This window comes from Phaseolus vulgaris, chromosome 4, assembly GCF_051622355.1.
Source record: "Phaseolus vulgaris cultivar YP4 chromosome 4, ASM5162235v1, whole genome shotgun sequence".
Lineage (NCBI taxonomy): Eukaryota > Viridiplantae > Streptophyta > Magnoliopsida > Fabales > Fabaceae > Phaseolus > Phaseolus vulgaris.
Genome location: NC_143501.1, coordinates 21,774,968 through 21,847,056, shown reverse-complemented (window position 1 = coordinate 21,847,056; position 72,089 = coordinate 21,774,968). Strand labels below are relative to the sequence as shown.

The following is a 72,089-nucleotide window of genomic DNA, read 5'->3' as shown; positions in this document are numbered from 1 at the left end:
AAGCGAGGGACGACGCCATGGCTGATCTCGCTGAGGCAAACAAGGAAAAAGGGAAGATGGCTGCCGAGTTGACCCAAGCCCAAACGGAATCCAAGAAGGTTGCTGACGACCTTCTTCATGCTCAAGAGACCAATGAACAACTCCGAAAACAGGTCGAAGAGCTGGAGCAGCAGAACAAGGAGCTCAAGAAACAGGTTGAAAAACTTCAAGGGCAAATTGAAGAACTTAAGTTAAGCTCTGCTCAGATTCTGGTTGCTGGATTCGAAGCCGCTCGGGAACAATTCGCATGCCTATTCCCTGATCTCGACCTCAGCATGGTGTCGTTAAACAACGAAGTAGTAGATGGAAAGGTCGTTCCCGCCGAAGACTCAACCAATTCCACCTCATCTGCTACTTTATAATTTTGCTTGTATATACCTTGTAACAAAAACTCGTGCATATGTGTTTTGAACAGTTACTTATCTCAATCGCAAAACTTGGATATTCTTTCTTCTGACTTCTTTAAGCGCTTTCACCTTCTTTGTATGTTTAACTTTGTCGAGTTTAACTTAACAATTTCGCAAACACAACCTTTCGACTGTAACTGCTTCGAACCACTTCAAATTTAAGCAATAACCACTTTAAACAACTTGTACTCTTGAGGCACTAACCTTATCATAAGAATACTTTCCAAGCAACGAACTGTAACTCAATCATTGGCTCAAACGACGTCCCACTCGACCTGCTTTATCAAACAAGTCTTTCAATCTTCTCGCCGTGTTTGAACTTTTCCCGATCGCCAAGACCTCTTGGTAACACCAGCTTTTCCTAGCCTCATGCTTTGGCAATCGTTTCTTTATCTGGGGCAGAAACGCCCTTTGGGATCTTCCTTTGCCCCCCTGAACTTCAGAGCTAAAGACCGGCTGACTAGGCGTTCTCTCCGAACCTACCTTAGCCACCTTTCAAACTTCTTCCACCCTCTTCGCCATACCTGAACTCGTTCAAGACGAGAAGGATTTTATCTTGCCTATGCTCGCACATAAGCGAGAAGGTCTTTAACTCGCCTGAGCTCGCTCAACGGCGAGAAGGACTTTATTTGGTGCCTCAACTTGCCCAGGGTGTACATCTCCTCCCCCCCTGGATGCACTGAGGACCTTTTCTTTCTCTCGCCTGCACTCGCTCGACGGCGAGGAGGTCTTTAACTGGCCTTAGCTCGCACAACGGCGATAAGGACTTTATCCGGTGCCTCAACTTGCCCAGGGTGTACATCTCCTCCCCCCTGGATGCACTGAGGACCTTTCTCGCCTGCACTCGCTCGACGGCGAGGAGGTCTTTAACTGGCCTTAGCTCGCACAACGGCGATAAGGACTTTATCTGGTGCCTCAACTTGCCCAGGGTGTACATCTCCTCCCTCCCTGGATGCACTGAGGACCTTTCTCGCCTGCACACGCTCGTCGGCGATGAGGTCTTTAACTTGCCTCTACGTTGCCCCAGGAGTTACATCTTCTCGCTCCCAGAAACACGGAGGACTTTTTCTCTTTCTCGCCTGCACTCGCTCGACGGCGAGGAGGTCTTTAACCTGCCTCAGGACGCGCGAGAGCGTTGAGGTCTTTCATCTGGTGCCTCCGATCGCCGAAAGACGATGAGGACTTTAAAACTTAACTGGTGCCTCCAATCGCCGAAAAACGATGAGGACTTAAAACTTAACTGGTGCCTCTAATCGCCGAAAAACGATGAGGACTTAAAACCTTTTAGAAAGCACGCGACATATCTTTTCTTGCCTTAAATCATGTACAAATGACAAGGTCTTTCTTCAAAACCTTTGAAAATAGCGCACATGCAATCTGTAAACACCTTATACTTCGAAAACTCTTCTTTTATTGGGTAGCCTCATTAAAAACCCTCCTTAGGGAAAAAAGAGTGCCCCCTTCAAACTGTTTTAACAGAGACATTGTAATATAACATTGTGTTTGTCTTTACTTACAAAGCTCTTAACTATAGTACAACTTCAGGTGTGTGGCGTTCCAGGTGCGAGGAATCGCCCCTCCTTCCAGCGTCTCTAAGCGGTAGGCCCCGTTCCCGAGCGCCTCGGTTATTCTGAACGGTCCAGTCCACTTGGGTGATAGTTTATTCTCCATCTCGTACTGGTGGGCCTTCCTCATCACCAGATCGCCTTCTCTAAACTGCCTTGGCATCACCTTTGAGTTGTATCTTCGCTCGATCCTCCTCTTCACCGCCTCAGCCTTCAGCCTCGCCTCTTCCCTGATTTCATCCAGCAGATCCAGGTTCAGCCTTCTCTCTTCATTCGAGTCTTCCTCTACAAAGTTCTGGAATCTCGGCGAGCTCTCCTGGATCTCCACCGGAATCATGGCGTCACACCCATAGACCAAGCTGAACGGGGTCTCATGGGTTCCTGACTGCTCGGTGGTGTGGTACGCCCAAACTATACGGGGCACCTCCTCAGCCCAACTTCCCTTGGCTTTCTCAAGCCTTCTCTTCAAACCTCTCAACAGCACCCGATTAGCTGATTCCACCTGGCCATTTGTTTGAGGGTGCTCGACGGATGCAAACACTTGTTGAATTCCCACCCCTTCGCAAAGCTTCTTCAACAGGTGGCTTGCAAATTGCGTCCCATTATCTGACACCAGGCGCTTAGGCACTCCAAACCGGCACACGATGTTCTTCCACACAAAACCTTCGATCTTGTGTGCGGTGATCTGGGCCACTGGTTCTACTTCAATCCACTTGGTGAAGTACTCAATCGCCACCACCAAGTACTTCATTTGCCTGATCGCCAGCGGGAAAGGTCCCAGGATGTCGATTCCCCAAGTATGAAACGGCCAAGGGCTATAGATCGACTTCAACTCCTCGGGAGGTGCCTTATGCCAATCGGCGTGCTGCTGGCATTGTTTGCAGCACTGGGCATACTTCTTGCAATCTTCTCTCATAGATGGCCAATAGTAGCCTGCACGGAGAGTCCTCGCGGCCAGAGCTCGACCCCCGACGTGGCTTCCACATATACCTTCGTGGAGCTCTGCCATAACTCTCGTGCACTTCTCGCCGTGTATACATTCTAGGAGCGGGTGAGTGAACCCAAACCTGTACAGATCACCATCAATCAATGTATACTTGCTGGAATTTTTCTTTACCTTCCTAGCTTCTGTTGGATCTAGCGGGAGGAGGCCATCTGCCAAGCACCGCTTGTACTGTGTTATCCAAGTGTCTGGCTCATGAGCGGCGCAGACCTGCATCACGTCCACCTCCTCTCCTCGACATGCTCTAACTCTCAGCGATCTCAGGGTTTCTTGCGTCAAAGACTTATGGCTTCTCGCCGTTCTCTCCGTCGACTTGCTTATCTGGAGGACCAGGTGATCTGCTACAAATGCTCTTGGCGTCTTCAGAGTTTCTTGAATCACCGTCCTCTGCCTACCCCCCTTGCCTGAGCTGGCGAGCTTAGCAAGCAAGTCATCTCGGGCATTCTGCTCTCGGGGCACATGCACTACTTCAAAAGAGGCAAAGGAACTCTTCAATTCCTGCACATACGCCAAGTAAGCCGCCATTTGTGGATCTTTAGCCTGGAACTCGCCTGTTACTTGCCCTGTGACTAGCAGCGAGTCACTCTTAGCCATCAGCACCCTAGCTCCCATTTCCTTGGCCAGCAAAATCCCGGCGATCAACGCCTCATACTCTGCTTGATTGTTGCTGGCTTTAAAGGCAAACCTCAAGGATTGCTCAATCAGCACGCCGTTGGGCCCTTCCAGTATGACTCCAGCACCGCTACCCTGCTGGTTCGACGATCCATCCACCGAGAGTACCCAACGGAAACCGTCTCCTTCAACCCGCGTCGCCTCTGATGAGAGCTCGACCACAAAATCCGCAAAGATTTGCCCCTTGATCGGGCCTCGGGGCTCATATTTAATGTCAAACTCTGACAACTCCACTGCCCACTTCACCATTCTTCCCGCAACGTCAGGTTTCTTCAAGACCTTCTGGATGGGCAGGTCAGTCATCACCAGTATTGTGAAACTGTGGAAGTAGTGGCGCAACCTCCTCGCCGAAAACACCACAGCTAGCGCAGCCTTCTCCAGGGCCTGATATCTCGTTTCTGGGCCCTGCAACACCTTGCTCACAAAATAAATAGGCTTCTGAGCCTGATCTTGATCCTGGGCGAGCACCGCACTCACCGCCCTCTCAGTCACAGCGAAATACAACCTGAGAGGGGTACCCGCCAGTGGTTTGCACAGAACCGGCGGGCTCGCCAAATACTCTTTTAGCTTGACAAAAGCTTCCTCGCATTCTTTCGTCCAAGCGAACTTGTTATTGCGCCGCAGACATTGGAAATAGGGATGTCCCTTTTCTCCGCTCGCTGACACGAAGCGAGATAGGGCTGCCATCCGACCTGTCAGCTGCTGGACTTCTTTCACTGTAGCCGGGCTTCTCATCGCCAAGATGGCGGCACACTTGTCCGGGTTAGCTTCTATCCCCCTTTCAGTCAAAAGAAAACCCAAAAACTTTCCAGCCTCCACGCCGAAAATGCATTTCTTCGGGTTGAGCTTTAACTTGAACTTGGCGATCGTCGTGAACAATTCTTCCAAGTCTGCAACGTGCTTGCTTTTCTCCTGCGAGGTCACGACCATGTCATCGACGTAGGCTTGCACGTTCCTTCCCAGCATCGGTGCAAGTACTCGATCCATCAACCTCTAGTACGTGGCCCCCGCGTTCTTCAGCCCAAACGGCATCACCTTATAGCAGTAGCACAACCTCTCCGTCATGAAGGCTGTTTTTTCTTCATCCATGGGATGCATCTTGATCTGATTATAGCCCGAGAAGGCATCCAGGAAACTCAGCAGCTTGCACCCTGCAGCACTATCAACCAGGGCATCAATGCTTGGTAAAGGATACGAATCCTTTGGGCAAGCTTTGTTCAGATCGGTGAAGTCGACGCACATGCGCCATTTCCCGTTCCTCTTCTTCACCAGTACGACATTTGCCAACCAGTCAGGGTACTGGACTTCCCTGATGTGGCCTGCAGCGAGGAGTTTCTGTGTTTCGTCCCTGATCGCCTGCCTCCTCTCTTCATTGAATTTCCTTCTCCTTTGTCGCACCGGTCTCACCATGTTGTCCATCGCCAGATGATGGCACAAGAAATCGGGATCGATCCCGGGCATGTCCGAAGCGGACCAAGCAAACGCGTCCAGATGCCGCTCAATCACCTTGGCGATCTGGTCCTGGAGATCGACCTCCAGAGATCTTCCGAGCTTGAAAACTTTCCCTCCGATCTCCTTCTCGAGCCACTGCTCGACAGGTTTGGGCCTGGATTCTCTGGCGATCACCGCCTTGGCGATTCCCAGTTCCCTCGCTTCCTCGGGGCGATTCCGCGCCTCTTCCTCCTCCAGGCCAGCGTCTCTCTCCCCTAGCTCAGCGTCTATCATATCGACATCCCTTCCGGCGGCCTCCTCTGGTAGCGGCGGTCTGGGCTTCACACCGGGAGGTGGGGTGGTTGTTACATAGCTCACGGACCTTTTGTTTTTCAGGCTATTCTCATAGCACCTTTTCGCTTCTTTCTGATCCGACTTGATCGTGATCACCACCCCTTCCATGGACGGCAGCTTCACCTTCATGTGCCGAGTCGATGGAATGGCGCCTATCCTGTTAAGAGTGGGCCTTCCCAAAAGGATGTTATATGCTGAAGGGGCGTTTACGATGAGGTACTTGATTTTCTCCGTCCTCGACCCCGCCTCATCTGTAAACGTGGTTCTCAGCTCAATGTACCCCCTGACCTCCACCTGGTCACCAGCGAACCCATATAAGCACCCTCCATAGGGCCTTAGCTGGTCAAGGGGCAATTCCAGCTGCGTGAAAGTCGGCCAAAACATCACGTCTGCCGAGCTTCCTTGGTCCACCAGGACTCGGTGGACCTTCCTCCCCGCTGTTATCAACGAAATAACTATGGGATCGTTGTCATGAGGCACAACGTCCCGAAGATCCTGCTTTGTGAACGTAATGTCCACTTCCGGCGAGTGATCTTCAAACATGTCCACTGCCATCACCGATCGCGCATACTTTTTCCTCTGCGATGCGGTGCATCCACCACCTGAGAAACCCCCTGCAATGGTGTGGATCTCCCCGTGGATTGGCATCTCGTGTTGCTGGGCTTCTCCACCTGCTGGCTGGGAACTCGATGCTCCCCCCGTCCTCCTGTCCAGCAGATAGTCATTTAGGAACCCGCTCTTAACCAGATCGTCGAGCTGGTATCCTAAAGACAAACACGAGTCCAGGTTGTGGCCAAAACACTGGTGGAACTCGCACCAGGCGTCCGGCTTTGACCCCAGCACCTTGTCGCCCACCTTCTCAGGCGCCTTCAACCTAGCAGATATGTTAGGAATAGCGATCAGGTCCGCTAGTCCCATGACGAATTTGTGCTTAGGCGGGCGATTGTATTCCCGGCGTGCTGGTTGTTGGCGTGCTGGCTGTTGGCGCGCTTGGCTTCTTCCCTTATTTCTCCTATCGTAAGGATAGCGAGTCCTTTGGTCTTTTCTGGCCGCCGCCGCCGTTTCCAGCACCCTCTGCGGCTGGATCCTGGTCTGGGCGCGTGGCCTGGCGGGAGCCACGCTGCCTCTCTTCTCGGCGACTTCACTCTCGTCGGCGATGTGGGCCACCGCAAGTCGCCTGACTTCAGCAAACGTCGCTGGATGAGCCCTGATCAATGCCTCGCAGAATGGCCCTGGCTGCACGCCCTTCTTGAAGGCATAGACCAGCATTTCTTCATCCTTGGCCGGCGATCTGACCATCTGCGCTCCGAAGCGATTGAGGTAGTCTCTGAGGGACTCCCCATGGTACTGCCTTATATCAAACAGATCATAGGACACCCTCGGCGGTGCCTTATTCACAATGTACTGCTCGACAAAGATTTTCGAGAATTGTTGAAAATTGGTTATTTGGCCATTAGGCAGGCTCACAAACCACTCCATCGCCGTTCCCTGGAGCGTACTCACGAACATCTTGCAGTAGACGGCGTCTGACCCTCCCGACAGCATCATCTGCGTGTGGAACGTGGTCAGATGAGCCTCTGGATCCTCCACGCCGGTAAAAACAGCTTTAACCGGAACCACGCTCGTGGGAATAGGCGTGTCGGTAATCGCCTGAACAAAAGGCATTGGGAAAACACGAGGTGGCGTAGACGGTGCCACCTCTTCAGCAGAAGAACGTCCCTGCTGCTCCTGAAGAGCTCGACGCAGCTCCTCAGTTACCTTGCTGAGCTCCTCGTTCCTGGCGCGAGAGGCAACCAGGTCCTCATGTATCCTTGCCTGCTCGACGCGCGAGGCTTCCACAGTTGCCTGCAACGAGCGCATCATCTCTGCCATCTGCGCCATGGTCATGGCGGCGTCGCCTTCAGCCGCGACAGGCGCCACGGGACTGGAACGATTGCTTCTCATTTTTCTCATTAACTTCAGCGAACCACAGAAATACAGCAAACAACACTTCAACCACGATCGAATCAGCGATCGATCGGAGAAAACTCAAGAAACTGCGCAAGAACCCAAGAACACCGCAAACCTTCGAAGAAAACCACAGCTTCACCAAAAAACACCGTTTCCCCGCGAATCAACCAAACAAACGAAAGAACTCGAAACCACCGATCGAAAAGCCAAACGAACGGTTCAAAACGCAAACTTCACCGAACGAAACTCAAAGAAACTACGAACGGCGGTTGCACCAGCACACAACCACGCCGAAAACCTCAAAAACTTCCACGAACTCACGCTGTGGATGGGAGCAAGCTTTACACGGCCCCACGGTGGGCGCCTGATGATCCTGCCTGTTGACCGGAGCGCTGGAGAATGCCTCGTCAAAGGATCGACGTGCGCACCGCTTCTCACCTCCGTTCCTCCTCGGGATCTATCTCAAGAACCTGCAAAGAAACGATACGGCGCCGCTGCGGCCGATCGCACTCCGACGCTCAAGTCAGTGACGGTATCACCAAATACTAAGAACGAGAACCGTGCAAATCCTCTCTCACTCGCAAGCGTAAAGTGTATGAACTGAACGTGCGTACCTCAGAAAGTATGTTAAGAACTCTTATATACCTGGTGGTTTTCTCTCTCCTGGCAGTTACAGACTTGGACACGTGGCTCGCATCCAACTGTACACGTGCCATCATCTGGAGGCTCCCTGACTTGGCGCTGCTTCTACTCTTATTTTGGCTAAGTTACTTATGCATGGTACTGCCCAGTGCATAGCTAACTTAGGAGCGCGATCTCTACTGAAACTGGCGAGTTAGGGCCTTCATACACCTTCCCTATGGTCTCGCCGGCCGCCTTCATAATCTGCTTCTCCTTCGTCTTTGGCGATGTGCTTATTCTGGCGATCTCCGACTGCTTGGTCGCCTGAGTCTACATCTGGCGACTTCATCTTCAACCTGGCGATCGCCTATTCTGGTAAACTGGAAATCGGAACACGCCAACTTAACAATCGGCGATCACACGTGCCTCCCGACTTCCTTCCTATCTGCCAACCTGGCGCCTTGTCAACATGCCTACACTGTAGCAGGATGCCACGTCATCACACCCGTCCACCAGGGCGGTACATATATAAAAGATAACATCCCTAGACACAAAACTTTCTCTGATTGAATATTCAATAGAACATATCATTTTGTCCCCCTTTTAAAACTAATAAAAACACATTTTGATGCCTTTGGATCAAATTTTCTTTTGTTTGTTGACAAAGTGCTAATATAACATAAAGATCCAAACACCTTTAATCCATAAAAATTTGCTGCAGTTTTGTAAAACAATTCACGAAGAAAAGAATAATTTAAAACAAGTGTTGGAAGCATGTTTATAATATGCGCAACATGTATCACAAATATGACCAATCAATTTTGGGTAAATGAGATTGTATCATGAGATCTCTTGCTACATTTAATATATGATCATGTTTTCTTTCAACTATTCTATTTTATTGTGGAGTATTGACACATGATGTTTGATGCATTATTCCTTTATTAACTAATAAAGTAGTCATGAAAAATTCAGTCTCATTATCACTTCTTATTATTTTTATTATTGTCTCAAATTGAGTTTGAACAAAAACAACAAAATTTTCCAAAGTTTGACAACTTCAGATTTTTTTTTTAAAAGAAAAATTCACATATACCTCGAATAGTGATGCGAGTTGATTTTAGGATTGCACATTTTATGGGTTACTCTTTAGTTTATGATTTTTGAGATTAGTAATTTAAGGTGAGAACCCAAAGAAGATCCCCACTAGGCACGAACTTAACTAAGTGGTTAAGTAAGTGTGAAGGTTCACTTCTAGAGGGCAAAGAGAAAACACAATTATAAGGTGAAGATGATGCAAAGGTCCAAAATTAATAACATATAAGATGGAATGATCGAATAGTAAATGAAGAAAACAAGAACATAAAGATAAAAGGAAAAGGCGAAAGGAAGAAGCAAAAAGAATAAAAGGAAAAAAATGAAGAGATAGAGAAAGCTTATGGAGAATGGAAGATGGTGCTACACCACTTGAAGGGTGGGAGACTCCAAGATAAGTGGTGCAGAGCCGCCACTTAAAGTGCATTGCATTTAAGATAAGATCCTGACTCACAAAACACTTACGCAAAGTTTCTTTACTTCATTCGATTTCAATATCTCATTACATGGGGAGAGACACCCTTGATATAGGGAGGAGTGTCTTGGAGAACAAGAAAAGGGGAGGGTAGAAAAGGAATGAAGAAGGGCAGTCCTAGAGTTTGACCAAGGTTAATGTCGCCTCCTAGACCTAGTTTCTAGAAGCTAGGGTTTCCCCTCCTCAACTAAGGTGCTCATGAAGAGAAAATGGGCTTGGCACAAGCCCAAGTTGCTAAGCACACTCCTATTTATGCTATGTAAACCTACTCTAGATTATTCTTCTATTTGGAGCCCCCAAAGTGAGCCCAAATTATTTACATAACTTCTCTTGTGGGAAGACCAAAAGGAAGAACTTATGATACTTTGGTTTATATTTGGTTCTTCTTCTACTGATGCTCTCTCGAGGTTTGGTAGGGCCTGACTTTGTATACTGAGATGACTAACCTTTTTGTGAAGTGCTTAATGTGTCCTTAGTCACCTGCTGGTTGTTGTGGTTTGTATCAAATAGTCATCAACTATGGTTAATAAATATTTATGACCATTAATTGATGGTATTGAGTATGGTCCCCATATACATCTACATGAATCAATTCAAAACATTTTTTAGATTTATATGTACTAATAGAAAATGAAAGTTTTTTTTGTTTTGCAAAATGAAAACATCACAAACAATAGATTTGTTATATTTTAAAAAAGGAAATTTAGTCATGATAACATCAATACATTTTTTTGAAACATGCCCTAATCGAAAATGTCAAGGGTTTCTAGATCACTAGCACTGCATTAACAATATTGATGATATGTGCATATTTGATTGGTTTGATTTGATGTTTTTGATAGGATGGGATCCATAGTATATAAAGTCTATCTTACATCTTACCTGAACCAATTATTTTCAAGAAGTTATTGTCCTGAATGTGACAACCATTAGAATCAAAGGAAAGAACATAAGATTAATTATCAATCAATTTTGCTCCAGAAAGATGATTAAAAGTGAAACAATGAGTATACAAAATATTGTCTATGACATGATTTTGATTGAGAAAAACACTTCCAAAATAATTGACAATGACTTTATTTCCATTTGGTAATTTGACATAAATAGGATTTATTTGATGATATGAAGTGAAATAAGTTAATGATGAACAAATATGGTCAGTAAGATCACTATCAGGAATCCAAGATCTAAAGGAAGAAAGAAATTTATTATCAGTTTGTGTTGTCATTTTGGAAGGAATAACAGAGACTTAATTAGATACATTGCCATTGGATTTGGATTGTTGTAAAAGAGCTAACAATGTTTGATACTACTCAGGAGTAAAACCAATTTGTTGAGACTACACTTTTGTCTTTGAACCTTCAGTATTCTGCTTATCATTATTAGAATCTTGTTTGAAAGAAGAAATCATCTCCTAACGATAAAAAATATGAACCATGTCTCCTTGTGGGAACCTCTCCTTTAAATCATTCCATATGTCAAAGGCATTGTCCATAAAAATGATGCTCTGTATAATGGGTGGAGAAACAACCTTGGACATCCAAGGAAGGCAAAGGATATGAGAAGGAATATTTCATCTATTTTATTTTCCTTACTTAAATCAAAACAAAGAGTCTAAATATAAACAAGCAGTACACTCATTTTAGGTTTAACTAAAGAGACCAAATGTAAAATAAAGAGCCAATAAAGGCTATAATAAGAAAAGACAAAATAAGTTTTAGGTATATGTACAAAGAGAAACACCTAAGAATTAGAAAAAACAAAATTAATATTACTTTCCTTCTAAAAACCTTGTATCCATATCCTTTATTAGAGTTCCCTTTATATCTTTGTTTTCTTACATACAGTTCCTATCACCAATCCATATATTGTCAAATTGTTTTCTCAACATATCGGAGTTGGTGATTTATATTAAATCTTACAAATCCAAAACTTTACCCCGCTCTCTTTCTTCGTCTGGATTTTGTAAGATGTTTTTAAAGATATTACTGGAATGGAGTTAAATACAAACTTAGAAACATCAATACTTTGGAATATTATACCACTAATGATATTATGCGAAGTAACTTTCAATATGTATATAAGATTAAATTTTGACCAAATTTCCACCAAGGAAATTTGATATTATGCTAAGTAAATTGACCAAATACTATCCAGAGTAAATTGACCAAATATATGTTAATTTGACTCAAATCAAATTTTGATTACATTCTGGTGTTAGACAAGGTGATCTTTTGTCTCCTTTACTTTTCTGTATTGCAGAAGAAGTTCTTAGTAGAGGTATCTCCAAGCTTGTGAATAATAAGAATATTTTACATATGGCTAGTCCGCAAGGTTATCTCACTCCTTCCCATATTTTATATGTTGATGACATATTTGTTTTCTGTAGGGCGGATAATAAGTCTCTTAGAAATTTGAGTATTTTTCTTAAAACATATGGTGGTTTTTCTGGTCAATATGTTAATAATTCTAAGAGTACTTTTTTCACCATGGATAATTCTGCAAGATTTGTCACCCAAATTCAATGTATTATTTCTTGTAGTCATGGTTGTTTGCCTTTCACTTATTTATGAGAGCCTATCTTTGTTGGTACTCTAAATTGTCGATTTCTTCAACTTTTGGATGATAAAGTCAAATTGAAGTTAGCATCTTGGAAACGTATATCTCTTAGCATGATGGGTCAGATTCAGTTGGTCAATGCGGTGATTACTGGATTTCTAGCTTATAGCTTTAATATGTATAAATGGTCAGTTTCACTTCTTAAGCAAGTTGAACAGTGGTGTCAAAATTTTATTTGGACTGGTGATATTCTGAAAAAAGGCATTGCTATCGTTAATTGGGTTTGAAGATTATTAACCTTCATCATGAAAATAATGTGTATCTTCTTAAGCTTTCTTAGAAATTTGCTTATAACAACATGCCTTGGTTTTTTCTCCTGAAAGTCAGGATTCTTAAATCAAAATATGAGTTTAGAATGGTTTATAGATCCTCATCTCTTTGGCCTGGAATTAAACAGTTTTATTCTACTATACTTGATTATACTTCTTGGATTGTTGGTACAGGTACTTTTATTAATTTCTGGAATGATAAATGGTGTTCTACTACTTCTTTAGCAAATATTACAGGGTCATCTGATGGTGCTAGCATTTCAGATACAGTCTCTCAATTTTGGATTGGTTGTGATTGGAATATTCCCTTGTCTTTACAGCAGAGACCTCATTTTTTCAATCATATCATGGTCAGGGAGAGACAGGATATTCCTAATTGGATTCTAGATGAGTCTAGTTGTTTCACTCTTAAATCGGCTAGGACTTTTCTTGGAACCATGAGTTCCTTGTGGTTGGGGTAAATTCATTTGGTCTTCATATATTCCGTCTTCCAAAATTCTAGTACTCTTGAAAGTTTTTCATGGGTGGCTTCCTACAAATCAACATATTTAGAATAAAGGTTTGCATATATGTTCTATGTGTACGCTTTGTGAAAAGCACGAGGAATCTATTAAGCATTTTTTTTTTAATGTTCTAATTCTTTGTGTATTTGGAGTTGGGTTCAACAAAAAATTTCTTACTTCTCATTTCGCTAATAAGGATGATCTTCTTTCTTTTATTAAGAGTGATGGTAGTCCTTTGGTTAAATTGATTAAGCTTATTTGGATGATATGGCGTATGAGGAATTATGCTAGATTTCAGGATAAGATTGATGTTTCTAGGCTATTTCGGTAATTAAAGATTTAATTTGTCTAGTGGGAAATTCTTCTAAAGCTTCAATGAAGAATGATATGTTGGATTTCAACGTGATTAAGTTTTTTGGTATTAATACTCGTACTGGTAAAGTTCTTCGTCCTCTTCTTGTTAGATTGGAGTTCCCTTCACCAGGCTGGGTTAAAATTAACACTGATGGGGCTACTTATGAGGTATTTTCCGGGGAGTATGGTGGAGTTTATTGGTGCTTTTTCTATGTTTCTTGAAGTTTAGACTGCTATGGTTGTTGAGTTTTATGGTGTTATACATGTTATTGAAGAAACTCAAAAGATGGGGCTTACTAATGTTTGGCTTAAATGTGATTCTGCCTTGGTTTGTGAAGCGTTTATTGCTAGGACTAATATTTTGTAGATGCTTTGTAATCAATGGAATACTTGTCTTAAACAGATGACCAAGGATGTTATACTTGAAGGGTCATCTCAACAAGGAAATAAGGACTTCAATAGGAGAAATGGACAAGGCCCAAAGCATTTAAAGTTTTTCTTATTAGTCTTCTCAAAAGATGAGGCCCAAGCCCAATTAATATCTTTTGTAATATTTTTAGAATAGTTTCAAGATAGAACATTAAAAGGGAAAAAATAGGAAAAGTCACTTTTCTAGAATAAGGAAGTGACTTGAAAACGGGTGGCATTTACCTTCTCTTTTCATATGCCTTGCCTTTTTCATTTACATGTGACTCTTCATGTATTTTTACCTTTTCATGACAGGTCCTCTATGCCTATATAAAGAGGAGCCTTGCTTTTGTAAACATAAGTTGAAAGTTGAATATTGAAATTGAAAGTGAGGTTACTCTCTAGAATTTGAGTGGTTTCTTTGTGAGACTTGCTCTCCTTATCTTTGTCTCATGTTGTGGGTCTTGGGAATCCTCAAGTGGTGACACTCCCACTCGTCTTTGAGCCTTCCACCATCCAAGTGGCGTGATCACTCCCATTGTCTTCAACCACATAAGTTTCTTCAACTCTTCATTTTCTTCTTGCATACCCATTCTATATCAAAAACTCTAAAACATGTTTTGTTTCTTTTTCTTGATTTTCAATCCCTATAAGTTTTGTCAAAGTCATGTTTTCTCCAAAATGCCATCAATTTTATGTAGTACTTTTCTTGATAATTTTGGTTGATTGCTTTTATTTGAGTTTAGTTTTATATTTCTGTTTTTGATCCTTTGGTGTCTTTTCTTTTTAGTTTTGAGTTCATGCTTGTGTGTTAGATCCATACAAGTTCTTAAACATCAATTCTATTGTGTCTTTTGAAGTTCTCAATGCTATTTTTTAATTCCATAATAGCTTTCCTCTGCTTTTCCAGAATTTGTGCTGACTGAAATGGTTTATGCAAATTACAATTGCTAGAGAAAAATTCTGAAAATCTGGATTTATGTAGTTTGAAGTGTTACAAAAGAGTGAAAAAAAGAAGTGTATCAAAATTCCAAGTACAAAAAAAAATGATAAATCAAATACGTACAGAGTGCAAAATTTATGACTCTGGAAAAACAGTGATGGGCAGTGATTTTCGAAAATTTATCACAATTAATTGGTATACTGTTTTGGTGTGATTCCAGTGCCCAAATTGAGATAACATCTTGAAGTTTCATTGGTTTAAATTTCAGATTCCAGTTTGCATTATCAAGTTCCAGATAAATCTGTAAAGTCACGCACATTTTTACACAATTCCAGTAGTGTTGTTTTTGGTTGTCTTCATCCTATTCTAGTGTTTTTTTCTAGGTTCCTTTTGTTTGCTATATTTTAATTGAGTACCTTATTTTCTTGATTGTCTTTTCATTCAATATTCTTTGAGTTTGTCATATATCTTGTATTCCTTTTGCTATAGTCTTTTCTTGTTTACACCTTTTCTTGCTTGTCTTTTATTGTTCCTTAAAGTTTTATGGTGTTTCTGGCTTTGAGAAAGAGTGGGTTGCTTTGACATCTTTCATTTAAGAATTACCCAAACCCCAAGAGAAGCTTGGTTGAGGAAAGAATCATTTCTTGAAGTGGTTTGAGTGCCTTTAATTTGACATTACCGCAACACTACTTGTTCTAGTTTTCTAACCTTGTTTTCTTTAATTGTATGTTCATTGTGTTTGTTGTCTTGTTTTTTTTTTAAATGGCTACTTATTCAAGTGGTGAATCTTCCAAGCCACATTCTCCACAAAGAGCATTTATCCTTGGTGAGTTGAAGGAAGCGAAAAGATCCCTTGCACAACAAGATTACGCCATAAGCCAATTGGAGGAAAGATTACAAAGACTTGAGGTGACTAATGAGAGGTACAAACATTCCAACCATGGAAGGCGCCATTATCATAAACATTCTTCAAGAAGCACTTCCAACTATCAAGGTCATGAAGAGGAAACTGAATGGAGGAGACAACATCATCACTAACATTATAAAGAAAGGCGCCAAAATGTGGTTAAGCCTTATTTTCCATTTGTAAAGTTACCTAGCTTTAGTGTAGATAGTGATCCTAATGTGTATTTAGGATGGGAGGCTAAATGTGAACAATTTTTTCATGTGCATAAGGTCCAAGATGACCAAAAGGTACAATTAGCTTCCCTATAATTTTTAGACTATGCCATGCAATGGTGACATAAACTTGTAATGGACATTGATTTAAACAAGAGACAATTTGTGGTCTCTTGGGAGGACTTAAAGGAATGTATGCGCGAGGTTTGTTCCTCCTCCTTATAGGAAGGAACACTTGTTGAAGTTCCAAAGGCTTCATCAAGGACATAAGACGGTAGATGAATACTTTCAAGATTTAGAAACAACTTTGACTAAAATGAATATGTATAATAATGAAGAGTCAAAGATAAAAAGGTTTGTAAGTGGCTTAAGAAGAGAAATTAAAGATTTTGTAGAATTACATGAGTACACTTCTTTAAAGAAAGTGGTTCACCTAGTCGTCAAGGTGGAATCACGCCTTTTGAAAACAACTTTCAAACATGCTCATGATGATGGTTTCTACAACTCTTCTAGGAAGGATGCAAATAAAATTTCTACTCAAATTTCTCCTTCAAATTTTTCCAAAGAAACCATTTCTCCCCAAAAAGTTTCTACACAAAATCCTTCTACCCCTAAGTCACCCACCTAAACTTCAAAAATCAAATGTTTTAAATGTTTAAGTTTTGGGCACATCGCTGCAAATTGTCCACATAAAAAAACCACAATGTTCAATGCGATAAATCAAGCCCTCATTACAACAAAAGATAAAAACAAAAATGAAAAAGAAGAGGAAAGTCATGTGGGTCTCACTTTGTTCACTAAACCGCTTAGGTATACTTCTTCCCTCTCTTTTTCATTTCTTCATAATTCTAAATACTTGACATCTTCATTAAGAAAGTTTAGGGATGTTATTGACATACCTCCTAAAAGTTTCCCACTTTTAAGAGGATTTTCACACAAAAAATAATTTCTTCTAAAAACATCCTTTACAATCATGGCATGTATCTAGAATTATTCCATTTGAAATCTCCAAGCTTCATGCACATAAGTTTGTTGCACATCCTAATCATAGAAATATCTTCTCTGTGTACAAACTCACTATGTTATTTGCAGGGATTCTAAATTCGAGGACGAATTCTCTCCAACTTGGGGAGCATGATGTAACCCAAAAATACATAAAGATGACCAAGGATGCTATACTTGAAGGGTCATCTCAACAAGGAAATAAGGACTTCATCAATAGAAGAAATGGACAAGGCCCAAAGCATTTAAAGTTCTTCTTATTAGTCTTCTCAAAAGATGAGACCCAAGCCCAATTAATATCTTTTGTAATATTTTTAGAATAGTTTCAAGATAGAACATTAAAAGGGAAAAAATAGGAAAAGTCACTTTTCTAGAATAAGGAAGTGACTTGAAAAGGGGTGGCATTTACCTTCTCTTTTCATATGCCTTACCTTTTCATTTACATGTGACTCTTCATGTATTTTTACCTTTTCATGACCGGTCCTCTATGCCTATATAAAGAGGATCCTTGCTTTTGTAAACATAAGTTGAAAGTTGAATATTGAAATTGAAAGTGAGGTTACTCTCTAGAATTTGAGTGGTTTCTTTGTGAGACTTGCTCTCCTTATCTTTGTCTCATGTTGTGGGTCTTGGGAATCCTCAAGTGGCGACACTCCCACTCGTCTTTGAGCCTTCCACCATCCAAGTGGCGTGATCACTCACATTGTCTTCAACCACATAAGTTTCTTCAACTCTTCATTTTCTTCTACCATACCCATTCTATATCAAAAACTCTAAAACATGTTTTGTTTCTTTTTCTTGATTTTCAATCGGTCAAATGTTGCTACTGAATGTTTCTAATTAATAGTTTTTCATTATTTCTTGTTTTAATCGGTTGGAATTACTTGTTGATGTTCTATTCGGTTCATGTTCTTGAAATGGGTTTCCCATGGGTTTCTTGATTTGTGTTCTTGAATTGCTTGTAGAATCTTGATCCAAATTCTTGAAAGTTTCTATTAATGCTTTATCTCTTAATCAACTCACATCACCTCTCGCTACTGGTATCTGCACTTAGACTGAAAGCCCCCAACTCCAGTGGCTTCAACTATGGCATCACTAGGGATGGCAATGTAGGGTGAGCCATGCGGGACGACCGGCAGCCCGTTACCAAAAAGTGCGGGGCAGGCTCACTAATCTAGTCTGCTGACCCGGTTAGGCCCGTCCTGCATAACTCACAGCCCGCGTGGGCCAACAGTAGGGCAGGGTAAGTTAGCCCGTTGGCCCGCATAAATAAAAAAATAATTATTTTATTTTTTTGCACCCATTATTGCAATATGACCTTTATTTTTGTTTTATGCTAAAGTCTTATATTTAAAATTTGTTAATAAAAAAATAATATAAAGAAAAGATTTCAATAAGATAGTTAAAAAATTAGTCATGTTTATTAAAATATTTTTGTAGCAAAACTTTGATAAGATCCTTTTATACATTTATATACATATATAGGAAAAATAAATACAAAACAAAACTTTAATTATTTTTAATCAAACCTTCTAACAACCCTCATAATTGAATTCATACTTTTATCTTAATTGAATAAATTGAAACATAGATAAAATTTTAATTTTTCAAATAGAAATAAGTTTTTTTTATAATTAATGAAATTTTAATTTTTGAAAAAAAATATATTTTTCTTATGCAGACTGGTCGCGGGTTATCTCTTATGCAGGATGAGCTAGTGAACTGAGCCCACACTCCTTGCGCGAGGCGTGCCAATTCGTCTCGCATTTTGTGGGCCAAACGTGGGACGGGTCTATGTGGGGTGGGTCAGCCTGCATTGCCACCCCTAGGCACCACTGCCATTGGAGTAGCCATCATTGGTAGCAAAAGCATGGTATTTGAGGGTTTTGGAGGGGTAGGGGATGGGTTGGCTCGGTTACACGATTGGAGACCTCGAAAGAGTCCACACCAGGGAGAGACAGTGAAAGGGAAGTTAGAGGGTCATTGGAGGAGGAAGAAGTAGTTTCTACAGGAGGTAGAACCGCGATGATCCTAGGCACGGGACGAAAGACATCTGTGGGAGGGTTGATGTAGAGGCCGATGGAGACGGGGATGGTCACGCCGACACTTATGGACCTATTAAGCGGTGGATGGTGATTGTCTATCATGGTTGAGGCGCACTTGGGCTTCAACATGGAGTTCTATTGGTTCTTGATTGCATTGTCGATTTTGCCTTAGAGCAAGCGAGCTATGGTGGCCCATTTGTTGTCGAAGCGAGAATGGGCCTGACTGTCTATCAAAGAATATGGATACAAGATTTCTAGAAGGAAGCTAATATCAATTTTGATTTTTTTTCTAATTCTTAGTTGTTTCTATTTGTACAAGTGTCTTTATTTCCTCTACTTTGATTTCAATAGAAAAATAGAAGATATTCCTTTTAATATTCTTTGTCTTCTTTTTCCTCTTTTATTCCTCTTTTTTCTTTATAATATGGTATCAAAGTCATTTAGAACCTATCCTAGTGAGAGTTTGTTGGACTTATCAGGTCACTCGCTTGGGCCGCTAGCGGACCACCCATAAATATGTAGTCTCACGCACGAGTTGGAGGGTCTTGACGTGAGGGATGTGTGTTGGAGATCCCACGTTGACTAGAGATAAGGACATTTCATAATATATAAGTGGGTGGAAACCTCACCTTATAAGTTGGTTTTGTAAGGTTGAGTTAGGCTTAAAGTCTATTTCTTAATATGGTATTAGAGTCCATCCTAGCGAGAATTTGTTGGGTTTATCAGGCCACCCACTATTAAGCCATTATCAGATCACCCATAAATATATATTCTCATGCACAAATTGGAGGGTCTTGGCATGAGGAGGGGTGTTGGAGATCCTACATCAACTAGAGATAAGGACATTTCATAATATATAAGTTGGTGAAAACCTCACCTTATAAGCCAGTTTTGTAAGGTTGAGTTTAGCATAAAGTCCACTTCTTAATATTAATTTTTTAGGGTTTAGAGTTTATGCTTTAAGGTTTAAGGTTTTTGGCATAGATCCATGATATGATAAATGATGAAGAAGAAGTCATTGTTGTGAAAGTGACCGGTGGAGAAAAAATGATTTGGGTTAGGAGAGAGGGGAGAGAAAAGGATTACAAAGATGGTTAGAGTTGGGAGAGAGAATAGATAAGAGAGTTTGGATTGAGGCTCTCATGTGGAGACATATGTCCATAACATTGTCACTCTCACTCGCCACATCATCATCTGTAGTTTGTACCAATTTAACATAAATTTTATACTTTTTTAATAAACATTGAGGCCAAATTAATATTTAAAAAAATTATTATAATAAAGTAAATATTTACTCTAAATATAAGGACTAAAAAATAATTAAACCACAAAAATTAAAATATTTTTTTTGAAACATTTTATGTTCATTAAAATTATAAAACTTTTAGATTAAGTAATTTTCTATTCCAAGTTGGTGCATGTTCAAAAATATTAAACTATAATCTGTCAACGATTATTAGTAACTGGTGTTATGTTAATATTATTATTTCCTTCGAGCTTTAAACATCATTTTCAGATCTTACGTAAGAAAGTTTTCTTCATATTTTCATTTTAATTATATGTTAAATGATGAACATTACTAGTTATTTATGGAAGATGTGCTCTTCACGTATTATTTTCCGGAAAAGTGATCGTTTAAACTTATACCACCTTCTAACAGCTCTTTATAATTATTTTCACTAAACAATTTGATTTATACTTTAATTTAATATTTTATTATTAATCAAAAATAATTTTTTCTGTTTTCTGGGTCTAACTTGACAAAATATTCACTTGATTTCTAATTGAAAAATAAGAAAATAAAGTTAAAAATTAAACAGTTTTTATTACTGATGTTAACCGTTTTTCACCATATTACAATATACAAGATAAATAATTTTTTGCATAAATAAATTTGTTCTTGAATGGGATTAGAATCAAGATAACACTCTTCGGTTGGTCGATCTACAACTTACTCATTCCTCTCTCACGAATTCCTGCTATCCTCGTTCTTTCATTCTTGAATTCCAAAATTGAATAGTACCTGAAAAAAAAAAACTCAAACCTTCAATATTTAGTATCAAATGATTGTATACCTGATTTTTTGAAATTTATGTTTATTTATATAATTATTGTGGTCTTAATAGACCTATCAAAAGCATATTAATAAATATTGAATCATTAATTAGTTTCATTGTTTGATCATGTCGTTAGATTTGTATCGATGCCGAGTAGGACCAACCCTACCTGCACAAAATCAATTTTAAAATTATATAATTTCTGAAAATTTCCACCTTTAGTATTCTTTAGTACATCGAAAGAAATTAACCGTTCCGACTAAAATATAATATAATTGGTTGTATCATTTATTACATCACATTTTGTCTCTTTCTCACTGTTTATGTATTTGAAGCAGATAGCAATGAACAAGGTGTGTGGTGAGGTTGAACATAACCTTGGAGTAAGAAATGGAGGAGAGGAAAAACTATGTAGCTCACTGTCTTGTTCTACCTTATCCTGCACAAGGACACATAAATCCTATGCTTCAGTTTTCCAAGCGTTTGGTTCAGAGAGGAGTGAAGATCACACTGATAGCTGTTGTGTCAAATTGGAAGGCCATTAGCAACAAAAACTTCACTTCCATAGAAGTTGAGAGCATCTCAGATGGCTATGATGATGGAGGCCTTAAAGCAGCAGAGAGCCTTGAGGTTTATCTTGACACCTTTTGCAGGGTTGGATCACAAACTCTTGCTGAGCTTCTTCAGAAGCTTGCAGAATCAAGCCACCCTCCAGATTGTGTAATCTATGATGCTTTCTTACCTTGGGCTCTTGATGTTGCAAAAGACTTTGGGCTACTTGGTGCTACTTTCTTCACTCAGACATGCACAACAAACAACATATACTTCCATGCTTATAAGAAGTGGCTGGAACTGCCTCTTACACAGACAGAATATTTGTTGCCAGGGTTGCCAAAACTTGCAGCTGGGGACTTGCCATCCTTCTTGAACAAATATGGAACCTATCCAGGTTATTTTGCTGTAGTTATGAATCAATTTGCCAATATTGATAAAGCAGATTGGGTTCTTGCAAACACATTTTATGAACTGGAGCAAGGGGTAAGTGAGTTAACTAGCTGAAAATTCTGTTCATTAATTTTGTTCTGTTCTTATTTGTTTGAATGAATCAGACAGAGTAGTTATTTGGGTAAATGTGATTTAGGTTTCTTCAATTTTTTATCAAAATTGGTTCTAGACTCTATACTTTAAAAACATGATTATGGTCTCTATATTTTTTATAATTGGTAAATTTTGTCTCTCTTCTTAATACCTAAAGTTTTGGAAAGAGATACAAAATCTACCAAATTATGAGGGCCAAAATATTTGTTTTAGAAGCATATGAATCAAGGCTAATTTTGATCGAGAATTGAGAGATCTAGAACACATTTTATCCTAATTATTGTGTTGGCTAATATTGAGGATTAGACTTTGAAATGAAATTCATTTTAGGTTGTGGATTGGCTGGTGAAGATTTGGCCATTAAAGCCAATAGGACCAACCTTGCCATCTATGTACTTGGATAAAAGAGTCCAAGATGACAAGGACTATGGTGTTGACATGTATATTCCGAAGTCAGAAGCTTGCATCAAATGGCTTGATGATAAACCTAAAGGGTCAGTTGTGTATGTCTCTTTTGGGAGCATGGCAGGGCTCAGTGAGGAGCAAACTGAGGAGCTAGCATGGGGTTTAAGAGATGGTGGAAGTTATTTCATATGGGTGATTAGAGATTCTGAGCAAGGAAAGCTTCCAAAGGAGTTTCTTGACACCTCAGAGAAGGGTTTAATAGTCACATGGTGTCCCCAACTACAAGTCTTAACACATGAAGCTTTGGGGTGTTTCTTCACACACTGTGGTTGGAACTCCACACTGGAAGCTTTGAGCTTAGGAGTTCCAGTGATTGCAATGCCACTGTGGACAGACCAGATCACAAATGCAAAACTTATAAAGGATGTGTGGAAAATTGGAGTCAAAGCTGTTGCTGATGAGAAAGATATAGTTAGAAGAGAAACGATCACACATTGCATAAAGCAAATATTGGAGACTGAAACAAGAAATGAAATAAAGAAAAATTGCATCAAATGGAAAAATCTGGCCAAGAGTAATGTTGATGAGGGAGGAAATTCTGATAAAAATACTGCAGAATTTGTGGATGAATTGGCTCATCGCCGTGCTACATTAAATTAATGGGGGGAAAGTTCTTGTTGAAGTTCTGTGCCACTACCAAAGTATGCTATGCTAATTATTTTTGGTTTCTTTAAGTCGTAACTAGACAAGGTGGTCAATTTAAGTTAGTGTGAAAAATTGTTGGCTTCTGAATTCTGAATTGGTATGTCTCTTAGAACATCCGTTATGTTATTTTAGCATGTAGTTCTATGTCAATTGTGTAAGATGATTTGCTGAATCATAAACTAATATATTTTTCTCTTGTTGGAACAAAAATGGACCAATGGTGAAATACTTACTGGGTATGTATTATTCCAATAGAGTAGAAAATCACAATTAATATTAAAACATATAATTATAAGATCTAGTTTTGATGTTTTTTATACAATGTAATTATTAGAAAACCGTAATGATTTTACATACTTCACTAGACACAGTAGCACAGTGGAAAAGAAAAAAGAAGAAGAAAACTTCGACATTATTGACAAACACACATTTCTCCAAAGTTTGGCTAAACTTTAAATGAGCTTAAAGTTAAACATCGTGGTTTGTTTCTCTGGTCTGTATTTTACCTTCATTCAATTAATTGGTCTTCATTAAGAACAAGGTGGCATGTATTTAGGAGGTGGAATCATACTAGTTTGCATGGTAACTCCATCTCTTACTATGAGCACAGTATCCATACCCCAGCTAGTGTGCCTCTCAAGATGACAGTGCATGTACCAAACACCTGCAAAAGCAAATTAATTGAGTGTTATTTCATCAATTGTTGTTTGATCAAGTAAATGCTAATTTCACCATCCCTGAGTACGTGCACGCATGTGTGAAAAAATTACCTGGATTATCTGCAACAAATCTCATGGCAAGCCATCCATTCTTAGGAAGACCAATGGTATTAACTTCAGGTGGATCAATTAAATTATAAGATTTTGGGTCTGTCACGTTGTTGAAATTTCCTGTCCCCACACCCACAACAAAGAAGCTAAAACCATGAAGGTGCATGGCATGATTCTCTGCAGTGAGAACACTGGTTCCTTGCCACACAAGTTCAACAACCTCATTATAGTCAAACATTAGCACCCTTGTTCCTGTGCTTGGGATTAGTGTAGTGCTTCCTGTATCTCCTGTGAAGTTGTAAAGGAAAGGTGGTTGATCCGGAAAGTCCTCACTGAAAACTCCTGAGATGTTCCTGCCAATACATACAATTTAGAAAATATTACTTAGTTCTAATATTAAAGAGCAATTATATATGTCATATGACTTCAATTTTACATGCCCTACATAAAATAGGTGGATTGTAAATGAAAGTAAAAATATATACCAATAGTATGCTTGAAGAATATCAATCTGTGGGATCTGAAAACTTATATTGTTTAAGCTTGAAGCTAATCTTGTTCCATTAGGTCCTAAACAACTTCCATTTGGGTTTTGACAAGGTAATTCATTCATGGATACTGTCATATAAATTTTTCTTGTCACATTTAATGGCACATTGGCAGGGTGATCTTGGCTTGCCAAACCCCTCATGCTCTTCGTAAAATTAAATACTGTTTCTGAGTCATTCACAGCAGGAAGCACAGGCATGGGAATGGATGATGGTAATTTTGTGCAATTCTCACTGTACTCAAGGATAGCTGTTGTTGGGAAATTATCATACATATTAATGCCATCATAGAAAGGACTAGCAGCAATGTAATAGAGACCCTTTGGCTGGTTTGCTGAGACCAGCACATCCATTGTTTGTCCTGGGGTTATCATGATGAAATTGGTGTTTAAGGGCTTTGTGTAGGAACCATCAACTCCTACAACTATAAGGTTGTGATTAGCAACCCCAAAGAAATGCTCTTCGTTCATTGCTGCATTTATTATGCGGAAAAGATATGTCTTTCCATAATCAACTAAAAAGCGACGAGTGGTCTCTGCAAAACAAAGCAATGTTAATGAACAAAGTGGTGAAACATGATACCAAAGACAATAATTACTTGCAATTTTAGAATCCATAAAACAGGTGCATCTCTAAGAAAAGACCTAACAATCTAACTGTTACTTAACTAACACAATTCGTTCCAAATACACAATAACACAAAAGTCTTATCCCACTAGCTAGTTGAAGTTAGCTACATGAATCATGCAGCAGCATTAGAGTTGGTTAAAAATCAAAATTGTCAGGGATATCGTTTACCATGGATCCCTTTTCATAATTTCCTCTAGTATCCTTCATAGTCTCCCTCTGCCCTTTTCACAGAACTAAAGACTCTACAATCTTACTCTTTTCACTAATGTTTCCAGCAACCTTTTTTTCATGTGGGCTTGTGCATTCTCTATGTTTCAAGTCCAAATGGGATTTTGTGTAAAGGGAAGTATTAGGGCTATTGAAAAATCATTCATGTATTTTTAGTTAATAGCTTAAGCTTTAGGATAGATTTTGAAGACATTAATTTACCTTTTGAGCAATTATAGAAGTCACCAGGTTGGCCATTGATTGTGTAAGCATCTGATGCATTGGGCTCGCCACCAGTTGCCCGGGCTGCATTTATAATTTGCATCACATCTCCTTTGTGCCACTCACCTAAAAGAACACCAAAAGCATGATCAAGAGGTTGTGTGTGTGAACAAATATAGGACTTGAGTGGAATTTACACTAGACAGTTACCAACCTATGATAAGAATTTTTTGTCCACAAGGTTTACGGAAAGGATATGAAGTTCCATTGGCTGGTAAAATGACAATGGCACCATGGACAGTGGCACGAGTCCAGCTACTATGTGCATGCCACCAAAGAGTTCCTTCCTCCAATGTAAAGGCCACCTTCTGAGTGAAACTTGTTCCTGGTGGAATAGGGCACTGTGTTATGTTCTCAGGTCCATCTGACCAAGGATCCCTTGGTTCCCTCACACCATGCCTGTGAAAAGTGTTCCATTCTAACTGTTTAGCCTTTCCTATTTCTTGATGCATGTATTATGATCAAATTGCATTCTCACACCTCAATTTAAACCATAATGCATCTGTTCTGTTATTGATTATTATATAAAACTTAGAAATCTATGCTCTATATGAGGCAAGAAAAGAAAGCAATACTTTTTTTCTTTGTACTAAAGAGATTTCTTAGGGTAATAGGAGACTGATTCCTTCACTGTAGAAATAATTCGAGTGTCTATTGTCTGTCCTTATAAAATCATTTTTATACATATAATCAGGAATTGAATCCCTGAAAACATGCTCAAGGAGCTTAACTTTCTATCAATTGAGCCGAACATGATTTAACTATGTCAATGTAAATTTATCCTATAACTAATGCTTGTGGTTGACTTAAGCACAAACATCAGCAGCGGGAGAAGTAACCAGTGAATGGTGACCCCATATCTTCCTTGATTATGGACAGTGACAAAAGCTGTATCTCCTTTCTGAACACGAATGGTTGGCCCTGGAAAACTATCATTTACTGTCAGTATGCTTTTCGTGCTGCACAACTTTGTGAAATTCTTTTCCTTCAGCTGCAACAACCACCCAAATGAAAAATATCATACACACTTTATCACTTGTCCCTTTTTGTTCACTTCAAAACCAAACACAAAGCCACTCTAGTAGTTGTGAATTTGAGTAATGATATCATCTTTAGTTATCATTTTTGTTAGTACATTGAAGATGATGATGCTATGTAATGTATAAGAAAACTAAGAGAAGATCCCTAAGTTACAAAGATTCTATGTCAATTTGATAAGAAAATACTCCCCCTTCTAGGATGGGAAGAATGATATTAAATCACTAGAAAACACTTGATGTGATGGAATTTGGAAACATACAACAAAATCATAATAATGAAAGTTGCCTTGGCTCTTGCAGATAACCAGAAAACTCAAAATAACAAGTAGGACACTGTGCTTCTCTAAGATGATCATTTTACTGGTAGCAACTACAAGATGATAAGTGTTATCTTACCTGTTTGGCTTTCATGTAGCCCAATTTGAAGTTCTTATATAGGTTCATTTCATGAACCTTAGCAATTCTAAATGGTCTTTCACTTATTTGGTAAAATAAAACACATACATATTGCTTAGGTACCAGTTTACTCTTAAAGTCATATTTCTAAAGATGTCCCATCTCATAATATAATTTACTTGCCTAAAGTAGGGGAATATATTAATGTATCTTCAAATTATACACACAAGTGAAGCTTGTGACAGCATGTAAAATTTGACATAAAAAACACTTAGGATTGGTTTTCCTTCTTTGTATATATATTGCTTTAATTCCTTGCAGCAAACGCTCTTATGCACATTAAGTACAAAATGATAAAGAATTCTACAACAGTAACAAGGATGATAATGTACAAGTACGGTTCTTTTGAGAACAATACCATATACCATATACCAATAAACTACGAATCAATTCACATAAAAGATCCAGATTTATAGAAGATTACGAAGTAATGGATTTGTGGTCTTCTTTTTATGTTACACAATTTTATCTCTTAACGTTAGTTATAATAACTTTGTTTACAAATTAATCTTCATATTATTTATAAAGTGATTGCACTTTAGAGGATGTTGTTAGTCATACATCATTTTCAAAATGACCAAGAAATATTTAGTTATTGTTCATTATTTCATAAAACTAAGGAAGAAGTTGGTACTCTAAAGGAGGTTACAAACATAGGTTATAGACTTCTATAATTTTGTTCATTACCAATTAACAGAATATGTTCGTCATTAATTGGAGAGTACTCAATTGGAAGTTCAGAATTAAAAAACTTCCGTTACAAAAAAGTTTTGAAATTCAATTAAAAAATGTAAACATTTAAAGAGTATGTATTTAATTACGACTGTCAACTTTTCTTAAGAGGGTAACAAAATTTAGTGCTATTCAATTCAGATTTTAAAAGACTAAAAAATAATAATGGTATTGTTAGGCAGGAAAATAAAGACAGCACTGGGAGGGTGTATCATAGAATGAAATTTAAAAATAAGGGTTGAGCGGGCTAGTTAGTTGTTGGGTTAGTTAGTTGTGGTGAGGGGGTCATTAAATAAAGACCAACCTGCTGTGGGGAAGGGGATGTGAATTGTTGTAAGAAGTTGACAGGATTAAACCTGTGTGAAAGGAGCTATTCTCCTTTGTAACCCTTTTGGGTGTTCTGTTCTGCACTGTAATAAAACAGAGTTTTCTTTCTTCTTGTTGTGTTTGGGAGGGATTATGGGTTTTCTGTTTGGGATCCTAACAGTTTGGTCCGACCTGCCGGATCTAAAAAAACAGAGAGTGAGGAAGAAAAGATGGAACAGAGGATGGCAGCAGTAGAGAAATTTACCAGCGAGCAATTGAAATGGAATGCTGAAATAAGAGCAGAAATTCTGGGGTTGAAAGAAGGCATGCTGGAGTTGAAAGAAATCAAAGAAATGTTGCGGGATCTCAAGAAAGGAGATAGAAGGTCGGAAGGGGAAGAGAGTTCGGTGAATGGTGAGGAAAGAGGGGAGGAACCATCAAGACAGGATAGCCAATGGGAAAAGATGAATGAAGGTAAGATGAAGTCGTGGGGTAGGAGAGTGGAGTTACCGGTTTTTGAGGGCGAGGACCCAATGGGTTGGCTGGCCAGAGCTGTAAAATTCTTTGAGGTGCAGAATGTGACAGCTGGGGAAAGATTAAAACTGGCCTTCATCAGTATGGAGGGAAGCGCCAGTCCTTGGTTCAGTTTTTGGAGAAAGAACTCCAAGAATCCTTCTTGGGAAGAGTTTTCCATGGCGCTGAATAGGAGGTTTGGGGGAAAGGAGAGAAGCTCTGTTTTTGAGAAGCTGGCAAAGATCAAACAGAATGGAAGAATTGATGAATACATTCAAGATTTTGAGCGGTTAGTGTCACAAGCACCCCAGACAGGAGAGGAACAGCTGCTGGGATATTTCTTTGCCGGATTACAGTCCAAGATTCGTAACCAAATCAGACCGCACGACCCCAAAGAATTGATGAGAGCCATGGAGATTGCGCTGGATGTTGAGGAGTCCTTTAGGGAAGAAAAAATTAGCAGTTTTGAGCATAGGAATAATGCGTCTTTTCTGCATTATCAAGGAAGCACCGGGATAACATGCCACACAGATTTGCATAAGGGAAATAGGGGGCCAGTCTCGTCTAGTTTGGCTAGCACAGCAAGGAATGAGTCTTCTTCTTCCAATAGAGAGTTTCGGCCAGGAGAAGGATCCAGAAACAGGGGGTCCAGGACCCTTCCCTATCCCGAATATGTGAGAAGAAGGGAAGAGGGAAGATGTTTCCATTGTGGAGGGGCGTACGGTCCCGGACATCGCTGCCCCGAAAAGAATTTGAGGGTTATCATTTGCGCAGAAGATGAGGAAGACCCTACAAAGGTGAATCATTCTGGGTGGGGACAGATTGAGGAAGATTTGGAAAAAGAACATCAAGGAGCAGTGACCTGATTTCAACCTTGAGGACAAGGTTGTTTTGTCAGAAATGAGTAATGTTAGGCAGGAAAATAAAGACAGCACTGGGAGGGTGTATCATAGAATGAAATTTAAAAATAAGGGTTGAGCGGGCTAGTTAGTTGTTGGGTTAGTTAGTTGTGGTGAGGGGGTCATTAAATAAAGACCAACCTGCTGTGGGGAAGGGGATGTGAATTGTTGTAAGAAGTTGACAGGATTAAACCTGTGTGAAAGGAGCTATTCTCCTTTGTAACCCTTTTGGGTGTTCTGTTCTGCACTGTAATAAAACAGAGTTTTCTTTCTTCTTGTTGTGTTTGGGAGGGATTCTGGGTTTTCTGTTTGGGATCCTAACAGGTATTCAAAATCATACAAATTTTAGTGGATTATTTTGTTAATTCAATGATGGAGGATCATTTAAGAAGATGCATATTGGACCACTCACTAGAACTATGGTGTGAGTAATGGAAGAAGAAGCACAAACTCAAAGGGTTCATCTTTTTTGAAGAATTTTATATTAGTCTTCTTTTCCATATTTCTTGTTTTATAAAATTTGTACAAAGTAGAAATAAAATTTTGGACTTTGTAAAAGTTTTACAACTTAAGACCAACTTAGACGTCTATGAACTCCTCTCAAGACTCCACATGGCGCCATTTTAAGAGTTATAAGTAGGCGTCCTTCATTCTTTCAAGATGCCTCTTCAAGTTCTCTTATGTCACTTGTCTTCTCCTTATAGACGCCTCCTTCATTACTCTTCAAAGTTCCTGGTGCCATTTGTCATCTTTTGATTGGAGAGTTTCTTGAAACAAGGATTGTCACATATCATCATGCTAACCGAGAGGATTTTAAGAAGTAAGTGCTACATGTCACTCCATGAATAGACAAGATTTAGGAGTATAATAGTCATCTTTAGGAGCCTTAACCACTATAAATAAATGTGCTTATCTTGTAATAAATCAAACTTTCAATGAGTATTGAATTGTTGTCCATTTGGTGTTTGCATTCCTCTCTTAGTTTTTTTTTTTTTTTTATCAGCAATGAATTAATGAAATAAAACGGGACACTTCAGGGGTGTCCCAACCCGTATACAAAAAGTGTTCATAGCTTAAGCGTACAACTATATATGACAGAATATACTACATCAGTGAGTACACAACTTAGCTATAAAAACCCCTGCCCCACTTCAGGCGTGATCCACTTGGAGAAACTAAGAAGATGACCACTGCATAATTGCTTCAGAGTTGGATACAAGTCTCCCACCGAAAACCATAGGCACTTTCAGCTTCTTAGACCAGAAAAGCATCATGGACCCCTTCACTTCATACCACATTTTACTAACAGATTTTACCTCCACGTTCAGCACAGTGTCCGTGTTGCACCCTGAGAATTGAGTGTTGCTGCTACGATTACAAAGACCTGCCATAACACATGTGAAAAGGCAAGCAAAGCATTCCTACTTCATGATGCCCCTTGCTGCACCCAAAAACTGTGACACCATCAAAGCCTTTTCACCCATTCGGTCCAAAACCTTGCTTCAGCAAACCAACCTTACAGCATCACCATTCCGCCCCACCCACCTAATGTAGCATTTACTGCATACCGTTCCAGGCCATCCCTACCCCATCCAGCAGCATCAGCTACCCATACTGACACTCCAGTCCAGTACACCATTCACCCCAGTGAGCCCAACGAGTGACCAAAGCCATGTCCATAACCACGTCCAGCATCTAAAACTCCTCCATTCCACCTATAGCTCATAACTGCAACTTTGAGCAAAACACCACCTAAAGATTAGGTCGTGAGCACCAAACTATAAGCAACAAAAGTGTACCCTTTGTAGCTCTTTAAATCCTTCTGTGCACAAGATCATCATCATCAGGACCTCCTAACATTCCTATACCATATATCTTCACTTATAACTCTTAATACAAAGCATTGGGTTTAAGACCCAATCCACAAAAGAGTAGTTGAACTTGTGTGCCTTGTTCTTCATCCATAACCAAGATTTAAGCTGAGCTTGTTGGAACATCTCTTCTGCATCTGCAACCCCTTGTTTGAACACAATCAAGTTCCTATGCTCCCAAATACTCCGTATAATAGCTACCCAAATACCTTTCCAAACCATGTCTTGTTTGTTGCTGGCCTGAGTCAACGTAAAGCTTTCAAAGTGATTTTTTAAGGCATTATGTTGTACAGATAAAATACCAATCCATCTATAGCATAATTCCCACACACGCACAGCCGCATCACACTCTAAAAACAAATGGTGACAAGATTCAGCTTTAGTTAGGCATAAAACGCACAGCGTTGATTCCATCGTCACTCCCCTCCTGTCCAAAGACTCTCTAGTTGGTAATCTGTCCAACAGGGCCCTCCATGCAGTGATCGTGACAGCGGGAAAAGCCTTGGCCTTCCACAATAGTTTAAAGACTTCATTGTGAGTGCCATCACCTCTCTTAGTTAGGCTCGCATATGCTGTTTTTACAGAAAAACACCCCTTTTCATTGATCCCCCACACCCGAATGTCTTGCTCCTGCCTTTTAACATTAGCCCTAGATATGTGCATTGCTAGATCTGTTTCCAACACTGATTCCCACTCGAATCTGGCACGCCTCCACCTTAAATTCCATCGCCATTCTGACCCTTCCCACTCACCTACTTCTTTCACTGTCTGGCCCTGATTACAAGATATAGAATACAGCCTGGGAAATAAGGATTTGAGGTTGGAATTTCCAACCCACACGTCCTCCCAAAATTTTACTTTTTCGCCGGATCCTAGGGTCCATCCCATTTCGGCTTGGAACCATCCGTCTCCTATTCCTTCTGTGCATACTTTATGGAGATCCCTCCACCACCATGACTGTAACTTAAGAGAGGATTGCATAACCTCGCTTCCTCCATCATATTTCGACTCCAAAATGTCCTTCCATCTTCCTTTCTCATCCGAGAGCCAACGCCATCTCCATTTGGCCAATAAAGCATAGTTGAAGTCACGTATGTCTATGATACCCAGTCCTCCCTCCTCTTTTTGGTTTACACACGTTTTTCCAACTTACCCATGATATCGGCCTTTTTTCCTTCCCCCAACCCCACAGGAATCTCCTTTGGATACTAATAATGTTTTTACAGACTGAGACCGGAGCTCTAAACAAAGACAAGTAATATAGGGGTACGGCATTAAGAACAGATTTAATGACACAAATTCGGCCTGCCATTGATAAGAATCTCCCTTTCCACGTGCTAAGCCGAGCTTCTAACTTGTCAATGACTGGCTCCCAAAATTTCTTCCTCCTTGGGTTGCCTCCGACCTCGATCCCAAGATACTTGAAAGGCACTATCATCTGATCACAATTCAATGTCTTCATGTAACATAGGATATTGTTCCTTGGCACATTAATGCCTGCAAGCTTGGATTTATGGAAATTAATCTTAAGACTAGAGGCTATCTCAAACCCTCTGAGAATAGCCTTTAGAGTCACCACATTACTAAAGGAATCCTTGCACAGAAACAAAGTGTCATCAGCAAATTGTAAAATGCTTAACTCGACCTCTTGTCTACCAATCCTAAGGCCGGATAGTAGATTTGCCTTCACTGCTTGCCTTACCAACCCAGCCAATCCTTCCGCAACAATCAGAAAAAGAAAGGGAGCTAGTGGGTCTCCCTGTCTCAACCCTCTCTTAGGTTGAAATTCTTCTGTCGGGCTCCCATTCACTAATACTGAGATAGAGGCACTTTCTAAACAGCCTTGAATCCACCTGATCCACTTTCTATGGAACCTCATCTTATTCAGCATATCATAGAGGAACTCCCATCTAACCGAGTCATAGGCTTTTTCGAAATCCACCTTTAAGCATAGCCCACTTTTCCCACATCTTCTGATGTCCTCAATCACTTCGTTAGCCATTAGCACACTATCTAAAATCCCTCTGTTCTTCAGGAAGGCCGACTGACAATCATCAATAACCGTAGGCAAGACTTTCTTGATCCTTTCAGCCAACACTTTGGATATGATTTTGTACATAGCCCCTACAAGGGAGATTGGTCTGTACTGATCAAGAAAAACAGGATTCCTTACTTTAGGGATAAGCGCAATGAAGGACGCATTGCACCCCTTCGGTATACGCCCTGTTTCATGGAATAAGTTCATAACTTCCATGAAGTCACCCTTCACGAACTCCCACCCCTTCTTTAAGAAATTGAAGTTAAACCCATCAGGTCCTGGGCTTTTTGAGCCTTCACATTGCCACACCGCCTCCCTCACTTCCTTCTCAGTGAATCCCTCTACCAGGCTCAGATTATCTGACATAGATAGGTACTTGAACTCAACTGCATCAAGTCTAACCCGTAGGTCTTTTGTTGCTTTGAACCTATTATCAAACAACCTTCTTGCTTCCGTTCGTACTGTGCTAGGCTCCTCACACCACAGGCCCCCAACCTCAACACCCTTCACTTCATTCCTTTTTCTTCTCCACCTCAGTGTTGAGTAGAAGAACTTTGTACATAAGTCCCCGTTCTTGAACCACCTCACTCTAGCCTTCTGGCGTAAAAGAGAGTCAAGCTTATTATCAATCTCCTTCAGATGACCCACTAAGTCGATCCTTTTCAGTCTCTCACTTTCCACAAAGTTGCCATTACAGTCTTGGCAGTCCAAATCCTCAATCTCTTGTAGAATCCTCTTTTTGTTCGTCTTCATATTGCCAAAAGTGTCCCTGTTCCACACTTTTAAGTCCCCCTTCAACCATTTCAGTTTATCTTTAACCTTCATGAAGCTATTCCCCTGTGCTGGATAAGCCGACCATCTGTCCTTCACCATCTTCATAAAGCCTTTCTCAGACAACCAAGCGTCAATTGTTCTAAAGGGTTTAGGGCCCCAATCCTTATCCACAGATTTTACTACTAATGCATAATGATCGGAGACTTCCCTGTGTTGCACATACTGTTTGCAGCTTGGCCAAATATGCATCCAATCTTCGGATACCAATATTCTGTCAAGCCTACTCTTGGCCATCCCATTGGAACTGAACCATGTGAAATTCTTCCCGACATAAGGTAACTCGATTAGAAGATTGGTGTCAATAAACCGGTTGAAATCTCTTATTTCGCTTGATTGAGACTCCCTTTCCCTTGTGCCTTTCCTTTCACTTAGGCTTCTAACAGCATTGAAATCGCCACAAAAACACCAAATCAAATCTTGATAAGCCAGTTTGATGCGTGTCAGTTCCCCCCACAACACCTTCTTCTCCCTCAGTGAGCATGGGGCATAGACATTTACCACCCCACACCTACAATTAGCTTTAACGTGCAACCCAAAAACGAATATAAACCCCTTCCCCATCACATGACTATCATAGATGAAAACATCTTTGTGCCACATCGAAAGCAAACTTCCTCCCCCATTGTCCCCTTCGTAGTGTAACCATCCAACTTTGTTATCCCCCCAAAGCGAGTAACACTTGGCATCCGAACACTGCATTGCTTTAGTTTCTTGTAAACAAACAAATTCTGCTCCCTCTCTAGATATTAAATGATTCAAATACCTAGCCTTGGTACCACCCCCCATTCCTCTAAGGTTCAGATTTATAATTATCATAGCAGACCTTCCCTATCACCCTCCTTGGCATGTTTCACCTCCTTAGTATCCCTCTCTTCCAAACACACGTATTCTTGGACAACTTCCACTTCATCCCCATGGCAAACAAGCCCTGTTAGTTTTCCCACCTCCCACAATTCTACTGGTTCCGCCCCATTGACTTGTTCACAAAGACGGAAATTGCAATTATTTATGTCACCATCCGAGATTGAGGCAGAAATCTTACCTTCTTGGTGATGTATACCAGGGCCTACCAGGGCTTGTTTCTCACTTAGTCTTGCAGACCACCTCCTTTGGATTGATGCTGAGTCCCCCAGTTCGGTAAGCCCCTTCTCCTTGCGTTGTCTAATCGGGGATTTACGCGGACCTGTGATTCGCGCCATAAGATCCCCTGATTGGTTTCCTTTTCCAGAGTTATCACCTTCCTCGTACCTATAAAGTTCATCTTCTTCCATAATCCCGTATTCGTCCTCCTTCTCACTCGCCGCACCATTCGATGCTTGTGCGCTTCCTCCCCTAGGCTCTTCGGTGTGGGTATGGCATTTTCCGACATCATCTCCTTCGCGTTCGTTCGATTCTGTTCGTGCCCCCTGTTCCCCATACACCTGGGATTCACTTTCTTTCTCTCTCGCGCATATCTCCATATCAGGCCTTGGCCCGTCTTCATAGTCATCAAAAGCTTGGTTCGGTTCTGTTTGTGCCCCCTGTTCCCCACACATCTGGGCATCACTTTCTTCCTCTCTCACGCAGATCTCCATATCGGGCCTTGGCCCATCATCATGGTCATGAGCAACTATGGGGTCCCTCCCAACGCCAAATTGGGCCTCCAACATTCCATCTTGGCCCTGCCCATTACGGTTGACCGAAAAAAAGGTAGACTCGATATCTACAACCACTTTGGCCAGGTTAGCGTCTACAACTATAGGCAGGGGCGCATGCAATAGCAGATAGAAAGCCTATTTCAGCGCCTTCCATAGGCATCCGCGTCGCACACACTTCTTTCGTGCAAGAGAAACAGCCTTTCCTCTGACCATCTCTATTTCCTGTACTTGATATCTCAAAAGCCAGCTTTGACAAGTTTGTTCCCGATTTGCCCCTTACCTTTTCCTCCTCTTCAGCCTCCTCACTTTTTGATCGGAAAGAAACCCGTTCCCATTGCCGGATATTCTCCTCGCAGCTATTGGTCGATAGAGATGTTTCTTCAACATAGGTCTCCGATGACGACACACTATCCGAGGAATCAAAGTTGTTGCACTTACAGATACCTCCATCACCTACTGGTGGCTCCTCCTCCATTACTATATTATACATTATGTCATTGAACTCCATCCGTTTCACCCACCTAGAGCTGCTGCTTCGGAGTGTGCGCACCTGCACTCTAGCAAACTCTAAATTTTCCCAAGATAACGTAGCATCATCGACAGATACCAACGTTGCCTCGTTTCCCACCGCCCTTGCAAAGCCGTCCATGTTCCATAAGGATATAGGCAGCCCGTAACACCTCATCCATACGCACTTATGGTCCACAACAAACTCTGGCGTCCAAGGCTTAACACTACTAAAAACACCATCGAACCACTGTTTGTTCTCTGCTACAAGTGCTTCCAAGTCATCCCCTTCTTTTGGGGTCAGCAAGACAAAGTTGTCCCCCATAAACCTTACTTGTATCCTGTTCAAGCCCCCTTTCAGAAACTCCTCTCCCACCTGTTCGTAACTTAAGGCTCCCTTGAACTGGCCAATACCACTTCTTTCCATCCAAGGTAGAGATTGTTGGAGGGTTTTGGCTTTTGGTTCCTTCCACCTCCCCTGTTGTGAACCTTTCACAGCTTCAGCGAAGGACTTGCTTCCTTGCTTCTCCACCCATACCTCCTTTCCATTCTTCTTCCGGGATGTCCCGTATTCCTTATGTTGTTCCTTCCCTGTCCCCCTATAACTCCCCACTTCTGTGGTCCTCGGGTCTCTTCTCCCACTCCTTTCACCTTCCAGCTGAGGCCTACAATATTTCGGAATGTTGACATAAAGCTTTTTGTTTCCGGCATACAGTTGACAAGCTCACTCTCCAACCTCCTCACATTCTTTACGTCAAAAAATCTCACAAAGCCAAACCTTCTTCCCCATTTATTTAGCCTACGTGATACAAAAACTTCTTTCACTCTGGCCCATCTTTGGAAGATTTTAAACATATCCGTCTCACTGTAGTCGTTTGGAAAGTTAGAGAAGAAAAACGTTGTGAAATCTTGTGATGATCCATGGTCTCCATGCCACTTTCTAGAGTTTGCTCTGCCCTTCTGGCCTTGGTTCTCTCTGCCCCTGGTTCTCTCCATGTATCACTTTCTATGACTGTAAATTAAGGGAACACAACTCACGAGGGCAGAAGCCACAGCATAAACCACCGGAAAGACTGTTTGAGCCGAAATCAATGACCGAAGCCAGCGCAGGTCTCTACCTCTTACTCTCTCTTAGTTTTCTTATCTCTTGCTCTCACTCTCACAGTTGAGAAACCTAGGGAAATTGCTAGAGGGTTGGTCTAACCTTCTTCCTAGCACCATTCTCCTATCATTGCTCACGATTCATACATTTATTTGATATAATTCTTCCACTACCTTCCATATCTTCATGCATAATTCAATTTCAACTGAAGAATTTATTAAGAAGTCAATGAGAACTCCATCATTCAATTTGAATGAATTTGTGTGTACAAATATCATTCACATGAAATAATCTAACCCAAATATGATAACTTTTACTCTTATTTAAAAAGTTTTCGATCTCAACTCACTATAACATTATATTTGATTCTTACAATTCGAAAGACATTCATGTCATTTTTTTAGTTATTGTTCTAATTTTTTTTTCTATAATTTTTTTTGGATTATTTCTCTATATCTAATGTTCTTTGACTTACTACCTTTTTAAATATATATTTTTTAATCATAGCCATGCCATAATCAAATTTGAGTAACATGGTTTGGTTTAGATCCGTTTATGGTTAACAAGTTGAAAATAGATCAATCATAAATTATGAGGAAAACAACAAACAAGAAAAAATAATAAAGTATAATAAAAATAACAGTGTTCAAACATATGTTAAAGGGTAGGAAATTCTTAGTATATGAAAATAATTTAAGTTAATTATATATATATATATAATATTAATTAAGGTATAAACAAGTTTTTATATGATCATACACAAATTCTTGTCATAAAACATTCATGATTTTAATGTTAATAAATATCATGCTTTCATATATCAAACAAAGCTACTTAATATGAAATAAGTGATATAAATTTAATGGATTAAAGGATTAGAGAAAGGGTGACAAAGCACTATACGCATGCATAAGAAGTTTAGACAAAAAAAAATTAAGAAAAAAGTAGACAGAGTCTACGAGTCTACAAGAAGTATCAAACGCATGCATACAAAGATTAGATGCAATGTACAAGAAACATTATATGCATGCATACGAAGAGTAGGGGTAGTTTACAAAGAGTAGACATGGTTTACAAGAAGCACTAGATGCATACATATAAAGACTAGACATAATGTACAAGAAGTGTCATACACATGCATTTGAAGACTAGACATATTGTACAAGAAGTGTCAGACAAATAAGAAGCTTAGGTGTAGTTTACAAGAAGCATTAGATGTATATGAAGAATATACATGGTCTATGCAAGAGAAAAAGACAACAAATGTTTCTCAAAGAGTAGATGAATATTTGTACAAGACACAAGTGTAAATGAAATAAACAATGCTTACACGTGTGAAAATCAGAAGATGCATTTTGTAAATGTGAAAGTATCTAAAGGTCATGCAAGTTGTCTAACTGATGGACAAATAGAGGTAGTAAATAGATCTCTATCAACTATGCTTAGGTTGATCATGAAAGGAAACCACAAATCTTGGGATGAGTACCTTCCTCATGTAGAGTTTGCATACAATAGATTGGTCTATAAGACTACTAATATTTCTCCATTTGAGGTTGTATATAGTTTTAATCCTTACACTCCTTTGAATTTGTTACCTTTTCCTAATCCAATGAATTTGTGCATAAGGAAGGGGTAACAAAAGTTGAATTTGTTAAGAAAATACATGAAAGAATTAAAAATCAAATACAGAAACAAACTGAAAAATACATCAAGCATAATAATAAAGGGAAGAGAGAGATAGTTTTAAAAGAGGGATACTAGGTGTGGCTGCATCTTATAAATGATAGATTCCCTAGTCAAAGGAAGTCTAAGCTTAGTTCCCGAGTAGATGGTCTTTTCCAAGTCCTAAAGAGAGTCAATAATAATGTGTAACAGTTAGATCTACATGAAGAATATGGAGTACATGTTACTTTTAATGTTATAGATCTAACACATTTTAAGGGTAGCACAAATGATGAGCTAGAGACCTTTGATTTGAGGACAAATCCTTTTCAAGAGGGATCGAAAAGGCCTCTCAGCTCATGACCAACCACTAGAGTTGTGGAAAGGAGAATACAAGAAGATTGGGACTCTACTACTAATGGTAGAGAAACTCTCTTATACATGTTCAAAAGTGCCATGACCTAGTGTAAATTATACATTAGGATTTAAATTTTCTTGCTTAAAAGTATAGTAGGATTTTTGCTTGTTTTTTGTTTGAAGTTAGGGTTAGGTTTCTAAAACCTACCTAGGATATAATTGGGCTTAATTACAACCCACATTAAACCCTATGTAGGTCATTATACCTAATTAGGTCACATGGAGCACACCTTGATCATGCTTGCCTTGTGACTTGATTTAGATGCCTAATTCAAACCTTTTGTATTTAAATTTTCCCACTCTTTTGCTTGTAACTTGGCCGACCCTTTAACCTATAAATTGGGGTTCTTGGCTCATGTTTTAGTAGATCAAATGTATCAGTGTTATGATGTCAAATTGTAAGCCTAAGCACTATTGGAATTGTAGGCCTTAAACAAGAGAGGGGTGAACTGTTAATAAACGTTTTGGGATGGCATTCTCAAGGAGCTCTTCTTGAATGTTTGGTGAAAATGGTGCGGAAGCTAATGGTGAAAGTGGGCAAGGTCCTCCTAGGAGTTGTGGTGACCTTGAAGGTGCATGAAGTGTATGGAAAGAGGGAGGTTCGACCAGCCCCCTTGGTAGATGGTGTAGAGAAGATTAGGTCCTAGAAACTAGGCAAAGGCAATGTATGGCACTCATTAATCTTGAAAATACAAGGTGTAGGCTCCTCTTTTTATAGGCTAAAGAGGACCAGATTTGATGACCTAAATGCTACACAAATGTAAGCCAAATGAAATGTAAAGAAGTGGCACATGGGCCCATGGAGCACATGGGTGCACATGGCTTCACAAAACCGTCCCTAGATTAGTGAAGGCTTCTAGAAACCTTTAGCTAATCAAGGTTAACTCCTCCTTAATTCTAATGTGCAGAAAAATAAACATTTGTCCACATGGTTATGCTCTTTACACCCCAATTAAAGCTAAACTACACTTGATGAGCCTTCACAGAATATGTGCTAGTATGCCACTCTCCCATTCATAGCTTTGATCCAAGTCTTCTTGTCCTAGACGCTCCTAGCTTGGTCTTCTTGTCCTAGACGCTCCTAGCTTGGTCTTCTTGTCCTAGACGCTCCTAGCTTGTCTTAGACGCTCCTAGCTTGGTCTTAGACGCTCCTAGCTTGATCTTAGACGCTCTTGACTTGGCTCTTGCCTTTCATGGAAGGTTGTGCTTGGCCCTCTTCCATCACGTTTTTCGCAAATATTGAAGTTAGAGTGAAGTTCAATGAAGAATCAAAGAACAAAAAACCAGATCAGCCAACAAATAAAGTTGTTTTAAGTTGATTCCATAAAATCAACCGGTTGTTTATGTGAATCAACCGGTTGTTTTTATCAGTAGTGAATAAAAAACAATCTAAACCAGATTTAAAGGAGATAAGGGATAGAATATCACACAACAAATTTATACTACTTCACTCTTAACCAAGAGCAACATCCAGTTCTCAGAAACCTCTGAGCAATCCACTAAGCAATCAAAACCTTGACTACAAACACACACCAATGAGGTGATCTTGAATCCTTCAAGAACACACACCTCCTTTGGCTAACAACACACCACAGATCAAAACACCTTTTAGATCTGCACACACCAGTCTTCACATAATTACAAAGATCAAGAGAGAAAAGGAATGATCACACCTGATACAATCAAAAGATTGAATTCGAAAAGTACAGAGTAATCCTATTCCACTCTTTAAAAAAATCCAAAGCTTGAAGCAATCTTGGAAGAAACTAATTTGAAAAGTATAATCTGATTTCATAACAACTAGAAGCGTATAATAGATTATTTATACTCCAAAAAGTTGTTAAAAACATTTAATGCAAGAGCCAAATCAGTTTTGAATCATTTAAGACATATTTAACAAACTTAACTGATTTTGTTAAGGATTTTCAAAAAACAATCGGTTGAATTAGTTTGACAGCAAAGTCAAACAAAGTCAAGCTTTTCAAAAAACACTAAGTGTAAAACAACCGATTGAAATGATAAAACAACTGGTTATTTTTTCACTTCTTTAGAAAACACTCTTTTTACAAAAGATCTTGATTAAAACTAGTTTGGATCATAACAAATAGAGGATTTACAAATTCAAACTACCCAGAACACACACACAAGCAACACCCAAGCCTTCAAGCAATCCTCATAAATTTGGAGACATCTAAGCCTATCTTCAACAATCTCCCCTTGTTTGATGAAGACAAATTTCTGATTTGCTTGTGTTGATCTATTTGAATTTACCTACAAAACAAACAAAATGCATGTACTAGAGAGCATTCATATTGAGGTTCCTCTTGCACCACTGAACCAGTTTTCACCATGTGATTCTCATCAAGAAAACCAACAAAATTAGTCTGAAAAAATAATGTGAATGAGGTGCACAATCAGAGTTTTCTGCAACAACATATTGAACAGTTTTAAACCAGATTAAAATAGATGTAGTAGCATACAAACCAAATAATTCTCTCCCTATTTGTCTTCACAAATAGAGTAAAAAAAGAAATTAAAAGCAATTGTTCAGCAGATAAAAATAACATAAAAACTTGTTCGGTAAATTAGCACTAAAAGACTTCAATCATTCTCTGGCATATTGTAGCTCAAAAATCTGATTTTGAATAGCTTCAATCTACTCATAAAGGTTATGAAAACGTGCCACACAGAACTCATGATGACTCCTTTGTTCATCAGCAAAGTTTTCCATCCTTCTCAACATCAATCTTTCAAATGGAGACATAGAGGTGATGCGTTCTCCCATGATTCCAGCACTTGGACCAGCATCATCATCTCCAACTTGGAATCCAACAACAACAACAATATCAGCTTGCTCTTCTCCACCATCTTCAGCATGAGCTCCGCTGGAGGATCCAGCTTGATCACCATCCTTGATGACCCACTTTCCACCAATTTTGGTGAAACCCATCTTGCTCAGGGAGCCATTATTTACTTCAAGTGATGTTTTGACCACTTCAGATTGCTCCTCCTCAAGATCAACTTCAAAGTAATGCAGAAATTTAAAAATAAGGATAGCATAAGGATAGTGGTAATCACTTAACCTCATGGATTTTAGCATATGTTCTTTGATGATATGGATCCAGTTTATCTTGACCTTGTTCATGATGCAATAAATGAAAACAGGATCTTCCTCAGTCAGCACAAAGTGATTACTTCCTCTTGCAATCAACATCCATGTAACAATGAAGGCCATAAGCCTATCGTTTAGCCTCAAGCCTCCCACAGAGAAGTTTCTCACTTTGTATTGTGGATTCTTCAAACAGCGTCTATAGAACTGCATTTTGTTGGATTCTTCAACCACTCCAATATTCCCTTTATTTATCATCAAACCATCATGCTTCAAACCAGTGTAGGCAGTCCAGACTTCAAGAGTTATTTCCATGTCAACCCCTTTCACATGTGAAGTGATGTTAATAATTTTGAGATTAGTGAAGAAGACTCTTACAAGGTCAGGATAGATGTTCACTAAGATCTCCAAGAATCTTTTCAACAACTGCTCTTTTAAGAGACTTCTTACTTTAGTAAGCTTTTGTTCTTTCAGCCAGTTGAATGAGATGAGCTTTGGATTGTTGATGGCTTTCCTACTTGTTTCATGTAGGTATTAATCAATCTTGTCATCTTCTCCCGAAAACCAACTTTCCCACCCCTTTTTAAACCACAAGTCTTCATGATTTTGGAGGAGGGAGGTGTTGAATCCATGGAGAAAGGAAGAAATTTCACAAGGAAAAGAAAGATGACAGCAGATTTGATATGAATGTAGAGGAGTAATCAATGGGTTGATTCTGTGAAGAAAAACAACTTATTTATATAAGTAGTAAAAGTAGTTACATAGTTTGGCTTTTAGTGGGTTGATTTCTTAAAAAAAAAAGAATTTTTTCAAAGGAATAACTTACCCACATCAACCTTTGAACAAAATTCACATGACCAACACATGGAGAATTGACTAGTCATAAAAACTCTTAATTTTCCAAGAAGATATGGAATATATTCCATACAGTGAATTTTCTAACTCATGTTTTCTGAGCTTTCCAAACAGTGAGGCAGTGGTTATAGAGGTTAAATCCTCAGAGATAGTGGTGACCTTGGGCTGTCAAGATCTGTCTAGGAACTTGAGGATTTTGATGTTGATTTCCTCTTTTTCACACATCTTCTCAAGACTCGTGAGGTGGTTGAAAATATGGGTAAACCTCTTTTGTACCTCAGCAATTGTCTCCCCTTTCTGCATTCAGAACACCTCATATTCTTGAATGAGAGCATGCTTCCTTGCTCTCTTCACGTCATTTGTTCCTTCATGAGTGACTTCTAGAGTATCCCACATTTCCTTTGCTGATTCACATTGTGACACCCTGAAAAACTCATCATAACTTAAGGCAGATGTAATAATATTCTTTGCAAAACAATCATATTGAGCCTTTTTGCTTTCATACTCAGTCCATTGGGACCAAGGTTTTTCATAAATCACTTTGTCATTTTCAAGCATAGAAACAAAAGGACCATTTTTAGTTGTATCCTAAATTACTTTATCAATTAATTCTACAAAGATTTTCATCCTTACCTTCCAGAACTGGTAATTTACACCACAAAACAAAGATGGTCTATTAATAGAAGCACCTTCCCCAAAAGGTAGTTTATCAGCCATGAAAACATATTTTTAGATCAAAAGTTGAATGACTTTCAAGAAACTAGCTCTTGATGCCATTTGTTGAAATTATAGGCCTTAAAGAAGAGGGGGGATGAATTGTTTATAAACGGTTTTTGCAAATATTGAAGGTAGAGTGAAGTTCAATGAATCAAAGAACAAGAAACCAGATCAGCCAACAAATAAAACTATTTTAAGTTGATTCCAGAATATCAACCAGTTGATTTTATCAACAGGGAATAAAACACAATCTAAAACAGATTTAAAGAAGATAAGGGATAGAAAGATCACACAACAAATCTATACTGGTTCACTCTTAACTAAGAGCTACATCTAGTTCCCAGAAACCTCTAAGCAATCAAAAACCTTGATTACAAACCACACACCAAAGAGGTGATCTTGAATCCTTCAAGAACACACACCTCCTTTGGCTAACAACACAACACAGATCAGAACACCTTTTAGATCTGCACACACCAGTCTTTACAGAATTATAGAGATCAAAAGAGAAAAAGGAATGATCACACCTGATACAGTCAAAAGATTGAATTCAAAAGATACAGAGCAATCCCATTCCACTCTTTAAAATAATCTAAAGCTTGAAGCAATCTTGGAAAAAACTAATTTGAAAAGTATAATCTGATTTCATAAAACCTAGGAGCGTATAACAGATTATTTATACTCCAAAAAGCTGTTAAAAACATTTAATCCAAGAGTCAAATCAGTTTTGAATAATATAAGACAGATTTAACAAACTTAACAGATTTCGTTAAGGATTTTCAAAAAATAATCGATTGATTTCTCGAAACAACCGGTTGAATTAGTTTGACAGCAAAGTCAAACAAAGTCAAGTTTTTCAAATCTTTTCCAAAAAACACTAAGTGTAAAACAACCGATTGAAACGATAAAACAACTGGTTGTTTTTCCACTTCTTTAGAAAACACTTTTTTTACAAAAGATCTTAATTAAAACTAGTTTGGGTCATAACAAAGAGTGGATTTACAAATTCAAACTACCTAGAACACACACACACAAGCAACACCTAGGCCTTCAAGCAATCATCATAGATTTGGAGACGTCAAAGCCTATCTTCAACAAACACTCTCTTGTCTAGCCTTTCTAGAATAGACACCTTTGGTCTCATCTTCCACCTCTTCCAAGTGATATGGTTGAACCAATCACTCTCCACACTCTTCATGACAACTACAAGGAATTCATGGCTCCAATGGAGCTCTCCTTGACTCATCACTTCCAATAGCTTCTGCCAACTCTCACCAAAATTGAAAGAAAAACCTATTTTAGATGAAGGAGATGCTATCAAGTTCAGAGAATAAAAACAAAAACATAGTTTGAATGAATCACTACAAGAAAAAATTGTTTTAACGAGGTTTATTTTTATATTATCCATGGTTAAAACCTATATTAAGTCATTTACATAGGGTTGCAATTTTCCTCGCTAAACCATCCCCGGTGAAGGTGTTCCCTAGTGGTTTTTTAAACTTCGGGAAAAGTCTTTCAGAACCCTTGTTAAATACCATGGGGTTTAAGAACCTTCGTAAAATACCATGGGTTTAAAAACCTCTGTTAAATAACATAGTTTAAACCCTCCATAAAATAATGTAGGTTTAAAAACCTTTGTAACATACTGTGGGTTTAAAAACCTCAGTAAAATACCATGGGTTTCAAAACCTCCATTAAATACCATGGGTTTATGAACTTTCGTAAAATACCATGAGTTTCAAATTTTCCGTAAATTGACTTGTCATATGAAATAACCTTCAACCACCATTTCCATCGTCGGTAACGATCCTCCTAACTTTTCTCTTCCTCCATAGACACACTGCTCTTCGACACAGACTCAATGGTCACCGACGACAGTTCTAGCAAGGAATAACAATTCAACCACACTTATGTCTATTATATCTAAGGAGAAGAAACACTAAATAAGGCATTATCATTGCTTCTTCCATACCTTACTACCCTAACTCGAGTCACAAACCACCGTTAACTAGCTCGGCAACAACTGGTATTTATCACTACTTTATATATCCTAAATGTTTGCATTATCTATCAGATGTGGGTTTCAAAGCCATGTGTGTTCTTGGCTTCGAGGGCTTTAAAGATTGCAAGAACATATTGCAAGGAGAAAAATTAACTTTATCACTTCTCACTTTCCCGATGAATTAATTATTGGATACATTTTAAAATAAGGGCTCTAATTTAAAATATTTCAAAATTATGAGAATTAAATATTAACAATTATAACTAAAACTAAAATTGCACATAAAATATATGTACATCAAAAGCTAAAACAAAATAAGTTAGGTATTTTAAAGAATGAGCTCGTAATAAAAAACTAAGAATTATATAAACCAACTACCAGCAAATACTCTTGAAATACTTATCATCCAATATTACTTGTTGAAATTCTTATTATCCAAGGTTATTTTGGTGAGTTTTTAAAATAAATTTTTGAAACTTTAAAAAACTTATTTGTAATGTAAGGTTACATTTTCAAAATTGAGAGAATTTAGTTATAAAATATATCAAAACTAAATAGTTTTTAATTATTTATTTATAAATAGATTTAATTATATTTATTTATTGAAGTTTGAAAAATCTGAAGCGTTTTATTGAGGTTCTACAATAAATATTTGGAATTTAATGAATGTTAAAAAAACCTCTGTTATTTTGCTGAGGTTTTAGAATAAACATTTGAAATTTAACGAAGGTTTAAAAAACCTCTGTTATTTTGTTGAGGTTGTAAAATAAACCATTGAAATTTAACGAAGGTTAAAAAAACTTCTATTATTTTGCTGAGCTTTTAGAATAAACCTTTGGAATTTAACGAAAGTTAAACAAACCTCTGTTATTTTGGTGAAATTTTAGAATAAACCTTTGGAATTTAACGAAGGTTAAAAAACCTCCGTTATTTTACTGAGGTTTCTGAAAAATCCCTTTAAAATTTAACAATTTTTTTAAAAAAAATCTCCGTTATTTTGCTGAGACTTTAGAATAACCTTTGGAATTTAGCGAAGGTTGAAAAAAAAATCCATTAATTAAATCAATTCCTAGGATTATATTAACCTCCGCTGCATAACCTCCATTAAAATATTTTTTTCTTGTAATGAATCAATCCTTATTGGTAGTAGAAAATCTTCAAAATATGGGTTCAAAGTCAACTCAAATACATGACTTATAAAGTTACTCATTGGAATCACTTTTTTTCCGATTAGCAATGAATAAATTAAATTAAGAGGGATACTTTAGGGATATCCCAACCCGTTTACAAACCACAAAGTGGTTATACCACTGAGCAACCATAAAGAGGCTATACCTGCAACAATAGATACATAGCTAAACCTTGCAAAAAACAGAATCATAGAAGCAGGATTGAGCTTACAAACCAACTAAACCTATCCTCCATGCAAGCGTGAGAAGGGTGCTCTTAGCTTGTGACCTATCCCTTAAAACTAAATCCTAAGGATGCCTAAATAGCAGTGGAAAAGCCAGCAAGTACCCCGAAGTAACTTGCCTTACAAAATACCATCCTATCTTTCACCTACGCAAGTCGCTTAGCCCATCAACAAATTCATGAGAAGAACCAACACTAAAAAACCAAAGTGCTTGATATATATTCTCAACTGCAACAGGCTCCAAAAAATGGTGATTTCACTTACACTCAAAACAACCTCACACTTTTCTACCCAAGCATGTTCTTCCAAGACCACCAGCTCCCCTTCCAGCTAAAAAAACCAAATACCATCATCCACAGCCAGCACCTATCATACACCTACTATTGTCCTTCCGTAACACCACCTTCCATATCTTCATCTGTTGTAGCCTTGCTCCCAACTTACCCATGCCAAGACCAAAAAACCGTAGTTGTATGTACATGATGAGCAGCCTCAAAGCTCCAGCAAGCATGTCATGCACCACTAAACCAGTTCCAGCTCTCTCACAACTAGACTAGTGATGTTTACACCAGCTCACTTGTGGGTGAGAATGAGCTAAAAGGATAGTGCATACTCTCGAAAGCTATTGAAGCACCAGAGCTATCTCAACTTCTCCCAAGATGCCTAACACTTTCAGACCTCCAACACCAAAGCATCCCTCTCCAAGCATTTCAGCTTGCTTGATTTGTCCTTGGATCTTCATAAGCACCTCGACCCATCCTCTGCTCCCATCAGAACAAATGAACAGCATTCCACTGAAAGCCTTCTTCTCCAGCAATCGATATAAGGTAATCCATTCCCTTGTATCTGCATCAAAGACTTGCCTAGAGGAACTACTTGAAGCTCCTAATGCATATAATTGGATTAAGGACCCAATCAACGAACGAATAGTTAAAGGAAGGCATTTTATGCTTCAACCATAGCCAAGACTTTAGTTGAGCCTTTTTGAAGACTTCCTCCACGTCTACTACCCCCGTGCTGGAAAACAATCATGTTTCTTTGATCCCATATGCTCTTAATAACATTTGCCCAAACACCTTTTCATAGCAGATTTTGTTTGCTACTAACTTGGAATAAGAAAAAGCTTTGGAAGTGCGCTTTTATATCATTATGTTGGACAGATAAAATACCTATCCAATTAAAACACAAAGACCATACCCGTTGAGCGTGTTTGCATTCCGAGAAAAGATGTTGACATGACTCCTCCTCCAACTAGCATAAAGGACAAGACGTAGAGGTCATCAGCACCCCTTTCCTGCTCAAGCACACTCTTGTAGGCATTCTACCCACAAGTACCCTCCAAGCTGTCGTGACTACGCTTGGGAATGTCTTTGCCTTCCACAAGAGTTTAAACACTTCAGATTGAGGATCTCTAACTTGCTTATTTTGACATTTGTATGCGGATTTCACATATTCCTTCCTTCCTTCCTTCCCTCCCTCCCTCCCTCCCTCCCTCCCTCCCTCCCTCCCTCCCTCCCTCCCTCCCTCCTTGTATAATTAAATTTGTTTACTTTCACACAACTTCATTTAACATCAAAATTAATTTTCAATCACTAAACAAAGTCGTGTAAGTTTAGAACAACTTCACCATCAATACTAAAGGTTTTTTTTTTTAATTAAAATCTTGTAACTTTATAATAATTTTATAAATGTGAAATAGTGACAACACGACTTATCTGTAATAATTTTTCTTTTTTTTTTATTTTGACAATAAATCTGTGTAATTAAACCCTTCACGTAAATTTTCTGAATAAAACTTATATTTTTAGTATGGTAAATCTATAACTTTATTGTTCAGATCCAAGAACGAGAAAATGTTTATGCAGAGAGAAGTTCCTAACACTTTAGATACATAAAACCTAAATTGAAATTAGTTATTATAATTTGTATTAAATTTATTTTTTTAATCGATCCTTATTATTCATTTGTTATCTTTCTCAATTAATGTTTACACTATATATGTCACTTTCATACACGTAAGTTTGTATAATAAAACAATATATAAAAATGCATTTTACCATAAAAAAAAGTAAAGATACCATTTACTTATGATTTATAAATGCATGGAATCCTTCAAATTCTTGTATATAAAATCCTTTCAAAACTTATATAGTTTGATATATAATTTTTTAAAATTCAAATTAAAAAATATTTAAAATGTTATTATAAAAAAATTAAATATCAATTAAATTCACCTTAATAAAAAGATTTTTTTATGAATTGATAAAAAGGATCATCAATTATGAATAGTTTCAAGCAATAAAAGCATAATCATGTATGTTCTTCACTGTGTCCAGAAAAATTATTAATCATGTTCTTTCAGAAAAATAAATATATTTTAGTGGTTCTTCAAATAAAATTTTATGAAAAATATGAGACTCCATGATTATGTCTGTAAGTGTTATTTTTATGGAGTTTATTTAACTTTTGTAAATTATAAAAGTTATTGTAATTGATGGAATTGTTTTGGTTTCCATTTTATTTAAAGCATTATTTTGAGAGTATAAGTTTCCTACAAAATTATGTTTTATGGTGGATTTGTGGTTTGCAGCCCCAATTTATAGTTGGTAAATTTTGAAAATTTTGGGAAGTTATATCGTATAAAAAGACCTAAAATACTTAATGAAATGTAAAAAGAAGTATTGGTTTCATCCTCAACATGTTGGAGCTATTTTGGGACTGTCTGTTAATAATTCGTGGAAGTTTCATGACAAACTAATTAATACAAAATTCAAATAAAAATTATTTGAAGTAAAAGTATAAATAATGTTTGCCTAATTATTGATAGTTAGAGGTGATATTAAATTAAAAATTCTTTACATAGTTTATATTAAATTATAGAAAAAATAATGTTCAATAAGGAGGCCAATCTACACTAGTTTTGATAAAACTTCATAATGAATTTCATAAAGGGAAGTTATGTAATTTCTCAGATTGATAATTAGTATATTATTTGAAATAATTTCATCAGAAATAATTTCATCAGAAATAATTTATAGAATTTATTTCGCATTTTTGGTAATTTATGAAGTGAAACAAGACTATTTTGCAAGAAGATTAAATTGAGAGAAAAGGTGTTATTTTATACTTTTTAAAATTTTATATATGATTAAAAATGTACATTTTTATTATTTATCAAAAATATTTATTTTTAAATTATTTATATTTATTGGAAATAATTACACTTATTTAAGTGTTTCCATTAGAAGTCAAAGGTAATTTTGTAAATTCAATTTTTTTATTGTAATTAAAATTCTCATAATTTGATATTTGTAATTTATTTAAATGGTTTAAAATTTATAAGCAACCTAATTGACAACCTGAATAACCTATGTTATCCATAAAAGACGGAAAATGTTGAATATAGAGAGGAAAGGTTTTATCATTTGTATAGGTTACTTAGAAGGACTTGTACCTAGTGTGAGTTGGTGATGTTTTTTAAAACCTGTACTTAGTTGGGATTGTTTAAATAGAACCTGAACAAATGTGGAAGGAAAATATAGGTTGCTCAGTAGAATCTTTAGGTTGTCGTTTAGCCATGAGAATGACCTAAATCTTAAATTGAAATGTATTTGTAATGGTGGACTGATAATGGTTTTTTAACCGAAATTCGTGAAATTTTAGAAAAAAATTAAAGAAACTGGTAGATTTTAATAAATCATGTCAGTCCGTATGGTATGAATATTGTGAAAAGTTGTGCACACGAGTTTGGATTAGTAAAAGTGAAGTTGTTTCAGTTTGAGAATTTTAGTGTAAGAAAAAAAATTATGTTTTACCTATTTAATTAATGTTAATCAATATCTTTTTTATTATTTTAAATAAAGTTGTGTTATACTGAAACTCTCATGACTAAGTTATTTTATATTCAATTGCATTTTCTTCATGACATTCTTATAACAACTTAATGTATTATTTAAAAAAACTTATTGATATTTTAGTATACTTTTTTTATATAAAAATATTAATTGTAAAATTAAAAATTAATGTTGTGCAATTGAAAAATAGTTAAGGGCAGTAGTAATTTTTTAGAAATTATAAAAAAAAAAGATATATTAAAAAATATAGAAAATAGTAATTAAATGTTTGAAGAAAACTTATCGCACACTCCTCTTAAATGGCGTGTCGGTGTCCGATACAAGTATCGGACACCGACACTCGTATGACATCTGTAGAACACGTATTTGTGAAGTGTCCAATTTAAAAAGTATTTGTTAGATTTCTGACAATTCTAGTATAGTTCTAACACAATTTTAAAAAGAAAAAATACATTAATTCTAGTACAGTTCAAACTTTATTGTATAAATTGTTATTATGATTATAAAAATAAGAAACAAATCTTTGTGAACCAGTCATGAAAAAACATCTTTCTGCTTCAAAAAAATAATATGGAACATACTTGTGCACATAAATCTTTATTGTCAATTTATATAATTCATAATTATATAATATATAGATTTGTGTCCCCGTATCTTATATTTTAGAGATTTTACGTATCTTCGTGTCCGTGTCCGTGTCGTATCAGTGTCTGTATTTCATAGATGCCAAATGAAGAAAGAGGAAAATAATTTTAATTAATTATAATATGAATATTGCTACATTTACATTAAGTAATTTATCTATTAGAGAAAGTGTCACAAGGTGGTCTGTTTGTTTGTCTTCTAGGTCTTATTTGATGGTGATGGTTGAAAGAAGGTGGAATCATCATTATTATTTTTGTGATCATCGTTGTCACCTTCATTATCGAGTCCTTGTGAGGGCATTGTGGGAAGACAATAGTGCATGGATGATGTCAGATTGTATGCACATGGAGAAGTGAATGTCAAAGTTCCAAACATATTTGATGGATCGGAAAAAAGATTTTGCTGACTAGGAAAAATGTTTTATGTGTAGGGAACCTGTTTGTGTGGAGAATAGAAAAGACAAGTGGTGATAACAATCCATGTATGTGGACATCACTGGTTGTTGAAGACCATAATGACCAAACTAACTAACCTGAAATTGTTGGTCATAAGAAGAAGACTCAACATGGTTTTAAGGAGGTTATGGTTAGGGTTGGTCGGGTTCCTGTGGCGTGTTGTATTATTGGAAAACAATGTCAAATTTTAGATAAATAAAATTACATCATAAAAAGTAAAATGAAGTGAACTTACATCGTCGTCGAATGTCGATTCTAAAGGCAATATGCATCAAATAGTATGGTTAATGTATCATTACATGTATGTTGTCGTGTCACGCAAATTACCATTATCACTTAATTGAATACTTTGAATGAGACTATTATATCAATCAATCCACATTACAATCCACCTTCGATGGTACTTTTGCCAATATTTGTCTCTTATGTCTCTCAGATCTTCTTTATGCAACTGATCTAAGTAGAATGGGTTTGATGAAATACCTTGTTGAAACCTAAATTTTGCATTACCAGATCAGCTTGATGGAATTCAACGGTGGAAAAACATATTAGAGGAACTAATGCCCTGTTAACAGGAGAAAGTGGGTGCAAACCTCACCTTATAAGACGATTTTATAAGGTTTAGTTAGGCTTAAAGTCCACTTCTTAATATGATATCAGAGTCATTTAGAGTTTATCCTAGCAAATGTTTGTATTGGACCTATTGTGCCACCCGCTATCGGACCTCTGTCGAACCACCCCTAAATACATAGTCTCATGCAGGAGTTGACTGGTCTCGGTGTGACGGGGTGTGTTGAAGATCCTATACCGATTAGAGATATGGACATTTAATAGTATAAGTTGGTGCAAACTTCACCTTATAAGCAAGTTTTATAAGATTAGATTAGACTTGAAGTTCAACTCTTAATAGTCCTACATTAAGTAGAAAAAGAGAGTTAAACAATATATAAACATAAGAAAGAAAACTCACAAATTTATTTTCTTAAAGTTGTTACTTGGAGATAACCTATTTGGATTGCCCAATAACTCATAACTCAAGAGATAAAATATCAAGAAGAAAATTCATTAATGAAATAATCATTTAATCATATAGATAAAGAAATCATATGTCTATCAAGATTAATATGAGTCTTAAAAAAAATTAAATACACCTTTTTTTATTGAGATACACCTTTTCTTAATTAATACTGATACAAATATAATTTATATAGTATATGTGTGTACTATTTTATAAGACAGTATTACAAATAACAGTGAAATAACTATCCAAATAGAGATGATCTAATTTTCCAAGTAGTAGTTTTATTATGTACATGTATTTGTTTATATGACTAGTTTGGGTACTTAAGAAGCTTCAAAGTTTTATATATTGGTTGTTTATATATATATATATATATATATATATATATATATATATATATATATATATATATATAATTAGGATAACTTAAAAAGGACGTCGTTGAGATATGTAGATGTTCAATTTTTGAAAAAAAAAAAAAAACTTTAGGAGTCAAATGTGCCTGTATACATTATTGTTGGTTACCAAATTATCTTTTGTAGTTACCAATGATATACTATTGTTAAAAAAAATAGCTGCATATTATATATATTGTTAATCCACAATGTTGTGTATTTACTTTGTATTTATTAAAATAATCATTATATATGTCTCCGTTCCAGAGATGAAAGCTATGCCTAAAGGAGAATTATGTATTTATAATGGCTCTCGTATATAATTTTTAAAAAGTTTATTTTTAACTTAGACATAAACTAATTTTACTTTTTTTGTTAATTTCATTATACTTTATAATTCTCTCTTTTAAAAGTACTCAAAGAAATTGTCCAGTGATACCTAAATTACCAACATTGTGTAAGTGAGTGAATACATTAGTTATAAATTTATTAAAGCTGTTGATCCATCTTGCATAAAAGAAGTAAAAATAAGATGTTGTTGATATAACACTAGATCCTCCAAAAGCAATTAAGGCCAAGAACTTTTGACATAGCATTAAAGGTGCTACATTGTCACCAAATACTAGAGCCTAGTGTTGGTGCAACATCTGCAACAACTTTTAAAAAAGAGATTAGGATTTTATCTTTTTAAAATTTATATTTATTATATATATATATAGTATTTAATTTGTATTTTGAAAGAGATTAGACTTTTTTCAGTTTATAATAAAGTGTATAATTTTTGTGTGGATGCTATATGTATTGTTAAACCAAATTACTCGATTCTTACATAATCAATTACATGATAATTAATTACTCACTTAAATAATTAGTTATTTTTTTCACATATAGTTGACTAAATATATAATACATGCACATTCAACTTAACTAAAAACTTATTTTATTTTTAATTTTTATTTATAAAATAAATTTATAATATTTTTTTTACTTTTCAACATTTTCTATTATCATCACCATTATTATTATTATTATTATTATTATTATTATTATTATTATTATTATTATTATTATTATTATTATTATTATTATTATTTATTTATTTATTTATGTTATTATAGGTAGTATAACTAGCTTATGAGACTTTAGGAAGTATTGAAATTGATTTTGAATAATTTCAAGTACTCTTTAGTTTTTTTAACCCTGCAATAACTAAAGAAAACATAACCCTTTACTCTCTCTCACTTTAGATTCACTCAAATGGAATTTCTTTACTTCAAAATTCAATGTATTTTATGAGAGGGGAGACACCCTATTTATAGATATGAGTGCCTTGGAGAGGAATAGAGGAAGGGTAGGGGCGTAAATGACTACAAGCTTCTAGAAACTAGGTCAAATGTGAGCAAATGGGGGAGTCTTCTAGAATCTAGGTCAAAGGTGAGCACATGGGTGACAAATGGGTGATATTCTAGAAACCCTTTCTAGAAGCCTAAGCTAGCTTATTCTTCTAATTGGGTCAATGTGAGCCCAATTGATTAGATATTAAACTTGTCTTAAAAAGACTAGAAGGAAAAAAAATTAATACTCTGGTCCATGTCAGTTGTTCTTCTCCTGAGGATCTTCTGTTTGATGGTGGGGCCTTGTGTCTCCGCCTAAGATGTTTGACCAAGCCTTAAATAGTCTTTTGGGTTCATGGTCAGCTTCTTGTAAAGTTGGGTAATATCAGGCCCTCCAGGTTGGAAAGAATTCATCCTCAAATTTAGAACTCATATTGATAACATAGTTAGTTTGTTCACATAAAAGATAAGAAGGTTTTGAAAGGTATGAAGTGAATCAAAATTATGTGCGTTAACCTTTTGAAGTTTTTACGTATTAGTTCTATATACATGTTATGTTTGTAGAGAATGTTTAGGGAGAAATTGAATTTGATGTGTAATGCCTCTTATAAGGTGTAAACCTTTAGGAGGATTTTGAAAATCATCCACAAATTTCTCTAACAAATATTTCAATTATTTAGAACTATTAGTGGGTGGAAAAGATAAGCAAGGAGAATACCTAGGATAAGCAATTTTATTTTGGACGAACCAATATTACCGTTTTGACCGCATGTGGTGAGATGATGAGACCCATTTTGATTTTGTTATTTTCCTCACCCTTTTCATTTTCTTTTTTTGTTTTCTTTTTTATTTGGTCCTCGTTAACTTCTTTTGGAGATAGAGGTTTTGAGTTAATCTTGTGTCTTTGGAATTTGAAAGAAATTTTGTTGGTATGGCCATCATGTAAAATATTTCTATCATATTTCCAAGGCCTTCCCAAAAGCACATGTGTGACTTTCATTGGCACAACATCACATAAAACTTCATCTTTATATTTTCCAATGGAAAATGTTATGAGAACTTGTTTATTAACCATTATTTCACCCTCTTCACTAAGTCATTGTAATTTATAGGGCTTTGTATAAGAGATAGTGGGTAATCCAAGTTTCTCCACTACTCTTATACTTGCCATATTTGCACAACTACTCGCATCTATGATCATGGAACATAATTTGGTGTGAAAAATATTTTCTCTTTGGGTTTCATCAAAAGGTTTTTGAATTGTTCCCAACATTCGCCTTACCACCAATAAATCACCTTCACAAGGTATCTCACATTCATCTTCACTAGGGGTTTTTGAAGGGGTAAATGGGTTAGATCTAGAAGATTGATCACTTACTACTATCCCCCTTTTACCATCATGGTTCATTTATGAGGACAATTTGCAACTATGTGTCCAAAACCAAAACATTGAAAACATTTTTTATTTGAGGTTTTGGTTGGCGATTTAGGTCTAGAAGGAGAAGAGTTGTCTTTAGAATGTTGATGTTGTGAGGTGGATTCTTTAAAGATATTGGAAGGAAAATCTTGATTTTGAAATTTATTTTTGTCCTTCCAAGAGGATTTGTAAAAGTCATCATTATGAGTATTTGAGGTTTTGGTTGGCAATTTAGGTCTAAAAGGAGAAGGGTTGTCTTTAGATTGTTGATGTTGTGAGGTGGATTCTTTAAAGATATTGGAAGGAAAATCTTGATTTTGAAATTTATTTTTGTCCTTCCAAGAGGATTTGTAAAAGTCATCATTATGAGTATTTGAGGTTTTGGTTGGCAATTTAGGTCTAAAAGGAGAAGGGTTGTCTTTAGATTGTTGATGTTGTGAGGTGGATTCTTTAACGAAATTGGAAGGAAAATCTTGATTTTGAAATTTAATTTTGTCCTTCCAAGAGGATTTGTAAAAGCCATCATTATAAGTATTTTTAAAAGATTTTTTCTTTCAAATTTGTGATTCAACCTTGATGGCTAGGTGAACCAATTTTTCCAAAGATGTATACTCATACAATTCTATAACATTTTGAATTTCTCACCTTAATTCACTCACAAATCTAACTATTTTTTACTCTTCACTTCATGCATATTAATTTTAGTTAAAATAACTTATAAATCTTTAAAATATTCATCTGTCGTCCTAGATCCTAGATGAAGCAATTTGAGCTTCAACAAGAGTTCCTTCCTATAATGAGGAGGAACAAACCACACGTGTATGCAAACCTTTAAATCATTTCAAGAGACCACGGTTGGCCTCTTGTTTAGCCCAATGTCCATTACAAGTTGATGCAACCATTGCATGGCATAATCCTCAAATTCTAGGGAAGCTAACTTAACATGTTGGTCCTCATATACATCGTATACATTAAAGATTTTTTCTATATCCTAGATACAAATTTGGGTTACTATCTGATGGAGGAGGGCCAATCACAACCTCCCATGAAAGGCTAGACCCCATGTCAAGAGCGTCTACACCCAAGCCAAGCATCTAAGACCAAGCTAGGAGCGTCTAAGATCAAGCTAGGAGCGTCTAAGACCAAGCTAGGAGCGTCTAAGAACGAGCTAGGAGCGTCTAAGACCAAGCTAGGAGCGTCTAGGACAAGAAGACTTGGATCAAGCTATGAATGGGAGAATGACATATTGGTACATGTTCCGTGAAGGCCCATCAAGTGTAGCCTAGTTTTAATTGGGGTGTAAATAGCATAGCCATGTGGACAAATGTTTATTTTTCTGCACATTAGAATTAAGGAGGAGTTAACCTTGATTAGCTAAAGGTTTCTAGAAGCTTTCACTAATCAAGTTCGGCCATGTGTAAGTTGGAGGGCCATGTGCACCCATGTGCCATGTGCTCCATGTGCCTCCATGTGCCACTTCTTTACATTTCATTTGGCTTACATTTGTGTAGCATTTAGGTCATCAAATCTGGTCCTCTTTAGCCTATAAAAAGAGGAGCCTACACCTTGTATTTGCAAGATTAATTGAATAGTGAAATGCTGCCAAAATTGTGCCATTCTCACTCCTTGCCTAAACTCTCTTAGGAATATGCTTTTAATCTTCAAACCTTCACCCCAAATGGAGTTGGCTGAACCACACCAATCTTCCCTACCTTTCATGCACCTTCAAGGTCACCACACCTCTTAGGAGGACCTTGTTCATCTCCTCCATTAAGCTTCCGCACCATCTTCTACATACATCCACATAATGATGATGAAGAAGAAGCATTGGATTTGAGGACAAATCCTTTTCAAGAGGGAGGGGATGATGGAAGAGGCCCAAGCCCATGATAGAAAAAGTTCAAGCCCAAGCCCAAATACAAGTTCAAGCTTCAACTCAAGCCCAACAAATAGAAGATATGGGCAAACTAAGCATCATTGGATGTCTTTCTTTTGTAATTACTTTTGAGTATTTTTAGTAGAACATAAAGGGAGGTGTAGATATAAATATAAGAGGTGCAAATTTATAAAGCTAAGTCACACCTTCCATGTGACACAAAAGAAGGTGTAGGTATAGATTTAGGAGGTGCCAAAAATAGAAACCAAGTCACACTTCCCTTGTGACTAGGAATTGGCTCCAAATTCAAATGCTTCTCATTTGAATTTCCCTCCACTTTCTTTTGAATTTCCAGCCCTCTAAACACTATAAATAAGAGGGCTTGTCTCATGTATTTTCAAGATTAAATTGAGTAATGTTATGCTGCCCATTTAGTGCCATACTTTACTCCTTGCCTATCTTTTAGGTTTTAATCTTCCTTTCACCACCTACAAAGGGGCTGGCCGAACCTCCCCATGTCCACACTCTTCATGCACCTTCAAGGTCACCACACCTCTTAGGAGGACCTTGTTCATCTCCATTAAGCTTCCGCACCATCTTCTACAAACATCCAAGAAGAGCTCATAGGAAATCCATCACTATCCCCATTAAAACTAGGTAACTTTACAAAAGGAATTGTCTTCTTGTGTGGTTGATGATGGTAGCACCTCTTGACTTCCATAATGCCTTTGATACATTGTTTATCTCCTAGGCTCTCATCTTCTTTGTCGAGTTTGCCTCTCTTGTGATTCTTCTAGCATTTGAATCCTCTCCATCATTTGTTGAATATCCTCCTCTCTTTGAACCAAACTCCTCTTGGTTTCCTCAAGTTCCAACATAAGGGTTTCCCTTTTAGGAGAAGGTGGCTTGGAAGATTCCCCTGATGACAAGTGAGACATAATTGTGTACAAATAAAATCAAACAATTAGTTTAAAACAATAATTAATTCACTCATTCACGTGTATCACTCGACTTTTTGAGAAAAAAATGAAAGAAGGTTAAGTTCACTCAAGAAAAGTTCCAAATTCTAAGAGTCCACACTTGCGAGAAAAAACTTCAAGTGAAAGAGGTCAAAGCTCTTATCACTCACTCAAAAAGGACTCCATAAACTTAAGAGAATTCAAAGACAAGCCATAAAAGTTTAAAGAAAGAAAGCTAAACCATAGTTGATTCAAGATGAAGACAAAACTATATAAAAAAAAAGACTAACAATAAAAGCATGTTTGAAGACTCAAAGAAACTTGCTTAGACTTTAACTATTAAGTTTTTATGTTCTTAGAAATTTTCAAAGCAAGGATCAAATTCCAAAGTTATGAAAACAATTTTCCACAAAAATAATCTTCTTTTAGCAGTTTGCAATTTGAAATGTGAAAGCACTTATATTTATTTACTTTTTGTCTTTGTTTTTATGGATTCAAAATTTCCATATTCTTGTGATGTATATTTTTAATTCACTTTTCAATTTTCACAAATGATTTTTTTTTATTGGGTTTCAATTCATATGAACACTTGAATTTTATGTTTGAAATTAAATCAACCACTACTCAAACAACTTATAATTGTTATTAGTTCTTCATAATTAAAATCAAAATAAGTAGAATGGACTAGTACTCCTAGAACACTAAGAACATTATGACTCAAGCAAAAGGCAAAGGTAAAATTAAATGACAAAGGAATTCAAAAGCGGAATTTCGATTGCTTAATGAATATAAAGGCAAAATTATAAATGACAAAGAATTTAAAGAGTGAATTGAAATGACAAGGAAATTCAAGGCTGGATTGAAATGACAAGGAATTTCAAGGCTGAATTGAAATGATAAGAAATTTAAAGTGTTGGAACAATAAAGACAAAATTGAAAGGTGCTAAAAATTTAAAGCAAAAGTCAACTCAGAAAAAATTAAGCACAAAATAACCATGTTCTGAATACCACACGATCTGAGTTATTTTTAGGATTGCACATTTTAGAGGTTTTTACTTCGATTATGATTTTGATTTAACAATATATGGTGAGACTCGGTGAAGATTGCCACTAGTCACGAACTTAACCAAGTGGTTAAGTAAGTGTGAAGGTTGTATTCAAAAGAGCAAAAGAAAAACAAAATTACTATGATGATAATGATGAACATGAAAATAATTTTTTTATCAGCAAAAAATAATAACAATGTAAGGAAAAGATAAATGGCGTAACACAAATAAGAGAAATAACCAAAGCAGTGAAGAATAACGGCGAAATGGAAGATAAGATAATGGAAAAGAGTAAGAGGGAAGGAAGCTTATGGAGGTGAAGAAAATGGTAGTGTGTCACGCCACTTGGGGGAAGGAGCTCCAAGATGAGTGAGGGAGGAGTGACTTTATGTAATCTCTGCTCAAGATAAGACTCAAAGATAATTTGGAAAACACTCAGAAATTCACTCTGACAGAGTTTCTTTACTTCAGAATTCAATGTGTTTTAGAAGAGGGGAGACACCCTATTTATAGATATGAGGGCCTTAGAGAGGAAGAGAGGAAGGGTAAGGGCATAAATGACTACAAGCATCTAGAAACTAGGTCAAATGTGAACATATGGGGAGTCTTCTAGAATCTAGGTCAAAGGTGAGCACGTGGGTGGGACGTGGTGATCTTCTAGAAACTAGAGTTTCTAGAAGCCTAAGCTAGCTTATTCTTCTAATGCGACCAATGTGAGCCCAATTGATTACAAATTAAACTTATCTTAGAAAGACTATAAGGAAAAATAATTGATACTCTGGCCCTTTTCTGGTTGTTCTTCTCTAGAGGATCTTCTTATGGATGGTGGGACCATGTGTCTTCGCCTGAGATGTTTGACCTAACCTTGAATAGTCCTTTGGATTCATGGTCAACTTCTTGTAAAGTTGGGTCATATCACTATATTTGCTCTTGTGCTATTAAAATAAATTTTCAACATATGAAAAATATATAAAAGAAGACATTTTAATTAACAAATCACAATTCAATTTCATTTAAATATTAACATGCAATAATCATACAGACCACACGTGGATGTATACATTAAGGATATTAAACAAGTGGAATATCATTTACGTCTTCTAGGAGGCTCGTATTAATTATGTTTCATTAGATACTAACATATGATTCAATCTAAGACTTAGATTAACAAGTGAACCCAATAGTAGTGGATCAAGTTAAGTTTAATACTACCTAAGTCATGCATCTACATATGCACGGTGTGTAAGAACTTACCCTGAGCTTCTCACTACCTAATAGCTTAGTTTGTGGCTTATACCATAAACGAAGCAAGGAGATCTCTATTACAACATAGGTGTTAATAATTAATACACAAATCAAATAATAATTCATGTATCATCACATATATATGACCACAAATTCATACAATTCTTATTAATCTCAACAACCATTTTGCATTTAACATACATCATTTAAACAAAATTATAAATCAATTAAATATACAAATTAATATAAATTTAATAGTTATAATAAACGTTCACATGTTGTTCCTTAGAGAGACAAGAAAAGAAAAATAAATAAATAATTCTTATTAATCTCAACAACCATTTTGCATTTAACATACATCATTTAAACAAAATTATAAATCAATTAAATATACAAATTAATATAAATTTAATAGTTATAATAAACGTTCACATGTTGTTCCTTAGAGAGACAAGAAAAGAAAAATAAATAAATAAAATTCAAACAAAAAATTCTTTTAGCTTGAGCGTTTGAGCAAATATTTCTTTGCTTGAGAGAAAATCAAGACGAATTAGGGGTTAAGTTGCATTTCTACTTTCGCTTGAGCGGAAAATGCTTCGCTTGAATGAAAATAGGGTAAAAACAAGGTCGAAATATATGTTCTATTTTCGCTTGAGTGGAAATATAAAAAAATCAACCTCATATAGCAGAACAAATCAGTCTTCAAAAGTTTTATTCAAGGCCACTTTAACAAATATAACTTTCAAAAAATTCAAAATTATCAATATAATTTGTAATTTCCTTAGACATCGCTCATTCCAATTCAATCTTGGTCATTCATCCTCAATATAAATATGTTCATTCACATCAAACTCATAAATTAATATAAGGGAAAACTATAAGAACTAACTATACTCATCCAAAAACAATATTTAAAACTCAGTTTAATAAATAATATACATTAACATGCATCATCCAACCACTAAACCAACTTCTCATTAGAGAATGTCCACTTTGACTACGATAAAGCAATTTCACATTGACCACGGTTACAAATTTGTAGTCATTGAATCCAAGATAGACAAATATGTTTTATGTTGCTTACATTATGACAACGAGGCGAATTTTGACATCTTTTGAAAAATTCGACTTCAATGGAAAATCAAAAAATTTGAAGCACCTCATATGTGTTTGTCAACCATTCTTTCTCATGATCACGTGAATTCAGACTCAACTCAAATTGCTTCCATTGTGGTAAATTTAGCCAAGGAAATTCCTCCATTCTGATAAAAAGTTTAACTACAAAAATAAAAAATCATCATGGTTATTTGTGACATACAAAAAAAACATGGATTTTTAAACATAAGGCTTTTGCAAAGGAATTCAGCAACTAAGACAACTCATAATAATCTTCGAAGGTGGTTCCAAGTTGTACAAGACACTGTCACAACATAATCGTACAGTATATTACTCATCCATATGTTGTTGACGATGCTCAAGACAACTCGGCTTATATCTTAGAACATGACCCCACATGAGATGTAAGGAATCAGGAAGACTAATTACTAATCAAATCCATAACGAAATGGATTAGCCAATTCCAAATAAGAAAAAAAAAATGTTCTTATTATTGGAATGAAGATCATAATAGGAGCCATTGTCCATATAGAGCAAATGTTTTCATTCGTAACACATACAATAAATTAAAATAAATAATTAAAATATTTATTTCAAAATTTAAATCAATCATACAAAGTGTTAACATATTTAGTTTTTCTGTTTTAAGTTATTGAGCTTTGTTTGTTTGGCCCAACTTTTCTTTTCTGTTTCAGCTAGGTCTTAGTCTTTTTCTTATATATACATCATGTATTTTACTCTCTAATACACAAGTAAATAAGAATTTCTTTTGTATTTTCTTTTCTCTATTTTTCTCTCTTTTATGCTTAAGTCATTATCTCTTTTTCATTTGCAATTAGGGTTCATCAGAACCTCCCTTTCTCCATTGCGATTTCGTGTGATTACGTGCGCTCCATTTGATGCACCACATGAGACAATGAATATTCATCTTCATTAACTGTAATATGGTATCAAAGCTCTTCGAATGAAGAACTCTGCTGCGCTTCTCTCTGATCTTTATTTCCCTTTTGTTGTTCTTGGTTATATTTTTTGTTCTCTTTCAAAATCTTGATTGTGTTTAAAAATCTCTTAGGCAATGTTTAATGAAAACCCTAGTCTTCATATTCTTAATAGTAGTCACACTATTACATGCAATTTTTGTGGTAAATATGGTCATACTGAGGTTGTTTGTTTTTACAAAGTGGGTTTTCCTTTTGGTAATGTTAAAACCTCAAAGTTTTCTTCTACTAGAAAAGTCTGCACTTTTTGTAATCGTCTTGGCCACACTATCGACACTTGTGTATAAAAAGCATGGGTTCCCTCCTGGCTACAAATTCACCACTTGGACATCCCAAGCCAATAAATATGATTACTATTGACACTTTTTCTGAGCTTTTTCCTAAAGAACAGGATGTAAAGGGGATTCAACTTACATCACAGCAGTGCAATTCCTTACCAATATTTTGCGTCAGCAAAACCTTGAGGATCCTGCCCCTCACACTCAAATTAATCAAGTCGGCACCTTCTTTGCGGATGATATCCCCAATACTGAGCATTCTTCAACAAGTGAGTTTCTCTCTTCACTATCTGCTATAAAAGAATTTTGGATTGTTGATTCTGGTGTCACAAATCATGTTTGTCACAATTTGAATGTTTTTACTACTTATACTAAAATTAAACATGTCTTAATTAGTCTTCCAAATGGTCAAATTGTTTATGCCACATATTTTGGTTTAGTACGTTTTTCTGATAAGTTTTATTTATCTGATGTGTTATATGTGCCTCATTTTTAATTAAACTTAATATTTGTTTCTAAACTCACACACCAACTTAAATGCACTTTAACTTTCACTTCAACCCACTGCATTATACAGGACAATCTCACCTAAGAGAGGATTGGTACAGTTAAAGCCACCACTGGCTTGTACCTTGTCACTACCTTGCCTGCTTCTAGTTGTTCTAAACCGCATTGTTTTGCTCCTTTTATTAATTGTAATATCACGGACAAAACACTGTGGCATTATAGACTAGGACACCCTTCACTTGAAAGATTACATGTCTTAAGCAAACAATACTCTTTTATTACTGTTGATACTCATCATGTATGTGACACTTGTAGTCGTGCAAAATAGAGAAAACTTCCTTTCATTTTAAGTAATACTGTTACCTCTGCTATTTTTTATCTTGTACACTTTGATATTTGGGGACCATGTTCCATAGTTTCTATGTAAGGTTTTCGTTATTTCTTGACTATTGTTGATGATTACTCACGTTATACTTGGGTTATTCTGCTTCATAACAAATCTGAAGTGTGTCAGCACATCATTAACTTTACTGTTTTTGATGAAAGAGGGCCAAGCACACCCTTCCATGAATGGCAAGAGACAAGTCAAGAACGTCTAGACCCCAAGGCAAAAGCGTCTAGACTATCCAAGACCAAGCTAGGAGCGTCCAAGACCAAGCTAGAAGCATCTAAGACCAAGCTAGGAGTGTCTAGGACCAAGCTAGGAGCGTCTAGGACAAGAAGACTTGGATCAAGCTATGAATGGAAAAGGGCCTATTAATATATATTCCGTGAAGGCCCATCATGTGTAGTTTATCTTTAATTGGGGTGTAAATAGCATAGCCATGTGGACAAGTGTTTAAATTTTCTGCACATTAGAATTAAGGAAGCATTAACCTTGATTAGCTAAGGTTTCTAGAATACTCCACTAAGCTAGGGACGGTTTTGTGAGACATGTGCACCCATGTGCCATGTGCACCCATGTGCTTCACATTTCCATTTCATTTGAGAAGCATTTCATCTTCTCTTAGCTTAGGAATTACGGCCTCCTTGGCTTATAAAAGGAGAAGCCATCTCTTGTATTTTGGAAGATTAATGAGAGTAAAGTTATGTTGCCAACATTGTGCCATACTTTGCTTTTCCCTAGTTTCTAGGATCTAATCTTCACCTTCCTCACCTACCATAGGGCTGGCCGAACCTCCCTACTTCCATACACATCATGCACCTTCAAGATCACCATAGCTCCTAGGAGGATCTTGCACATTTACATCCATAGCTTCCGCACCATTCTTCACATGATTCCGAGAAAAGCTCCATGAATTTGCCATCATTTGGTATCATGAGCATAGGTTCTTCAAAGATGAGTAGTTCTTGGTCTTTTCATTTTGAGTTCTTCTTTATTTCATGTTGTTCATCTTGTTTCCATAATTGTCTTGCTGTTTTTTAATTTTTACTTTGTTTTGGTGTGCTATTTGGAAGATCCAACCGGTGCACTTTGTTCAATTGATCTTGAACAATCCTTGTGCAATTTGTGATAGGATTCCATACACCTTGAGTTGCTGTTTTTTATTTTAGGTATTTGAGTCTTTATTGCACTTTTATTTGGTTCATTTTATGCTCTTTGAGTCTTTTAATTTCTGAATCCATATATGTTTTGTCAAGTCATGTTCATCCACAATGTCATCAACTCATAGTAGTCCTTTGTTTGGCTTGATTGTTTCTTGATTTTGGGTAATTTTGCTTGATTTGAAACTGCTGTGATATTGATCTTTTGGTGCCTTTTATTTTTAGTTTGAGTTCATATTTGTGTTTAGATCTTACACAAATTCCTTTTCATTAATTCCTTTGTGTTTATCTTTTGGTCTCTTGCTGTTTTTTCCAGTTTTTACAGAATCCCCTGTTTTACATTCTTTGTGCTGGCTGTTTTGTTTCAGAAAATTATTTTCCCTCATAGGAAATTTTTTATTCTCTGGATTATGCAAGATTGAGGTGTTACAGAAAAAAAAAGAATAAGCTCAAAAGAGTCAATAGAAAAAAAAAGATAAATATTTTAAAAACAGTGTGCAAATCTGAGCGCTACAGTTGGCGTAACTGAACACTGAATTTGAAAAAATTATTAAAAAAAATGGTTCATGTGTTTGGAGTGATTCCAACGCCAGATTTTAGTTAAGATCTTGAATATTTTGCATATAAATTTTCAGAGACAAATTCTAAAAGAGAAGCTCAACATAAATTGGGGAAAAACACGTTCTCTGGCCCACAACAATTTTCCAGTGGTGCTGTTTTTTACTTTTTTTTAAATCTAATTCTAGTGTTATTCTTAAGATTCATTTTGTGTGCCTACCTTTATTTCAGTACCTTTATTTGCTTGTCTAATATTTCTTGGAACTCTTTCTAGTTGTCACAATTTAACTCCATTTGTGTGGTACTGTTTTTCCAATTAAATTGTTTCTTGCTTTAATTCTTTGGCCTCTAAATTTGGTGCTGGAATTTATTCTCAATTGGTGCTTATGTGAGTGGAAATTTGACTTGAGTAAGGTCTAGTCTTCTTGATAGGTGCTGGAATTGGAGAATTAAGACCCTAATTCTAAGAGGAACAAAGGCAAAGGCAGAATCAAATACTTATCAAAAACACCACAAACACTTGGAGGGCCCAACAAAGAAAAGACAACCAAGGAAGTGCCAATAGCAAAAAAAAAAAAAGATCAACAAAGGGAGTTTTCTTAATTTTCTTTTGCAACTTAACTTGTGTTAATTACTTCTTTAATTACGTGATTAGACGGTGAGTGTGTCTTCAAGGGCTCCAAGTGTCCAAGAAGCCTCACCTAGGGCCGACTAGTGTAGAACTTTCTAGTTAGCAATTGTTAATTGTTTTTAATTGCATTTCCTTGCCTAATTAGCTACGCTTTTCATTTGTGATTGCCTTGTTTAAGCTTTGTTAAATCTTCTTGCTTGGTTAATTAGTTAGCTTGCATTGTTTTCTTGCATTAAAATCTGATTTCTCAACTTAATTGTGTTCGAAGTGGTTTACTAAGAGAAAGTTTTGTGTGAAGACATTGAGGGATAGTTTTTGGCTAAGGCAAAGGCTTGGTACTTAAGTAGTCCACTGTGACTCACCTCCCTTACCTGGAAAACTACCTTCTTTGACTTTCCTAAATTTTCTCAAAGTAAAATACTTCTACACACAAAGCTCTAGTCATGTCTTCTTCTTCTCATTCTGCAAAGTCTATTGAAAGTGAAGTAAAATCTTTGAAAACTCTTTTGAGAGAAGTTTCACAAGCTGTGCAATTGGTTTCATTTAGACAATTGGAGAATGAGACTAAAATCAATGAGTTGACTAAAGCCAAGGAAGAGAAGTCTCAATTTTCAAAAAAATTACATTCTCATGCATCTAGCTCTAAATATCATGATTATATTGGGGAAGAAAGTCTTAGGACAAATGAATATCATCAACCATCCCCTAGGAGAGCTAGAAAAGAGAGACAAGAAAACCTAAAGGAAGTTAAGGTAGAGCTACCTCATTTCTATGGAAAAGAAGATCTAGAAACATATCTATATTGGGAGATGAGGGTAGAGCAATTTTTTGCTTACAACCATGTGAGTGAAGAAAAGAAAGTACCCTTAGCTACCTTAAGTTTTCAATGTGATGCTATGTATTGGTGGAATGCCCTAAAAAGAGAGAGACATATCCACAAGGACCCTCCCATTACATCTTGGAATGACCTTAGGGGAGCCTTGAGATGTCGCCATATTCCCTCACATTACAATAGGAAGTTGATGGACAAGCTCCAAAGACTTCATAAAAAAGATATGAGTGTAGAAGAATATTGGCAAAAGATGATATCATATATTGAGAGGGCAAGGATTAACGAGGACAACCATACCACCATAGCTAGGTTTCTAAGTGGTCTCAAACTTGAGATAAGAAACAAAGTTGAACTTTTACCTTATAGAGATTTAAATGACTTGATTCAACTTAGCATTAAAGTTGAAAAACAAATTTTGAGAAAACAATCAAGTCAAAAACAAAGTTCATACTATGTATCTTATGACAAGGATGAGTTCCATAGGGGAAGAACATATACAAGAACCATCTCTAGAACTTTCCCAAAACCTAACCAAGCATATCTCTCACACTCAAGCTAGAGAAATTCCATGTTTAGAATACCTTGGCAATGATCAATTAGCATCTCAATGTTCCAATGAAAGATCTATGATCTTAAGGGACAAAGATGAGAATAGTAGCCAAGAAAAAGAAGCTAGTGAGAGTGATGAAAATGTAAAAATAGAAAAGAAAGAAAACCTTGTGAAACAAAAGGCGTGGGAGAAGAGTGTTCCTTCCCACAAGGTCATTCAACAAGGCAAGCACATTGAAAATACCCTTGAAAACATGCTTCTTGTTGAACAACCTAGTCTTACCTCTTGTAAAGGAACACTTGCAAGCATAAGCAAAAAAGAAGAGTCTTTAAAAGAAGCTTGCATAGATAAAGATAAAGTAGATTATTTCTCATATGTGCTAGGATATCACCAAGTGAATGTCAAGTTATCTATAACCATCTACCAAAACAATTTTTTATGCGAAGTAGTACCTAAAGAAACTTGTCATGTCTTATTGAGACAACCATTGCAAAGTGTACAAATTTTCATAAACAATGGTTGTAACAACAAGACTATCTTTACACATAAGAGAAAAAGTCTTCATGAAAGAGAACTCATGGGCCAAATGAGAGTTGATAAAACTCTAGAGCTTTTAAAAGGAAAACTTTTGTCACCCATGAGAAAAGAGGTTCAAAAACATTACTTTAGGTACAATTCTTGTTTTCAAACTACACCTAAGGCAATGTCTCAAGAACTCTATACTCCTTCACCTTTTGTAAATGATCCTTGGGAAGACACAAACTTCATATTAGAGCTTCCTAGGACAACAAAAGGTTTTGATTCGATTTTCATGGATAAACTCTTCTCTAGAGAAGTGCTACATCTTCATGGTTTATCCTCAAGCATAGTGTTGGATAGAGCTCCAAATTTCACAAACCATGATTTGAGGATTCTCTTTGGAAAACTTGCAACTAAGTTGTACACTTTAAATTCTTATCATCCTCAAAGGCATGGTCAAAATACATTTGAAAATCTAGCTCTTTCTACTATGCCTAGAATAATCATAAAGGACAAACACAACTCTAGAGATGAGCATGCACACCATAAAGTAGTTCACAAAACTACTTATATTTCTACTTTTGAGGTTGTATGTGGGCTAAATCATCTTTCTTCTTTTGAGTTGTTACCATCTCCTATAGGATTTGTGACTAAGGAGAAAGTAACCACAATTGAAAATTTTAAAATGCATAAGATGATTAGAGAACACATACAACAATCAAAAAAGAAATATTGTAAAAAGTTGCCAAACACAAAAGAAAAACAAAAATGGCAACTTAGTGAAATTAATTTTCAAACTAACACCTCTGCTTTATTTGATGATTTTCGTAGGTACACGTTTGACCCGGGAGGGCACTCCTAGTTCTCAAAGCAAGAGGTTGCTATCCGAGATCAAGCTTGAAGATCTGAGGATAGATCTTCTCCAGAAGGAGGAGATGATGGACACCATCCAACCACACTCATCCCCCTAGTTGAAGAAAAAGCATTGGATTTGAGGACAAATCCTTTTCAAGAGGGAGGGGATGATGGAAGAGGACCAAGCACACCCTTCCATGAATGGCAAGAGACAAGTCAAGAACGTCTAGACCCCAAGGCAAGAGCGTCTAGACTATCCAAGACCAAGCTAGAAGCGTCCAAGACCAAGCTAGAAGCATCTAAGACCAAGCTAGGAGTGTCTAGGACCAAGCTAGGAGCGTCTAGGACAAGAAGACTTGGATCAAGCTATGAATGGAAAAGGGCCTATTAATATATATTTTGTGAAGGCCCATCATGTGTAGTTTAGCTTTAATTGGGGTGTAAATAGCATAGCCATGTGGACAAGTGTTTAAATTTTTTGCACATTAGAATTAAGGAAGCATTAACCTTGATTAGCTAAGGTTTCTAGAATACTCCACTAAGCTAGGGACGGTTTTGTGAGCCATGTGCACCCATGTGCTTCACATTTCCATTTCATTTGAGAAGCATTTCATCTTCTCTTAGCTTAGGAATTACGGCCTCCTTGGCTTATAAAAGGAGAAGCCATCTCTTGTATTTTGGAAGATTAATGAGAGTAAAGTTATGCTGCCAACATTGTGCCATACTTTGCTTTTCCCTAGTTTCTAGGATCTAATCTTCACCTTCCTCACCTACCATAGGGCTGGCCGAACCTCCCTACTTCCATACACATCATGCACCTTCAAGATCACCATAGCTCCTAGGAGGATCTTGCACATTTACATCCATAGCTTCCGCACCATTCTTCACATGATTCCGAGAAGAGCTCCATGAATTTGCCATCAGTTTTCGTTCAAAATCATTTCAAAACTAATATCAAAATGATTCGTACTAACAATGGTGTTGAGTTTGCTATGTCAAATTTTTATGCTTCAAAGGGAATTATACATCAAAAATCTTGTGTTGAAACACCACAACAAAATGACATTGTAGAACGTAAACATCAACACATACTAAATGTAACCCGGGCTTTACTTTTTCAAGCAAATCTTCCTCCTATTTTTTGGGAATTTGCTGTAAATCATGTTGTTTTCTTAATAAATGTTATTTCTACTCCATTACTTAATAACATCACTCCTCATGAAAAGTTGTTTGGAAAACCATATGACATTTCCTTTCTAAAAGTGTTTGGTTGTCTGTGTTATGCTAGTACCATTACTGCACATAGAAAAAAATTAGATGATAGATCTATCAAAGGTATTTTTCTTGACTTCCCGCAAAATACAAAAGGTTATATTATCTTAAATTTAAAGTTTCATAGCATAGAGATATCAAGACATGTAATCTTTCATGAAAACCACTTTCCATATAAATTGGACAGTGGCTTGCCTAAAGACCCTAATACTTTATCTCTCCCTATTTCTAACGCATATAATTATGCTTTTGATTTTTTTTTTCTGATACTGCACCTCCTGTCGAGCCATGTGTCTCTACTCCTGCATCCAATATTGTCCCTCCACCAGCCTCATTATCCTTTGATCTTCCAACAAAGTGCCTCTGCTCCTGCATCCAACATTGCACCTCCACCAAAATTATCACCGTCTGCATCTCCAGGAAGCACCTCACCCCAATTTCCAAGAAGATCAGCTCATCCTCACCGACAACCTGCCTATCTTGCGGATTTCCAC

The 72,089-nt window shown here is 37.1% G+C and overlaps 2 protein-coding genes and 1 pseudogene across 2 annotated transcripts; 1 reads left to right on the top strand and 2 right to left on the bottom strand.

Moving 5' to 3' along the window:
• Positions 1-18,682: 18,682 nt before the first annotated feature.
• On the bottom strand, positions 18,683-20,833 carry LOC137838585 (transcription factor MYB44 pseudogene; annotated as a pseudogene).
• A 439-nt stretch (positions 20,834-21,272) lies between these two features.
• LOC137837503 (UDP-glycosyltransferase 74G1) lies at positions 21,273-23,349 on the top strand. Its single transcript, XM_068646508.2, has 2 exons — positions 21,273-21,969; positions 22,360-23,349. The coding sequence occupies exons 1-2, from the start codon at positions 21,322-21,324 to the stop codon at positions 23,092-23,094; spliced, it is 1,383 nt and encodes a 460-aa protein (XP_068502609.1). The 5' UTR covers positions 21,273-21,321; the 3' UTR covers positions 23,095-23,349.
• A 47-nt stretch (positions 23,350-23,396) lies between these two features.
• LOC137837502 (laccase-14-like) lies at positions 23,397-27,026 on the bottom strand. Its single transcript, XM_090301422.1, has 7 exons — positions 26,877-27,026; positions 26,416-26,567; positions 25,731-25,975; positions 25,517-25,642; positions 24,395-24,992; positions 23,910-24,262; positions 23,397-23,803 (listed from the first exon to the last, which is right to left on the bottom strand). Exons 1-7 carry the CDS (start codon positions 26,970-26,972, stop codon positions 23,670-23,672), a joined length of 1,704 nt encoding a protein of 567 aa, XP_090157548.1. The 5' UTR covers positions 26,973-27,026; the 3' UTR covers positions 23,397-23,669.
• Between the last annotated feature and the right edge of the window lie 45,063 nt (positions 27,027-72,089).

Bases quoted from the DNA above. Each gene is read 5' to 3' on its own strand.
- LOC137837503 (XM_068646508.2), top strand. From the start codon at position 21,322: ATGGAGGAGAGGAAAAACTATGTAGCTCACTGTCTTGTTCTACCTTAT. The intron at 21,970-22,359 runs GTAAGTGAGTTA...AATTCATTTTAG, and splicing joins TTTATGAACTGGAGCAAGGG to GTTGTGGATTGGCTGGTGAA.
- LOC137837502 (XM_090301422.1), bottom strand. From the start codon at position 26,972: ATGATCATCTTAGAGAAGCACAGTGTCCTACTTGTTATTTTGAGTTTT. The intron at 24,993-25,516 runs GTAAATTAATGT...TTTGTTTTGCAG, and splicing joins CTTCTATAATTGCTCAAAAG to AGACCACTCGTCGCTTTTTA. The intron at 23,804-23,909 runs GTAATTTTTTCA...TTGCTTTTGCAG, and splicing joins ATTTGTTGCAGATAATCCAG to GTGTTTGGTACATGCACTGT.